The following is a 72,089-nucleotide window of genomic DNA, read 5'->3' as shown; positions in this document are numbered from 1 at the left end:
TGGAAAGGTAATCATTTTACGGGAAACGTGAAAGTTGGTGTGTGTTGACAGACTGTAGCTACTGCCATATTAGCACTGACAACTAGGAAGCGTTCTCAATGATCACGTGGCTGCATGTTTTTCGCTAATAAATAACTGCGTTTTTTCAACACATACACAAATACATCGTCGCTTCGGAACATCAAATTTTAATCTTTGCTGCTTTCAGATTACCAACATACGAAGTGGCATGCAATTCAAAAGGTTTTTGCAGAAACCTCAGTTTTATAAATAAGAGTGGATGAAATTAGACAAAAAAAAACTTTCCTTTCGCTGGGCTCGAACTCGGGTTACCCGCATGCTAGTCCGACACGATAACCAACACTCCAAACGAGACAACACGAAATTCTTTCGCAAGTAGTCGACTGAAACGCAAGTTAATTTTCAGATTGCTAATTCCCAAGGTATAACATGCCTAGGCAGATGTGTCTTGCATTTTCTGTACTCTTGTTATTTCAGTCGCTTTGGTCTCTCCCTAGGTTAATCACGGCAATAATGAGGAATATTTTTTTGAGTTTGAGTTTGAGTTACTGTTTTAAGTCCACTTTATGCACAGTAAGGCTAATCGGGACTGGACCTACAGTTTAAAGTGGGTATCGAACCCGGGACCCCTTGATTACAAGGCAATGACGCTACCACTGCGCCATGGGGGAGGCCCGAATATTTTCTTGACAAAGATGATAAACAGACACACAAGAATAATCACCCTTGCAAGAAAAAGCCAGAACTCGAGTCTGGAACCCTCGACGCGAGGTGTGTTTCTTGTTCTAACTATATCTGTGTGTTTTCGTTAGATATGAAATGAAGTAAATAAATAAGACAAGTGGGTGGAAGGGACCGGAGAATCGTAGCTACGTAACCATTGAGAAGATATCCATCGCCTAGATAGAGAATCTCTATATCCCACCCATTGCGATAGAGAACTTATTAGAAGAATGAAAATACAGATTAAACGAACAAATTTGATGCGTATCCTTTCGTCAAAATGCCTAGAAAACAAGATTACATACTTCTTCACTAATAGAAAAGAATAAAAAAATTGTCCTTGGTGGGAATCGAACCTAGACCTCACTGATGAAAGCTCTGTACGCTAACCAACACTCTATCAATGACACCATGTTTTTTTTCCAGTCAGTCTGTTTCCTTCCTCAGCACCTGAAGACGAAAATGCATGTTAATTTCTCTCATAATTGTTTCATTGTCTATTAATAGAAACCACAAATAGACGCATTCTTTCTGTGAAAAATCCCATGTTTCGCACATCGTGCTTCTCCATTTACTGTTATTTGGACATTCACTTGGAAGTTAAAACTTAGCTTTGTGTGTTTGTTTTCACGTGCATGTGTGTGAGAACAATGGTGTGAACGTGTGTTCGATGTTTTTCTGGGCATTATTTATGTTCAAATCATTAATATAATTGTAAAATATGGAATTTACTGTAATGCAAGGAGTGAAAATATAAACCCAGTCCGTCAGGTTCGTTCCCAAACAACATTAAATAATGGAGCGTAACGTGGACCGAGTATTATTCCATGTCGAGAACAAGAGACATTACGATCGACAATCTTCATCTCGTATTTCTCTTTGGCATCACTACTCAATTTACAGAGATGTATACCCGTGACTGGTATACAAGCCGCAGAATTGCAATGCTGGTTGGGTTGTCTAGTCACAAGGCGCTTGGTGGTCAGACATGGATGGCTTGCTTCAGTGCTTCGTCAATAGGGTCGTTACAAGCCAGAACTGTCCGTGACTGTACGCTTACTTAAACAAACTACACATACTTCATTCCAGAAAAGTAAATATGTATTTTAAAAGACTAATTTATTCTAGTCTAACATCTAACTAAACACCCATGCTGAAATTTAAAACATTTTTTTTCTTTTTTACTCACCCAACTAATGTGACTGCCTTTCCGCATAAGCTGGGGTACGTCGGGTTCAATGGTGGTTAACTTACGTCGTAAATCTGAGTGGGCGTGAAGTATATTTCCGTACTTGCTTCTCACTTGAATGAGATATGAAAATCCCTTTTCACACAAATATGAGGTTGAGAACGACATGAGCAACTTTAATGCCTCATCCTCAAGTTCAGGATAATCACATTTTAAACACTTCATCCAAAACTTATTGATATCACAGCTAATATCACATAGTCGGTCTCTTAGTTTCACTGACAACATGTTTGAACTTCCAAAATACAGAATGGGTTTCGAATACGATTGAATTCACTGTAACTTTCCGGAAAGTAATTTTCAATCTCGTTACCGAGAGCACAGAGATGAGATAATACAGAGTGCCCCAAAAGTCCCGCACCATAGGCAATCACAGTATTTGTTCATGTGCTCTCCGTTCAGTTCCCCACATGTTTGCAGGCGGAATCTCAAATTGTTGAGCACACGAGGGACATAATCTGGGTCAATGGCATTAAATAGCATCATTCTATACAACAAAAGAACGACAAAATTAATTTTTACCATTTTGCCTATGGTGCGGGACTTTTCGGACACCCTGTACTACAAAATCCCAATAGTCACTAGATAAGGTTGGTTGGTTGATTTGGTGTTTCAAGTACACTTTATGCACAGTAACCCTAATCGGGACTGGACCTACAGTTTAAAGTGGGATCCGAACCACTATGTGCCTCCAACTGGTATCGAACCCGGGGCCCCTTGATTACAAGGCGACGACGCTACCACTGCACCATCGGGGAGGCCTCAAGCCACAGTACAGTAAATAAAATTTCGAGCTTGACTTCGAGAACCCACAAAATGTCCCCTCGTGATCCAGCAGTCGGTCGCGCCCCATAGGTTGAGAAACGATGGTATAGAGCCATCCAATTTTTCAGGGGAGCGGTTATTACTGCATCCGTGGATTTTTATGCTATACACGTGTGTGCTTAGTCCCCCCCCCCAAACAGCCTCACGTTTCTATCAGATATATTGTTATTTTAGATCCATAACATTATCTTTTTATTTTTTTAAAATGTTGTTTTATTTAAATGATTCTTTAGTTTTTTCATTCTTTCTATCTGTATTCATGTGTTATTATATCTTATATACTTGTCCTTTCTTGTGTAGCTCATGCCAAGGGTTAGGTTGTAGAGCAGCCTACGGCTGAACCTCGCCCGCTAAATAAAGGAATTATTATTTCTATTAATTATTATAATAATAATAATCCTTAGCACGACAGCCCATGAAGGGCCTTGGCTTACCTACCGACTGCCGGTCTCCCTCCCACACTTTCCTTCGTCACCTCTAAGTGTGGAGATCTGCAACCAGTATTGGAATAGTCGGGGGGTCGGCCCGACGTATCCCCAGCCGTTATAGTAGGTCGTCTCGACCGGATTACGCTCACTCACTCGGAGCTCCCCAATTTCCTCACGATGGTGGGTTGCCACCGGCCCTATACGTAGGCCGAATAAATTCCGACCAGAGCCGGATTCGAACCTACGCCGTCCCGCAGCGAACGATCTCAAGACGAGTGAACGCCTTAACCCGCTCGACTACGGAGGAGGACCCTATTAATTATTATTATTACTAATTATGGTAACTGTTTCATACATCGGAGACACATTTCTTCAATTTTACACAAGAAACTACTTACGGAAACTACTTAAGGTTTACAACGTTCGTCGAGCTATTTTCTTTCATCGTGGAATATATTTGACCGGGAAATCATGTATAATTCAAGAGAAATATCTCACCGACGCTCAGTTGCCATTGCTTTCATTTGCTTGCCCTACAACAACCGGGTGCTGCATACGTTTGATGACGTAAGCCCCTATCAGTGTTTCAACCCCCCCTTTTTTTACTGTGCTTGCCTAACGTAACCAAACCTAACCTAACCTTATCGGAAATGGTTCGTGGGGCTATCGTGAATGGTTCGTGGGGCTATCCGTGAATGGTTTGTGGGGCTATCCGTGTATGGTTCGTGGGGCTATCCGTCAGCTTCCCGTGCATAATGTATAATTTCGACCGGTGACGAACACGATAGTAGGAAACACTGCATACCCACAACGTGAGTCAAGATGTTCCCGCCATATTGTATGTTCCGGAAGCGAAGAAAGAAATAAAAAAAGCACTCAGAATGTGAAAAATTGTGTTTGTTTTCGTGTGAAAAGCATAATGGCACCTTGAACTATGTTTCGCAATAAACAATTGGTAAGTACGAACCATGCGAAGCACAAAATATGCGATTTTAATGTGTCTCCGATCTATGAAACTGGTACCCTAATTATTATTATTGTTGTTATACGCTCTGTCCGAAAGATCCAAAATGCAGGCTTGAAATACGATCTTGTTGGAAGTGACGTCACCTAGTGTAGTTCGAACGAGCAATGAGGCCGTAACGGAACACGAGATTGCAGTCTTGTTCACTGGACTTCCGCACCCGTTGGTCACTTATTTGAAATCTTGGGAGTCGAAAGTCAGCCATATGTTGCTTGCAGTTCTTCTAATGTTTGAAAATATAAGTATAAGAACTTTGAAAATGCTATGTGATGTCTATAGTGAAAAACAAGTGTTTGAAACGCGAGAAAATTAATGTGTTCTTAGTTTTATCTATAGAGCGTCTCAACCGTAAAAGCCAGTATGGGTTCAATGGAGCGCGGAGTTGCCAGATCAACAAATGGAGTCGCTGTTAATCGCTAATGATTGCGACAAATTTACTTCCTTAATATCGTATAGGAAATCATCAAAATCTATGTATTTGATGCATTTTGAAGAAGAAAAAACGATAGTTACCTGAAGATTTGCATGTAAATGTTTATATTTCGACGTAACTATTTACCATTTTACATTTGCATTATATATATAATACACGACGCAACTATTGTTACTTCTTTCGTTGAATGTTGTATACTTTACATAAACAGAACTAAATAAATGCAAAAACAAACATTAACATACATTTTTTACGGAAAATATAGCACACTGCACTTCCTACGAACCGTGGCACCTGCCTGCAACTTAATTGTAACCTTGGTGGCGTGCAATGAATTTGATACGCGAGACAGCCCGCATAAACAAACTGCGATTGCGGAATAAATAATGGTGCTGCGGAGTAACAATGCATTCTAAAAATAACTTCAAACAATGGTCAACACTTTTCGCTTGGTCTGCATATGTATCGCAACAAACCGAAAAGTTTCTCGCTAACCAACTTTTTCGTGTTACGGTCTGATGATTTGTACAAAATATAAGCAAATTAATTCACTCAGGCGAAGAATATCATATCTACAAACATCATAGATCCCGTAGAAAAAAAAACTGGCGAAGTTGTTCAAGCGGTTTGATATTTATGGCTTTTGAAGTATTTACTAGAAAAAAGTTAAGAGTTTTGCAAAATTGCATAATTATGAAAAATTCAGATCACATGTATTTATGACAGGTTATATAATGCCGTCAGTAAATAGAGCATAAAAAACTCTACAGGATAATGATTTCACTGTTTGAAATTTTTGACTTTTACATTTTGTAAATTTTGTAACATCTCGCAACGCAGCGGTGGTAGAGAAGGACAGAGCTATTGGCAAAACTCATGTATTAGAGAGAGAAGTAAGTACTCCATTTACTTCCATATTGACTTTTAAGGTTGAGACACTCTATATCGATCGTATTTGGCGCTGCAGTCGAAGTGCAAATCGAAAGTTTTCCGCTTCCAGTCCAAGGCTTCGAGACTGAACTGCGAGACTATTCTCAAAGGGTGTTTCGTCGCCGCCTTGTAATCAAGGGGTCCCGGGTTCGATACCCGGTGGAGGCACATGGTGGAGGTCCAGTCCCAATTAGCCTTACTGTGCATAAAGTGGACTTAAAACACCAAATCTATCAATCAATAAAAGGGTATTCGTTTCAAGTACTGTCTTGCACCTTCGGACACGCCATAGTCATAGACACAAACTTTGCGATTAAAATATTGCTAATTTTTTTAAACCTATATACAGTGCGTCCATTTCGATCTGCAGCCGAGAGATCGGGAGAAGCGTGGCGGGCGGCATTGACGGAGATGCCGACATTTGCGGCCTGAAATGCCCGCTTATTTTTATGGACATATGCAGACATTTATATAAATATTGCAAAACGAGCACTAACCTGTGTTATAAGAGTATGGTTTTAATTTTAGTAGCTTAGTGACTGTATGTGCCGATTATTTTGACACGCCCACCTCTTGTGAAACACGGCGTAGAGGTTTGTTTGGAGAACATTCTAACGCTGCACCAATATCATCGAGTTTTGCTTCGGTTAGAATCCGTCGTTTTTGCTTAGGTGTTTTAAAATTTAACGATACAGTTTCTCGTAATTTAAGGACAAGATGTCTAACCGTATCTCTGTGTGGAGTTGAAACGCATGGGAATTTCTGTACAAATTACTTACACACGTCTCGACACGAATTTGTTTTCACGTAGGTACGTGTCATACATAAAAAAATCTTTGTTCTAACGTGAATCTTGCGGCTGGCATTCCAATCGTCTCACTGACACGTCACACATACACACTACAATAACACAAACAAGTAACTGCAAGTAACCAAGAATAACACTCTTGCGCACAGTACGAAATTAACACGCTCTTGGTTTACATTGCTCGCCACTATATTTAGAATTCTGTCTTCATCTAGTCGCGAAGGAACAAAAAACTCGAGCTCGGAGATTTCGGATTGCAAGGAAGCTCACGAACACTATTGACTTTTAACGGTTTCTTCTACAGCGTAATCTTGATACAGTGTTGCACATTCAAAACCTCCAAACGATCCCCATCGGCACAAAACTCTTTCAAGGATATAAACTTAAGCAGGACGTTACTGGTCAAAACTATGATTAAAATGTTTTATTATCTGTGGCTCTTAACATCGTTTCTAAAGCGTATTTTTTTGTGTATATAAGAGCAGAACTTGGATGAATTACAGAAGAACTTTTGCGTGTTATAACACAGGTTAGTGATCGTTTTGCAATATTTATATAAATGTCTGCATATGTCTATAAAAATAAGCGGGCATTACAGGCCGCAAATGTCGGCATCTCCGTCAGCGCCGCCCGCCACGCTTCCCCCGATCTCTCGGCTGCAGATCGAAATGAACGCACGGTATCATTTCTATGGTATTTCAAGGGGCCAACTATTCGAAATCTGCACGCATTTGCTAAGAATAATTTATTGCCTTTAAATCGTTTCGCAAAACTTGAAAATTCTTGATCCACGAACTTAAGATTATGAACGACAGTGCTACTGCTTCCATTCTTAAGAAATAACAGCATAACTAGTGGAAAAAAAAGAAAAATGCAGATATATTTGTTAAAAAATGACGTGGTTACAAGGCGCGACCGATAGAGGTCACATAAATTCCATGGTGCATCCGTCAACAGTGCTTACATTATTAGAACAAAAAATGCTTGCGTGCACATGCAAATGTAATTAGTAACAATTTAATCACGTACATTCTTTGTTGATTGTAATCGTTATGTGACAGAGTAAGCGGACTTGTCCAACGTTTGGAGAAGAAGCGGAGAAAAATAAGTGTTTTTTCTTCACTTTATGCAACATCCATGTCCTTGCCCAACTCGAAATTACTTCAGGCTCTGACGTGAATGCGAGAACTGGAAATACTTGTTTCTTGACGTAAATGTCTTCCTCTTTTCCCTCAACTATTCTTAAATTAGGGTTTTTATTCATAGATTCAAGGTCCATTGAATTCATTTGCAGAGTTTGTTCTGGCTTCCCCCAAAACATTTCTGAAATAAACAACTCCTGTACGGTGCAGTGGTAACGCCATCGTTTTGTCATAGGATCCCGGGTTCTATTCTCGGTGAAGGCACAATGGTTCGGATCCCACTTTAAATTTTAGGACCAATCCCGATTACCCTAAGCATAAAGTGAATTTAAGGAGAGGAGTACCAGTTGTGCATTTAGTTCAATATCGCACGAATGTGCACTATTTCTAAAAAAAATAAAAATAAAACTGGGTGTATGCAAGATTAATTTCTCCACATGTTGCAACTGGAAGCGTTTTTAATGTTGATTTTTAAGCTGGACACGATGTTTGAAAAATATGATGAATGAGGATTTTCGGAATCCCATGTGTTCCTTACGAGGAATCAACTTCAACATCAAGTTACGGCTAATAAAATGGAAGTTTCGACTTTTCCGCTGGTGAACTGCATCTTCAAACTACCCTCTTCCCGCTGACATATTTTTCTATTCCATCGGAAGTTATTCCCAAGAGAACAAATCAAATAATACCCATAAGCCTTCTAGCAGGTATTAGTTAGCATAGGCGTAACTTGAGCGAGTAATGGGGACATTTAATCTCAAAATTTTTCAAATATTAAATTTACAAGGGTATTTTTATTAATCTTCTGGTGGCTGATGATCAAAGAAAGAAGAAGTGACATTTATATAGAAAACTAGTTTTGGGCATTTTTTGGGAAGATGGAAAACTTTTCGATTCTCCCCCCCCCCTCCAAACTGTAGGCACCAGACTACGCCCATATTAGTAGAAATCTGTAGCCCCCCCCCCTTTATATGAGGCTGGCACCGTCACTGCACTTAGGGCACACTGTAGTTATGGGCAGTTCTGTGTTACAACGACTCCATTGACTATCAATGGGATCGTTACAAGTCAGAAGTGTTCGTGACTGTACAGTCAATTACTGTAAAGGCTCCGTATAGGGAAGAAATACTTGTGGACGAGACTTACGATGATTCTTATTCATGCACACTAAATGAAATGCACGCATGATTAAAGAGAGGAGGTTCATCCTGGGACTTCCTGTGAAAATTTAATAACATTTATTAAATGCTACCATTACAATGAAACATAGCTCCTAAACTATATGAGATAAAGACATGCGGTTTTTTGCAACGTGTTCTACAGCTCTCAAAGTTTTCATAAGTACTAGCATTTTATTATTATTATTTTAATTTTTTATTGTTTTTTTTTTTTTTTTTTTTTTTTTTTTTGCAGATTATGTTGTGAGCGACAATGACGACAGCACAGGAGAAGGCACGATGTGTGTGGTATGCTGAGTCTGGTAATTGTAAATAAAACTTTGCGAGCTGTAGAACACGTTGCAAAAAACCGCATGTCTTTATCTCATATAGTTTGGGAGTTAAGTTTCATTGTAACGGTAGCAGGACTTTGTGGACACTCTGTATTATCAACATTATATCAACTGTCTGACACGCTGACAAATTCCTAGTAACCAAGATATCTCAACAGGTATTTGTGAATATCGTATCAATCCCTAAGATTGTATGTTTATTTTATTTAAGTCTCTCTGAACGCTTCATGTTGACCAGGGCATTCACTTGTTTTTCTCAGCTGTCTCAAGCCTCTTAGGCATGTTTACAATGCATTGTGTTGTGCCATGCAAACCTCCTGAGCATTCAGGAAACAGGTAATACTTCTGGTTACAGAGTCGGCGGTTTGCATGGTAGCAATTATAATAAACACGATTCGGCATTGAGGAAGAGCTCGATGGCCTGGGAATATAAAGGTGAGACAAGCTGAGGGATGAGGGACTATTGGGCTTGAGTTGGTTGAGAGAGGTGGTCAGCAAGGCAGGAGGTCAGTAGTGGAAGCACGCTTTGGTCAGCACAAGAGAGAAGCTTACAGAGGACTTCGATTATTTCGATTCAGCTAAAGACTTCAGATAGACAGGTAATTATCCTACACCCAGCCATGATACAGGTTCAACGGTTCACAAAACCCAACGAGTGACCATTGTCTTTTCTGTAGTCTAGTCCCTAGTGTAAATTTGTACCTTTCGCATTGCCAAGCGATAACTCGTCATGCTAATGACGAGTGGTCTCATCAAGGATGAATGATGACCAATTTACATCACCCCATCAATTAACTGGTTAACCTTCTAGGTACTCTTAAGATCCCACGAACCTCAAGGTTCGTTACGTGGTGGAGATTTGGGCTTCTCATCCATTTCCTCGGAAATGCGATGAGAAAATAGAATGTTATCTAGTAGAGGTTTCAACAATCAGTTTTAAATTTAACCCCACCCCAAAATTTTGTTCACTTGTCTAGTTTTTTGGTATGTCCTTGCCAAAATTAATTTTGAAAATACCTAGGTACATAGGGCTTAAAGCTTTTTGCATTAATGGGGGGGAGAAGAATTTATATATGCCATGATAGATGTTTAGTCTAACATGAGGATGAATTCGATTAAATTTATCGACCTCGAGTCTGGGTCGGTAATCAGCGAAATGTAAGAATGCGGAGGAACCTGCGCCCTAGCTCCGTCGCGGTTACCCACGTCGGGGTGGCGCTTTGGTATCAGGAGCGTCCGGCATTCCGCGTGGCGGAAGGTTCGATGTCGGATTTTAGGGAGGCCCATTTCATCAAAAATGTGGCCGGCCCAGGGACGTCCGTGGACGATTCCCTATTAATCTGCTCCTGGTAGCTCTGTGGTTCACTCACAAACCCGGTACCATGGCTACGACAAATTCCCACCTGGGAAATTTTTACCATTCCCAGAATTTTAATAAGGTAGGAGAATAAGGCATTTAGATTTGATGATTTCTTGCATTGACAGTGATTTTAGAACGTAAAAGGTAGGAACATTTTTTTACATGATCTTGGATACGAAAATTATTACAACGTTGGTTATGAGGATGCAGTAAGCTACAGTAAATAGTAAACGATTTTTTATCCTTAATATTTTAATTAATTAATAACGTGGATTACAAGTGGATTTTAAAGTTATTTATGAATGAGGAAAATAAATTAGTGCCACCGAGTCAGAGTCAATCGGCACTATGGTGCATTTTAACGAGTTATGGCACAGAGTATGCTTGTTTGAGTCAATATATTGTTATTGTTATTATTATTAATTGAAATTTCTTAAAAGTTTAATTTAAATTTGGTTTAAAACTGACCGTAACTTGTAAAGGATTTAGAATGCTTGAACTATGATTGCTAAGATTATTGCAACGAGGATATTACATTTTATATATATATAGTTTTGGGAACGAATAAGGCCCCGAGGACCACTCATTTATATTCTTAATGACTGAAGTCTCCTAGCACCTCATGAAGGGAGCTTAGATTAAGGAGATAGTCAAGTTTATACGAGATAGTCACTTAACCTTAACTTACGCATACATTGCCTGAAAATTTTAATCCATCTTAATATGTAAAGAAACGAAACGCTAATTATATTCCTCGACACGCTGTACAATTATGTCCGCTATTACGCCAAGCGTATATAGTTAGAGTGGCGTACCGTGATTTAGGGTATAAACCGCCCGATTAATTAAAAGTTCTAGTTGATGTGTCGCCCCTGTCAACACATGTGTCTTCAAGCAAAGAAAACTATTCAATCCATATTGTATTAATCTATGTTGGAATCTTTTCTTTTAAAAATGTGATATTGTTAATGTTACAATGGGTAATGAATTGTTTAACTTAAAAAATGTTGAAACTATAGAAATATTAAACAACTATGTAATAACCATGGTAAATTGTAAACAACAATATGATATAAAAGAGTTAGACTTTCGTAAGTCTAGGGGACATTCTCCTGGTTGCCGAAAGGTTGATGGTTCAGGGGACGTTGGGGAATATCTTGCTTCAATCTTCGGATTGGCTGGTGTACTTGTACTCCATTTTGGCGGATATTCTACAAACCCAACTCTGAATAAGGTGTTCTCCTGCATCATCAAAAGACCAGGGTTATAAACTTCGGTATAACTAATAGGTTTAGGCCTACAAGTTATACCGGGTGAATTGTCTGTTTGAAAAAGTGTTTGTATACCATCGGAAGTATAAATAAATCTTCGAGTAAAAGATCTTAATGATCTTTCATTTCAAACCTGCATAGGTGATAATTAAAAATAAATCCTACACCACAGACCTCGCAAGGGCTTGGTCCTACTAACCCTTAGAAGCCATTGAGAAGTCCGATAAAAGGGTTGTAACCGGACTAACTTAAAGCCCTAAAGGCAGAAGGTGCGTGTCAGTGATTTTTGGCGACCGTGACCAGGACCATCGAAGCAACCACCTGTGGATCTTCGTGGCCCAGCAGAAGAAGAAGAAGCCTGTTCCAGAAACAGAAGAAGAAGCCTGTTCCAGAAACTGAAGAAGAAGCCTATTCCAGAAACAGAAGAAGCAAAGATGATAGGTTCCCAGAGACCTTTGACCAGGCAGCAAAAGGAGAGGCTCGTTTGCTGTACGAATGAAGAAAAGAAGGAGGAAACCTTATTACCATGCTCCGGCTGCAACAGATACGTTCATGAAAGTTGCGCACATAAAACCCCAGGATCTGACGTAGCAGCGGAGGTAGACGTTAAGTGTAGACAGTGCGTGGAAAAACAAGTTACGCCAACCCCAACAGGTGATAGTTGGAGGGAAATGATGATCTCCTTTATGAGTGATTTTAAGAAAGAGAAAGAAGCAGAAAGAGAGCAAAGATATAAAGAAAAGGAAGAAGAAAGAGAGCAGAGATTAAAGGACAAGGATGAAAATGACCAAAAGTTCGCACGTTTGGTTGAAACCTTGGGTGAAAGAGATGCTGAACAGAGAGCAGAAAGAGAAAGAGAACGAGAACTGAGTGACCAAAAGTTCGTACGTTTGGTTGAAACCTTGGGTGAAAGAGATGCTGAACAGAAAGCAGAAAGGGAAATGAGTGACCAAAAGTTCGCACGTTTGGTTGAAACCTTGGGTGAAAGAGATGCTGAACAGAAAGCAGAAAGAGAAAGAGAACGAGAACTGAGTGACCAAAAGTTCGCACGTTTGGTTGAAACCTTGGGTGAAAGAGATGCTGAACAGAAAGCTGAAAGAGAAAGAGAACGAGAACTGAGTGACCAAAAGTTCGCACGTTTGGTTGAAACCTTGGGTGAAAGAGATGCTGAACAGAAAGCAGAAAGAGAAAGGGAACGAGAAATAAGTAAGAAAATGTTTGAAGATTTTAAAATAAATCTAGGAAAAGAAATATCCGAAGCGATAGCTAAAATCAGAAAAGAGAGAGACGAAAAATATGAAGAACTAGTGGAAAGAAGGAGAGAAGACCGGCAGATAGATGATGACCGTTTTAAACAGCTACAAGAAAGTCTGAACCAAGAAATAAAGAATCGAGAGGACAAGGATAATGAAAACTGCGGCTTACTAACCGAGCTGAAGGAAAGTCAGAGGGAAATATCCGTAAATTTGGAAAGTGAAATAAGAAAAACGAATGAGGTCCAAACACAACAAGTGGAAATTATAAAAACGATAATCTCAAAATTGGAGACCTTACAGCTAGGCAGGGAGAATAGGAATGAAGAGATGGAAACTCTGCCTAAGAAAATATGTGTAAGAACCTCTTGCTCCTCTCATTCTTCCAGTTCCGAATCCCCCGAATATTCTGAACCATGCCAAAGAAAGAAACGAAAAAGGAGTGGCGGAACGAGGCGAACTAGAGAATACGCTACGGAAAAAATGGTTGAAAATAATTCCTACTTAAACCATTCATCCAATCGGATTCTCCGAATGTCTGACGTCAATTCCCTCACCAAGTTTAATGGAGAAATAAATTCAGTATCTGCTGAGAGGTACCTGGAAGAGATAAATACTTATATGGATTTAATGAAAATGCCCATGATGTATCGACTAAAAGTTCTCCCTTCGCTAATGGTGGGTAAAGCCAAGGCTTGGTTTATGGCAAACGAAAAAAGATGGAAAACTTTTGAACATTTCCGCTCTGCATTTAGAAAGCAATACGCATCACCTGAAGCAAAACAGAGGGAAATGAATACCCTGAGGAATAAACATTATAGCAAAGGTGCAGGGTTATCATTGGAAGAATATTGCTGGGAGGTATATGCAGCATACTGCAATCTGACGGAAACCATCAACCAATCAGAAGTGCTGAACCTAATCATTGGCCAATTACCTTCACGAGTGCGACAACTGGTACTAACTCGAGATACCGGCAACATAGACCAACTCACGAATTTCCTGGGAAAGTTCGAAGCGTCTGAACAAATGGAAGGATGGAAAGCCGATCACCAACGAACTGATGAACGAAGAAATCCTCAACCTCGAATAAGGAATCTAGAGCTATCCCGGAGGAATGAAGGAGAAGAAGATAAGAGGCCCACACCGATCAACCAAAGGTTTAATGGAAATTTAAGATTCCAAAGGAAGGATTCCTATAGAAGGACATTCTGGAATAAGAACCAGAATCAAAGAAATTGGAACCAGTCTCGTAAGAAAGAGTGTGGAATACAGACTGACGAAATTCCAGAAGACTGTGCTTTGAACCCTAGAGCACCTGTGTGGGAAATTCCCTCCGCTATTAAAGCTAATTCTTGGGATATTCCCTCTACCAGTCGAGCAAATTTAAACCAGAGGCCGTTGTAGATGAAGCTCTCCCTTCTACAACGCGACACAATCAATCTTGATGTTTGTGAGAGCGAAGAAGACAAACTAATTACTAATGAAAATTTAGATGTTTTATATCTAGATCTAAATTCTTGTCCAAATTCTGAAGAAGATAATTTGTTTAATGTTTTCGAAGTAACTCGAAATTGCAGCAAGAAGCCAGAAATTCTAATAGAAGTTTTAGGATTAGAAATAAGATGTACCTTGGATACAGGAAGTAAATGCACTGTCATGAATTATAATGTTTGGGTAAAGCTCCGAGAGAGATTACCAGGCTTGAAATTGCAAAGATGTCCAGGAATAAGGTTAAAAGATTTTGTTGGACATGAGAGGTCCCGAATTGTGGGATACCGAACCATTCTTTTTGAAATTGCAGGACACACTTTTGAAGACCAAGTCTATGTGGTAAAGAATTTAGAAGCCGATTTGTTATTCGGATATCCTTTCTTCAAAAGATACAAAGTCAATTTAGATACAGGTGCTAACAAATTATATCTAACGGTAAAGGGACAAGTCGTGGAAGAAACTTTGATTCCAGATAGTCATGGAAATAGTGTTGAAGCAATGAATGATAAGACTTCGTATGTAAAACTATTAGTGACGGAGAAGGAATCTCAGTTAGACAAGTGGTCCGCATCCGAGGAAGATATGAAGAAGAAAGCATTTGCTCCAGAATTGTTAGATCAAAGGGAGAAGGAGAAGCTATTTCGAATACAGTATTAACTGAGTATCGCCCTATATTCTCTGACAAACCAGGACTTGCAAAGAACCATACCTACGAAATTTTGTTGAGCACAAACCAACCAGTGTTTTCATTACCTTATCCCGTTCCGATGTCGAAACGTGAAAAATTAGAAGAAGAGTTAAATAAATGGAATGAATGGGGAGTAATTCGAAACTGTAACTCTCCTTACATGAATCCAATGCTAGTGGTGGACAAACCCGACGGATCAGTAAGACCCTGCATTGACTTCAGGAAATTAAATAAAACGATTATAGTTCCTAAAAGTACGGTGCCGCGACTTCAAGAAGCTGTACAAAAGTTTCAGGGTAAAAAATATTTTTCGTGCTTTGACCTGGCTTCAGGTTACCTTCAAGTTCCTATTAAACCAGAGCACCAGAAGTTCACCGCTTTCTCCTACAAAGGTCGAGCGTGGTGTTTCACCAGGATGCCATTCGGACTATCAAACGCTGTAGCCATTTTTATGCACACGATGCATAGCTTTTTCGAGCCTTGGACAGAAGATTTTCTCACTGTCTATATAGACGACCTTCTCATTTTTGACGAAACTCTAGAAGAACATTTTCAGCACATACAATTCGTATTAGAAAAGTTGCAGAGTGAAGGATTCACTATAAAGTTAAAAAAATGTGAATTTATCAAACCAGAGATAAAATACTTAGGCCATCTTGTGTCAGGAAAGTGCATCAGAATAGATCCAAAAAGGGATGAAGCCATCTTAAAATTTCCACGTCCAAAAACGAGGAAACACCTGCAACAATTTCTGGGTTTAGTTAACTGGCGACGTAGGTTTGTGAGAGACCTAGCATCAAAAACTGCCGTTCTAGAAGAACTACTAGAAAAGGGTAGACAATGGGAATGGGACAACCTAAAAGAAAGAGTTTTTCAGTCACTAAAGCAGGAGTTAGTAAAACTTTCTGCATTAGCTCAACCAGACTTCCAACGGCCATTCCAGCTGATGTGTGATGCTTCTAGCATTGGGCTAGGTTCAATATTGTTCCAAGAACAAACGGAACAAAAGGGAAACTTAGAAGATATTAGTATAATTCAATATGCCAGCAGAAAGTTAAAACCAGCTGAGAAAAATTACACAACCCAAGAGATAGAATGCCTAGCCATCATATTTGGGATTGAACATTTTAAAGTATACCTTTACGGCACAAAGTTTAGGATCTATTCTGACCACAAAAATCTGGTATGGCTGGAGAACAGTAGAAACTGGAATGCTCGATTAACACGGTGGGCTTTAAAATTGCAACAATATGAATATGAGATAATCTACATCCAGGGGCAAAACAATGGGATAGCAGATGTTCTTAGCCGATATCCTGTTCCTGAAGATCAGCCTAGCGAACTAACTTGAGAGAGCCAGACTTATAATGTATGGAATCTTATAAAACCTTTGGAGGAACTAGAACTAGACAAATGGAAAAGGGAACAACAGGAAGATCCATTTTGTAAACTTAAGCTGGAGGAGGTCCGAAGTAATAATGGAAACTCAACCAAGTATAACTTACATTACGACTTACTGTTCTTCCAAGAAAAAAGTGAACGAAAGTTTAAAAGATTAGTAGTGCCTGCACAACTAAAAGGAGAAGTACTAAGGTCCGAACATGACGAAACTGGACATTTTGGTTTCAACAAAACTTACAAGAAAATAAAAGATAGGTTCTTTTGGGAAAACATGAAAATGGAAATAGCCCAATATATATGAGAATGCTTAACTTATTCAAAAAACAAACCTGATAAGAAAGGCCTATCCAAACAAAAATTAACCACCACAAATCGAAAGCCTCATGAAGTCTTATCCATTGATTTGATCGGAAAACTACCAAAATCGTCTTACTATTACTATCTGCTCACTATGATAGATGTCGGGAGTAGGTTCATGATGGCATATCCACTACGTACAGCTAGCACCAGGGAGATAATAAGTAAATTAGAAAGCGGATACTTACTTCATTGTCCTAAGCCGGAGTATATACTATCAGATCGAGGAAGTCAATTCACCTCGAAGAAATGGTATGAGTTTGCAAAAAAACACTCACTTGTAGCAGTTCACACCACTCCTTATCACCCTGCGGGCAACATTGTGGAAAGAACGAATCAGGAGATAGTTAGGTTAATAAGGACCTTTTGTCATAATTCCCATCAGGATTGGCACAAATTTATATCGAAAATCTGTTGGATATTGAATTGCTCTGTGTCGGGAGAAACTGGGTATGCTCCCTTAGAGCTTTTCTACAATAAACCGGTGCCAATTAGCATTTTAAAACAAATAAATTGGCCACAAAACGATGGTTTTCACGAACTACCGTGGAAGGATAAACTCTTCCATGCTCAGTCTAATAATCTTCGAAGAAAAGAACAAAGACTACAAAAGAGCAATCCTAGGGCCTACGAGCTACTTAAAGGGGACTTGGTGCTAAAAAAGTCACACAAGCTAAGTTCCGCTAAAAATAATGTCATTTCCAAAGTTTTCGAATGTTTTACTGGACCATTTATAGTAAAAGAGATCAGAAACAATGCCGCGGAATTGCTAAACCCATGGACTCAAGAAGATTCAGGAAAGGAAAATTTCCAAAATTTAAAAAAAATAAATTGCACTCCTGAGAGAAAATCGGAACTACTGAAATTATGGAAACCATAGCGGTCATTATACCTAAATATGCTGAGTTAAGGACTAATTTGACGATTATTTGACTAGAAGATGTTTAAAAAACAAAATGAAATAACGTTAACTTGTATTTCTTTTTGTTTTTCTTGTTGGGGAACGCTATGTGTCGCCCCTGTCAACACATGTGTCTTCAAGCAAAGAAAACTATTCAATCCATATTGTATTAATCTATGTTGGAATCTTTTCTTTTAAAAATGTGATATTGTTAATGTTACAATGGGTAATGAATTGTTTAACTTAAAAAATGTTGAAACTATAGAAATATTAAACAACTATGTAATAACCATGGTAAATTGTAAACAACAATATGATATAAAAGAGCTAGACTTTTGTAAGTCTACGGGACATTCTCCTGGTTGCCGAAAGGTTGGTGGTTCAGGGGACGTTGGGGAATATCTTGCTTCAATCTTCGGATTGGCTGGTGTACTTGTACTCCATTTTGGCGGATATTCTACAAACCCAACTCTGAATAAGGTGTTCTCCTGCATCATCAAAAGACCAGGGTTATAAACTTCGGTATAACTAAAAGGTTTAGGCCTACAAGTTATACCGGGTGAATTGTCTGTTTGAAAAAGTGTTTGTATACCATCGGAAGTATAAATAAATCTTCGAGTAAAAGATCTTAATGATCTTTCATTTCAAACCTGCATAGGTGATAATTAAAAATAAATCCTACACCACAGACCTCGCAAGGGCTGCTGTTCTCCTGCATCATCAAAAGACCAAGGTTATAAACTTCGGTATAACTAATAGGTTTAGGCCTACAAGTTATACCGGGTGAATTGTCTGTTTGAAAAAGTGTTTGTATACCATCGGAAGTATAAATAAATCTTCGAGTAAAAGATCTTAATGATCTTTCATTTCAAACCTGCATAGGTGATAATTAAAAATAAATCCTACACCACAGACCTCGCAAGGGCTTGGTCCTACTAACCCTTAGAAGCCATTGAGAAGTCCGATAAAAGGGTTGTAACCGGACTAACTTAAAGCCCTAAAGGCAGAAGGTGCGTGTCATTGAGAAGTAATAGATGTATAAATAGGCTGCAGTGACGTGAGATGTCCGTACACAGGTAAGCAGTTGTGACGAGAATGAATCCGTACACATATATACATATACTTATATGCTTTAAGCGAAGTTAGGCACAGCCAACTTATTTTGAATAACTAGAAGAGAATTATGAGAGCATTACACGGCGTGGACGAATTCTCACATATTAATGAGATTTTTTTTGTTAGTATATATTTATATATTTTTTTCCTGTCCGAAACAATGTTTCGTTTGACAGTTGAATATTTATCCTTAGCACGTTGTAGTTTCGAACGTTAAAAACTTTAAAATGTAGTTTGTTTTAAATTTTAAAATATAAATATTAATATTTTGCTCCAAGTTACGGTATTTATTAAAGTGAAACAGGTCTAATATATTAAATCCACTCGCGTCACGTAATAATAATTTATAATAAAATAGCACTAATAATATTAACAATTAAAAGCAGACTTATTATTTAATAATGTGCTTTAGGCACAAAAGTTTTTTTGCAGTATTTAATAATACTAGCTCAGCGAATACATCACTAGAATTTTATAGTTACTCTTCAGAAGAAGGTATATGATTATATTAGCAAAGTTTATTTTAAGCGCCAGTTATGAGAATATTTATATTATATGAATATGTAGACGTCGACGTCAAGATTTTTTTTGCGCTCCAATAACAAGTATTTTCCTGCGGATATTGGATTGCAACCGATAATCCTGGAAATCCATTCTGCCATCGCAGAATGATAATGATTAAACCACAACGGTTTTAGTTTCTAACTTTGCCACAATAATATGCTAAGCATATTTTAGAATGAGTAGAGAGAATTAAAGATTCTTCAAGTTTTAGTGATGTTAGTATTTTAATGCATTTAAAGTTTGCATAAATAATAATAATTATTTTATTTCAGGTAGTCAGGAGTAAATCAGTTTCAATTTTTTCCTTTACCTTGTACCTCAGTACGGTTCGATTGATTTTAAGTATTTTAAACATAAAGTTAACACCTGAAATTAAATAAGATAAGTTTGCAGTAAAATTTTAAAAAAGATAAGTTAAACAGTGCTAATAAATTTAGAGAATAAATAAATTATATTAAATAAATTAATTACGCAGATAAATTGAGCCTAGAGTCAGAAAATAATTAAAAGTTGAGTTAAACTATCTACTAATTAGACTAGGCAGGCTTAAAGTACGTATTAGCTTTGAAGAACTGTTTGTTTTGATTGCCTAAGCATCATGGAAATCATTGCGATTTTAGCTATTTTAATCGGATTTCTTCCATACGTAAAAGCTTCTAATTTTATTTATCTGTTGAACAAGTCCTTTGACTATTCTTATAATATAATTACAATTTTATTATTAACAACATTTATTATTAGTATTTTTATAATTTTCATAATCTGTTATTTTCAATGTCAACGCAAGAAATCTATTATTTATGACCATGAGTGTACCAACGAATTACCGTTAAGTAAACTTAATAATGATCCACCGTCCATTGATCAGATTTACGATGATGTTGCACCGATTGTTGCAGTGGTACCATTAAAAACGAGTCACCCGCCAATTCCCCTACCCCTGCCTCAGTCCATTATTATTCAACCTAGGGTACAACAAGAAGTTCAGGATGTATCCAGAAATATTTTAGTCACTAAAGACGACAGTATAGATTTGCCGAAGAATATTTTATCCGTTAGAGATAGAGTTCAGAAATTTGCCGTAAGCAAGGGTCCTAATTTTGTTCAAAACAGTCGCAAAATGGAAAGTGAATTGCCTATTTCACCCTGTGTCCAGCCAGTTGTAAAAGTTAAAGAGTTATTTGCGAATCAGTCACCAGTAAAAGTCGAGAAAGTTTCAAATGTTACTTTAAAATCAGAAAGTAAGCCAAATTCTCAGGTTCCCGAACCTGTTGTATATTTTACAGATCATATTTTTTACGACTACACGTTTGCCTAGAATTTTATATTCATTACGATTCAAATTTTAAGTATAATTCATTTTTTAGGTTTGAGTATACTTTATGCAAGGTTTATTAGTCATTTATTTTGCTAGCAGCTTCCCAAGTTTTGTTATTGTACGAGCACGGAAGTGCTCAAGTAAACACGCTGTCGCAAGCGAGACGATTTTTCTCTCTTTCCATCCCATTTATGACGTAATGTTAAAAGTCCTTGACTTTATTTAGATTCTCGCAGCTCTTACTAAACCTTGTTTGTAGTAATTTAAAGTTTCGTAAACATTTACGCGTCATTCAGTGTATCAGCGAATCAGAGCTTGAATTTTCTTCCTCCGCTCCTGTGCTTGTTACCCGAAGCAACGATTTTTTCCCCCTCCACCTCTCCGACGGCATCCCGAACATACCCGAAGATGTCGCCCGAACACGCCGGCAAGCAAGCCTCCGAGTTTTCTTGCAGTCGATGTAGACAAATTAGTTCAGTCCTTCCAAGCGACCACGAAAATGCAAACTTTGCACAACTTAGAATGTTTGATGTCAGCGGATTCCTTTTTCCGAGCTGAAGCTCTCCCGAGTACTTTGAGCACGTTGGAAGCTCAGAAACACTTAACATGGACTTACAACGAACCAGTGGTGTTCGTTCATTAAAATTTTATGGGACCAGTTTAGCTAAGCATATAGCCATCAGGATTTGATTTTCACGATAGAAGTTCATGTAAACAATGTTAGGGATATATTTTGTTCTACACATATAACTTTTGCCATAAAACGTCGCATTTATGCACTTCAGAGTAATCACGACCAATAATTTTACAAAGGAACAACAAGACGATTTTTTTTGGCGTTTTTCTCGCAAAATTTTCCCGTTTTTCATAGAGATATTTATAGTAAATAAATTTTTTGGGAAATCGACGTACATTTGGTTTAAATCAGGATAAAGTCAAACGAAATTTTGATAAAATCAGGGAAATTTCTACGAAAGGGCAATTTTTAGCACTTTATGCACATAGAGTAATCAAAATTGTTAGCAACATGCCAAGGCTAAGCCTCGGTGATTGGCACAGGCATGTGCAGCAAAAGTCGCCACGGCATCGTTAGCCTTTCCAAATTTAAACAGTGTGGTTTACCACAAATGTTATAATTTGAGAATTATTATGATTATTAATATTTATTATTAGGAAATTTAGCTCATTTACCCAATTTGCACCTTATTCGACAATGCAGCAATAAATTCATTACTTCTTACTGATTAACTTCATGTTAATTTTAGTACAGTAGGTAGGTAATATTAGTAATTTGTATTTATATTTTAATATATTGCATAACTATTTTCTATCTATATATTTTTTTTTTTGGACATACCTAAGGAATTGACACACCATTCTTATATGAGTCAAGTATATCTTTCCGCGGCGGGTCTGTTTACACGACCAAGTGATTTGAGGTATACGGCGGACTCAAGAAGTTTTGAGTGGTTAAATTTCTTTTGTTTAAAGAAGATTGGGAATTGAGAAAGTTTTATTATTTTTATTGTGTTTAAAATTTGAATTTTACGTTTTTAATTTCCTGATGCTATATTTTGTTACCACCTGGAGTTTCAACGAAACTCAGAAGTAGCATTTACTGAAATTTTGTCTTACATTGCATATTTATGAACCACGGCAAATTGCACCGGCCTATCATTTATTAGGAGGTCATTACAGGCTTGCCAAAGCAACCTTTTAGCACTCTAATAGCTTGCTTTGCGCAACTCAAATTTTATATATTTATTTTAAGGGTTCACAACATAATAATTTATTTTATAATTTCAACAGAATTTAGAACATGCTTGCAACGCTTACTTTTGTTTATTAATTTTACATTTTGTAATTTTGAAGTGAAGTCTATTACTGACAATAAATTATTTCAGTTTATTAGGACACGTAATGGTATTTTAATATCAGGTTCAGGTCAATTTATTGTTATTCAGAATTTGAATAATAATTTGAACACCCATAGATCAATTCAGATTAACGAAGGGCAATCTATATTTTTTAATTATCAGGATTTTTCGCAGATTATTGTAGACCAACAAATTTTACATACAAGAATTTTAGCTTTCGAACAAGTGAAAATGAAGGAAATTGAGTTACTACTTAATATCCCCAAGAATTTATCTGATTTCACTATTCCCCAATGGACTCCGCTTGAACTTGCTTTAAAGCAACTTAATCAATCGATTAGTAAGAGCATCTCATTTCAGGAATTAGTTTTAAACCCTTTGCCCATGTCTATATTAGTATTTATTATTTGGAATGTTTTATTAACATCAGTACTTGCGTATTATTTGTATAAACATCATCAGCTTTCTAAACAGGTTCATTCAGAGCAGGACAGTAATAATTAATAGTTTAAGGCAACACATCAATCATGGATATTAATATTTTAATTACACTTGGATATTTTATTTAAATTTTCCTTATTTATTTTCAAAGAGTTATGGCAATTATTTAATCAATTTATTTTTAATTTATTTTATTTTGATGGTAAAAAAAAAAAAAAAGGTAAAGTGTTCCCCTGTGCATAGCACCACGCCATGAAGGCGTATAGGAGGTGTGGGGGTAACGCCCCACACTTTCTTGATCCGGTCGTGAGTGGGGGTGATGTGATCAGCATCACGCCCCTGACCGCCTTTACCCCCCAGGGTTTCCCCCAGGTACCCATGTTATTCGACGCTGGGTGGGCGCCGGGGCCGCTTTCACCGTTAGAAAAGTTCCCGGATTTGAACCGGCCGGGGATCGAACCCGGGACCTTGAGCATGGTAGTCAGACGCGTTACCGACTGATGAGGCAATTTAATTTAATTTTAAGAAAAGGCAATGGGAATAAGTTTGTTTTTTGTGCATAAACGTGAATTATATTTACCCATCCTTTGCAATTTCCTTTCTTTATTATACTTTTCCCATTTAACCTAACCTGTCTATACGGAACGACGTGGACAAGCAATGCCTACACCATCCATGGGCATTTTTCATGACGGACATTCGCAGACAGTCTATTACTACACAGAAAGATTCATCACTATTCTACGAGGGAGACATGCAGACATTTTCTACTATACAAGGATTACATTTTTCCCGGAAAGCTATATTCAACCAGGAATTTTCCAGTTCAATGGATTCCAGACTTTCAACGACACCTAGTGAAGGAAGCAGATAATAATTTCCCTCCACTCTGTTTGCAGTTGGAACAACATTTCTCCCATTTCCCAAGTTTTACGGGTAATTTACCACATTTTTTACATTGCCCCAATGCAGTCAAGACGACAAGCAATCCAAAAAGAAGAAGAAGCAGAGAAAACATACACTCTACAAGCAGCAGTTTCAGTCACAAACAATAATTACAGAATTGTGGTTCGAATTGTGCTACAGTGTTTTTTTCACACATACACAGGCGAGCTCCTATCATGTGTATTTATTTGGTCATTTAACATACATTATGGGAAACAATACTTTTCCATAGCCCTTATACACATCTTCAGTTTCGTGCCATCCATGATAACCAGTTTTATATGCATTCAAGTTTACATTATACTACAAGGAAGCGACAAGCACCAGTGGTGTCAATTGACCAGTGCTAGCATCAACTAGTACATATTTTTTTTTAGAAGAAGCTTTTACAATGGATATCCAATTGAACATGCAAGCAATAACAAGCATAACTACAGCACTTTCAAACATTGCAGAAAGCATGCTTTAGTTTTATGCAAATGTTTCTCCCAAACAGTTAATTGTGTTTCACCAACATGGTACATAGTAAAAAATACAATTGCACATTGGACATTTTCTGATATTTTCAATCAGAGTAGACAGTTGGTTAGATACTGCAAGATTATTTTATTTTTTTTGTGTACAGTCATACAAAGGTATTCACCAAGTTATATATATGTATACAGTGTACAGATTAACGTAGAAAAGAAAATTGAACGCTATATTTATGTTTTTTACCAGCGACAGTTATCAGTGTAACCAATTATATGCATCGAATATTGTATAATAATACATCGGAATGTGTAACATAGCCAGTGCAAGTTCATATATTTGACGATGTCAGGAATGAAGTGGCTACGCAGATAGCAAACTTTGGTATAATCAGGCTTTCACACAGAAAAAACAGTGAGATGTGTATATTGTGACAATGTTTTACATGCCTACTTACGTTTCTACTTACTTGTGCACCTTTTTAAGGTTTTGTAGTTTCTTTGAAGGGTTTATATCGAGTGGCAATATAAACAAACATTGTGAATTCCGTTCCACCTTGCGAAGACGCTCCAGCCGTTTGCCTCGCTTGGCGACACAGAGTAGAAATCGCTTGGCTAGGCATCACAGACTATTGACTGGCTGATCGCGTAACGAGCAATTCTACATAATAAACATTACGCACACACAAATGTGGTACATTGAGAGTTATATCGCTTAACTACACGAACTCTTGTGATTCCTAGTCATACAATAGTACATATTATTGTTTTTTATATCATATGAACATACGAATTTGTTATTTTTACTTGTCATGTTTAGGGAATGAAAATTTTCTTTCTTTCGGGATGCGGCAAACAAGAGAAAGTTATGTTTTGGTGGATTTTTTTTGTATATTTGGTTTTTTAAGAAAATATATGGAATTGGCGAACCTGAGTCATGTCAAGCTTTGCGATTTAACTTTAACTTTTAAATTTTCAAAAGGGAAAATTTTTCTCCGCGTGGGCGAACGTATCAATCCCTAAGATTGTATGTTTATTTTATTTAAGTCTCTCTGAACGCTTCATGTTGACCAGGGCATTCACTTGTTTTTCTCAGCTGTCTCAAGCCTCTTAGGCATGTTTACAATGCATTGTGTTGTGCCATGCAGACCTCCTGAGCATTCAGGAAACAGGTAATACTTCTGGTTACAGAGTCGGCGGTTTGCATGGTAGCAATTATAATAAACACGATTCGGCATTGAGGAAGAGCTCGATGGCCTGGGAATATAAAGGTGAGACAAGCTGAGGGATGAGGGACTATTGGGCTTGAGTTGGTTGAGAGAGGTGGTCAGCAAGGCAGGAGGTCAGTAGTGGAAGCACGCTTTGGTCAGCACAAGAGAGAAGCTTACAGAGGACTTCGATTATTTCGATTCAGCTAAAGACTTCAGATAGACAGGTAATTATCCTACACCCAGCCATGATACAGGTTCAACGGTTCACAAAACCCAACGAGTGACCATTGTCTTTTCTGTAGTCTAGTCCCTAGTGTAAATTTGTACCTTTCGCATTGCCAAGCGATAACTCGTCATACTAATGACGAGTGGTCTCATCAAGGATGAATGATGACCAATTTACATCACCCCATCAATTAACTGGTTAACCTTCTAGGTACTCTTAAGATCCCACGAACCTCAAGGTTCGTTACGATATTATTATATTACTAATAAAATATAACCATTATTAATATCATAGCTATTATTAATAATAATAAAGTTAGTCAATAAGGTGTCAACACCAAAACATGTTGTTTTCTATTTACTTCCGCTCCGAAACAGATTGTTTCGGATATTCACAATTTACATCAATATGACATAACATCTTTAAAAAGAGACAATTCTAATAACATGTCTAAAAGATAAGGCATTGAGTTGGGTGGATTCAGTTTCAAGTCCACTTCATGCACAAATAGGCTAGTCGGGGCTGGGCCTACAGTTTAAAGTGAAGATCTAAACCACTATGTGCTTCCACCGGGTATCGAACCAGGGACATCTTGACTTCAAGGCGACGATGTAGCCACTGCGCCATCTTTCTTTATTCGTCTAATAATATAGAAGTTACAAAATTTAATATGATTTTGTTGTGATGTATCTTTCTAATACAACTTTCAGGAATTTTGCAGAATTCTTATTGTTTTGAATAATTTATTTTTGCATTAATTCACGATGTAAAAATCCTTAAGATTACATGCATATTTAATATTCTTTAATTTAATATACGGTCAATAGAATTGATAATGAAGCATTACACTGCTTGCCACATTGTATTTGGGCCATCTAAATTTTGGGATTGTTACAATCTGTGTAGTATAACAAGCTGATGTAGGTACGACAAATTCTAGTAAACATTATTCTTAATTGTTGATACATGCTACTTGCTTGTTGACATGTTATTCTATGGTCTATAGTATCTCCTTTATTTCATATGCTACATAAATACGTGTTACTAATTGTAGCCCATGTATTTTACTTTTTGTATTGTGTTTATCATGTAGTAAAATAGACCACAAGGATTGAACTTTATTTGACAAATGTTTTACCTAAATATTTTGCCATGCCATGTTCCACGCATTGTTGGGGGTTGTCCTACTATCGTCAGTTGCGTATTTATGTAAAGTTCGCGTTGATACAGGTCGTTAACTTGCAGGTTTTGTATCGTACTTCCCGTTCCCAGCTCATAAACACATTCTACTGTACAATTGGTGTTAAAAGACAAGCGTAGTTCTTTGGTATACTTCCGTGTTCATGGGCAAGGTCAGAAGAATTGTGTCCATTATATAGGAGCACTTTCGCTTTAGCTATCTGGCTGTTGTTATGGTCTCTGGAGAATACGCTTCTTAACAAGGTGCAGCTTTCCACTCCATGTGCGTCAGAGCAAGGTCAACTGACTACAACAAAGAAACGGAATCCTAACAGCTATAAGTATTGTAGCGCATTCTTTCATATCGACAATGTTACCGATAAGCGAGTGGCAACAGAGGCGTGTTTCACTTACAGTATTGCATTGTTTTCTTGCGAGCGAAAAAAATTAAAGGAAGAAATTTCCGTCTTAATAAGAATAAAAACATCTCGTTGGTCTTTAAATGGTGTTCCGTTTCCGCGTTAAGGAGGTTTCCGCCTTAAGCAGGTCATTTTCAGGTATAAAATCAGTCCGTTCTGGGGACTTTTTTTTCCGTATTTACAAATTTCCTTTTTATAGAGGTTCCGGGATATGCAGTTTTTACTGTATTAAGTACAAAGTCAGTCCATTAATGCCAGTTGCTATCATATGCTGCATGGTTGCATATACGTTCAGGATAAAGACTTATTTCTCAAAACAAGGCGTCACCAGTTGATTCCCCTTAATACCCCCATTCCGTGTGATATTTTTGTGCTAAACACTCTACATGTGTCGTTTTTGGTTTGTTCTATTCTATATATTTTCGAGACGAGACAGAGATGGATGTTTATACATCGAGACGAGGCCAACAACGTGACGCATATTTATAACTCGATTGACTGATTGATTTGCTTTATTTTACTTGTTTCTTTGTGGCACTTTTGGTTAATTTGCGAAGACGGGGATGAGTGATGATATGATGAAATTGATGAATGGACACTCACAAACACCCATGGTTAGTCCAGGATTCGAACCCAGGACCCCTGGCGTCGTAGCGCGATGTGCATTTATAACTCGAGACCGAGGTAGTCGATGGTTAAATGGTACGAATGACAGCTTAAAAGAAAGGACTCGATATCTGAAATTCTACGAAGGACATGGCAACAACATTGAAAACTGCCCGTGTCTAGTTTATAGCTCTGGAAAAAGTATACGTGATACATCTACTTGCTTGGAAAATGACGTTATGTAATGCACTTCAATGGTGAGAATGGGAAAAGTTTCATAATTGTTTAATTCACCTTTTCCGTTTTAGCAAAGGCATATTTCATAATTTATAATACTTTCTCACGAAGGTCCATCTATTCGGTAGTGTCCATCCAGGGTCAGGCTTTCGTAACTTCTTACAGGAAAACTTCGATTATACGCATTCAAATGTTGAAAATACCATAAGAAGGGTCTCGAGAACATGTCTCCGTTCATTTTACTGTATTTAGTATATTTGACTTCACTTTTCTGCCTTCTCCTTCTTCAGCTCTTTATGGCAGTGATTCTCAACCTTTTTTAGTCCGGGACAAACTACCATCCAGATTTGGGGGGGGGGGGGTTCTTCCCTTCAAATAATATAAAATTCAACATTTATATCATTTCCAAAATATATGTAAAAATTTTACACCTTAAATGTACCATACTTAATCCATTAGATGAAGAAATCAAAGTGTTTAGGGCATTGTCGAAAGGGTTGGGAAATATCGAACTCGTACATATTAGGCCTTGATTGGCACGTGGATTCTGATGGGGATTCTGAATTACACTTTGGGGGGGACAGTATCCAACTCTAGGTCTTAGATTATGGCGAGTACTTTAGTTAGAGGGGGATTGAGCATTAAATTGAGGTGTTATCCAATTCTTCTGTATTACTATTGTCTTAGACTCTTGCGGAAATTCTGGTGTGGAGACTGAGAATTAATATTTTGGAGGAGGCAATATCCACTCTTCAATATCAACAGTAAGTCTAAAATTGGCATGGTAATTTTGGTGGTAGGATTGAGTATTAAATTTAAAGAGGGAGATAGGAGCTCTTGATAAAGTGTTAAATCTTAGATTGTGAAGGGATTTCTGTAGTGGAGAGAGAGTTCGAACATTACATTTTGGAGACTGTATTTAGCGATAAGGCATCCACACGTTTTCGACCCCGAATGTGCTCAAGGAAACGCTGGAAACAGAAAGGACTAAATATCTCGGGATCTTAAGAAAGTATTGACACCCCATTAAATTAAATTCTTCAAAGGCTGGAAAGAAATGGATGTAAAAATTTTCTTGCTCGCTTCGCTCGCAGTAGTTTGTTCCTACGATGTGTGTTTGGCGCTTTAATGAGATGAATATTAAATTTTAAGCTGCATTACAAGTCAAGCGATATTCTCGATTGATTGGTTTGGTGTTTTAAGTCCACTTTATGCACTCTAACGCTAATCTGGACTAAACCTACAGTTTAAAGTGAGCTCCACGCGATATTCTCGATTATGATGAACGGATTTTAGGGATGGTCTTGAGTGATGGCACCCCTGTTTAGGGAGGAGGGGCAGATCAAGTATAGTGCTCAGTAAAGCTAGGGAAAAAGTTACTTTCGATAGACACGCTGTCGTAATTAAATACTTTGTGGAGATTATGATATGGTTTAAGGGCACAAATGATATGATTAAGGGGGGACGCATGACATGATTTTGGGGGGATGCGCCATTGGCCTTGGGGGGGGGGAGGGATGGGCACCCCTGGGATATTACACTTCACGGGACCCTTAAGCATGGGCGCCGGCAGAATTCCTTGTAGCTGTGTGCACCCAGTTTATAATCATATTTTTGCTAACATCTAGTACTATAAGAATCCCTTTTTTTACGCTTCCTTAAACAAATTGCACGTAATTCATTCTAGAAAAGTAATTTAAAAGATTAATTTACACTAGTCTAACATCTAACTAAACACACATGCTGAAATTGATGGGTATGTTGGGTACGATGGTGGTTAAGTCGTAAATGTGATTGCGCGTCAAATATATTTCTGTACTTGCTTTTCACTTTAATGAGAGATGAAAATCTCTTATCACACAAATATAAGGTAGAGAACGCCATGAGCAACTTTAATGCTACATCCGAAAGTTTAGGATACTCATGTCTTAAATCTGTTCAAAACCTTGTTAAGAAGGGTTGTTAAAGGTCCAGGAATTTTAAATAAATTCGATTCCGGTCCAGGAGAGAAAATCAGCAAGCGTAAATGGGTTCTGGACCGTAAAGAACATTTTTGTCTGTAAAGTATTTCAATTCGGTCCAGGAACCTTTTTCCCGGATAAATTTAAATTCGGTCCAGGAACCTTTTTTCTGGAAGAATTTAAATTCGGTCCAGGAACCTTTTTTCCTGCATCAATTTAAATACGGTTCAGGAACCTTTTTCAGGAACAATTAGAATACGGTCCAGAAACCTTTTATCAATGAAACAATACGCAACTTGGACCGAATTTAAATTGTGCGAGAAAAAAGGTTCCGCTCCTGCAGCGGAACCCAATAGATCCCATCAGATTCTGTGTTCCTGGACCGTTGTTAAATCTGAATCTAAAAATGTAGTTTTAATGCCAGAATCACAGCTGATATCACACTGTTATCATCTTAGTTATACTCCTAGGTTTTTAAGACACAGTAAACGAATTTTCGAGCCGGACTTCGCGATCCACCAAACGCCCCTTCGGGTTCCAGCAGTGGTTCGCGCTCCATAGGTTGAGAAACGATGCTTTATGGACTTGACCTGTTTAATTACATCCTTCCATTCATATCTCTTCAACACACTGTTCCTCCAGTTTTGAATTTTCATGCACTTTCTCACTTATAACGTTGTCTATCCATTTGATCTTGGGTCTTACTTGTGATCTTGTAGCAACAGGTCTCCAGTAGATTGCTTTAAATTTTTTTTCCAGACATTCTTTCAATGTGACCCATCCAACTTAATCTTTGAGCTTTTCCTTATATTTTACTGGCTGATTGTTCGGCGTTGCCCGGGTATTTTGTTTATCCCAATCTTCTATTAGACAGGAAAATAATGAATTCTAACTATAGTGTAAAATTAACTTGAAGTTGAACGGCATTGGGAGTGTCACTATTCATCTTAGTGACCCCGAAAACTATGAATTCCACACTACCATCGGTCGATTTAGATTATTTCTACATGTCACCCCTTTCCCACCCCCACCTCTAGGGCTGCCAGGGGTATCTTACGTCCACAGTATTTCTTTCCAGATTGTAAGTGATGTGTGTTGAAATTGCTCGAGGATAGCAATATCGCACCTTCTGTGTAGGCTACCAACTTCGCCGTGCTGTGTTGCAGGAAGCATAACTTGCAGGATACGCACGAGAATTCCACGCAACAGAATGCTATTTTATGTCCCCTTCCCACCCCCTCCCCTAGGGGTGCCGGGGGTGTCTTACCCCACAGTATTTCTTTCGAGATTGCAAGTGATACGTGTACCAAATTTGGTTGAAATCGTTCCAGGCGTTCGAGAGTTATTGCTGAACAAACATACACATATACACACATACATCCATTTTTATATACGGATGTATATAGATATCGATGTAACATAACCCCACAGCTCTACAGCACCTTGGCGGGCCTTGGCTTACCTACCGACTGCTGGTCTCCCTCCCACACTGTTCCTCCGTCACCTGTTATAGCGTGGAGGTCTTAGACCAGTAGTGGGGTGACGGGTGATCAGCCCGACGAACCCCCAGCCGTTGTTGTAGGTCTTCTCGACCGGGTTACGCTCACTCACTCGGAGCTTCCCAATTTCCTCACGATGGTGGGTTGCCACCGGCCCTATACGTAGGACGAATAAATTCCGACCAGAGCCGGATTCGAACCTACGCCGTCCCGCAGCGAACGATCTCAAGACGAGTGAACGCCTTAACCCGCTCGGCTACGGAGGAGGACATAGATGTATATAGAAGATTAATATGCTATTAGACTGTCTCGTTGGCCCCAGTGTTGAATCCAGCCACATTTCTCCAGGGGTGGAGGATATATCAAACTTCACGGGGAATCTCACAGACATCAAATTATAATACTAATAAAACAATACTAATATTTCAAAATTACCCCTTACTTCTGATATGATTGATTGATTTGTTGTTTTACTTCAATTTTTGCCACTTTTGGCTAATTGAGAATATGGGGATGAGTGATGATATGATGAAATTGATGAATGGACACTCATAAACCCTATGCCCAGATCGGGATTCGAACCCGGGACCCCTGGCGTAGTAGTGTGATGTGCTAACCACTCTACCACGGAGGCTGGCTCCTCCTGATATATAATTAAATTAAATTAATTTGATATCATTTTAAGAATGAATTTGTGAGACTCAATAAAATAACATAGCATGCAATAATTTACATTTACAGAAAACTAAAGGGCCTATGCTTTCTGCAGCATATTTGTGGATGACGTCATCAATGAAACTTCGTTCATTACTTTGACTTGTAATTACAAAGAGGACTGAATCAGTGCGTATTACTACGACAGAGCTAGAAAAGTAAGTTTCAATTTAATTAAAATGAATGTAAGAAAGTTAACATGGTTACGAAATATCTTAGCTATTGTCCGAATGCTCTGCAAGGTTACTGAAAATTTCGGTGGGGACCTTTTAATTTCCGGAGGGGATTCAACCCCCTTTCTCCAGGCCACCCCCCGGAATTCATCACTGCTTTGCTCATTCGTGCATTTTATCAATTCTTGAACCTCAGGTTTGGAAAACAGGTTGTCATGGACAGTTTACCTTATATGTATTAGCCTCTCGACGAACAGTGGGATCCATGAGTATTACCGTTCAAATTGTCCATCACCATGTTCGTGCACTTTATTTAACTCAATAAGAGCTTCAAGAATTAAAAGAAAACTCAAAACAAGCTGTTGACAACTTCTGCACCAGCATACATAAAAGTCCATCGCTTAAAAACACATAGGATGTAAAAGAAAAATTAATGAAAATAGACATGGACAATTTGCCGAGCAATACTAGTGGATCCCACTGAACAACACCCACAGCTTGTAGAAAACATCGAGGTGAACAACTTTCCTTTGCACCCTTCCGTTTGTGTGGACACGATTCTGATGTTACGAGCACTGGAAAAACATACTGTTTATGGACATTTGCCTACATTTAATTTACATATAAATTTTCATTTGCTAAAGATAGCGCATAAACAAATTTGAAGTTCCGAAAACGACATTGCGAAGATTTTCGTAAGAAGTGCAAACACCTCCATTGATGGTGTACAAATTAGAGGCAAGATGCTGAAAGGGATCCATGTGTGTGTGATTTTTTGCAGATACATTTAAAAAACGAAAATGGATTTCACTTTGGTTTTTATTAAAAGAAGCAGCTATTGCTTGCGATAAACACACTGTGCGAATTAAGCCTTTTGCTATGGAGGGGATGCCATAATGAAATTATCATTATTTTGTAATTTTTATAAAAGCTTCTATGTCCTCTAAGGCACAAAATAAGGGGGTCCAAATTGCCAGCACCTCTTGTCTAGGGTGTATCAGAAGTCCCTTACCACCCCTTGTAAAATCCGCAGTGATGTATTTTCATGGAATTTGATATGGGCGATACAAAATAGACCTAGGGGGACACCTTTTGAGGTATGTCACGGGGACGGCCGCCATCTTGGTTCCGCCATCTTGAATTCAACTTTTTTATTTAAAATAATATGTGGGTCATGTGAAACATGACCATAGGCTAGAATTTCGTCAGGATGTCAAATCTGAAATCAGATTTCATGTAACTTCATTTGGTGAAAAGTTATTGGCAACTGAAAGTGATATTTACCTGTTTGTTGCAGGTGTTGAGCCATGCCGTTAACAACTGAGGAACGCATCCAAATCGTCAAACTGTGGGGTGGGAGAAGTGCCCGTGCAGTAGCTGCCGATTTCATCCTGCGTCATCCAGAACGTCACCCTGTGTCACATGTTGCAGTGGCACAGTTATTAACCAAATTCGAGGAGACGGGCACGGTCTTGGACAGACCGCGTTGTGGACGACCGCGGACAGTCACGGATGAAGCAACAGCTACGGCAGTGTTGGCCTCCTTCTCGACGTCACCGCAGCGAAGCACACGTCGAATAGCAATGCAATGTGCTATTTATTTATTTATTTATTTATTTCACCTATAACAGAGCTTTCGCTCCAATTACACTAGGCTTACATATATATATATATTTTAAACAATTAAAAAATTATAATTCCAACAATACAAAAACAATAGAAGAAAAAGGAGAGCAAAACTACAATAATCGTTTCATAAAGAACACCAGCACAAGTATTCTAGAGAACATAAATCCAAAAATGATATTCACTGAGGTAGAACAAGGTACATATCTATATACAGACTGAGGCATTTATATACACATGTAAATACTCATATATAAACAAATATACACACATACAGACATAATTGTATTTACAAACATACACATGTACACAGAAAACATCTATAATTATTTATTATTTATTCATGATATTCTTCGAAGGACGGACAGGAATTGCATGAATGGCATAGCGAAATCCAAGTCTCCACCGTTTCTGACTATTTCATTATGTTTAATACATAGTCTTAGAATGGGCTAATTCTGGTGTTCTGTTGAGTTGGATTTACTGTAATAAAAAGACTGCCTGAACCGCAACATGTCCTTCTTAGCATTAAATTTTAATGTTTGGAGGAGACTTGGACTGTCAACCAGCCCGTTGACTAACTTATATAAAAATAATTGATGTGATACTACTCTCCTTTCGTACAGAGGTGTAACATTGAATTCTCTGAGTAGTTGTTTATATGATACCTGATCCTGAAAAGATGATCTCTTGTGTTTTTTGTAATACAAGTAACGAACAAATTTCTTCTGAATTATTTCTATCTTTTTGCTATTACATTGAGTGTAAGGTGACCAGACTACACTTGCATATTCTAATTTGGTTCGAACAAGGCAATTAAACAGGCTTGTCAGAGCTCTTTCATTATGCATGTCTTGTGAACTTCTAATTAGAAACCCTAACGTTCTGTAGGCATCATTACAAATCTGATCGATGTGTGTTCCAAAAGATAATTTATTATTTAATGTAACTCCTAAGTCATTTATCTGATTTACTCTTTGTTCTATGAGTCACAGTTCAGTGTACAGGGTGCTACAGAAGCACAAGTGGCATCCGCATAAGGTGCAAATGCAGCAACACCTCTCCGAGGACGATCCAGATCTCCGCGTGCGAGTGGGCTATCGCGCAATTACGGCTAAATCCAAAGGTCGCTATGCAGATACTACATTCCGATGAAGCGAAATTGTACGTAAATGGGGAGGTGAATAGGGAAAACATGTGCTATTGGTCGCATTACAACCCCGCATGGACAGATCGCTCCAAAATGACCGGTGCAAGCAACGTTATGGTGTGGGCAGGCATATGGGGAACACGGATAATCTGTCCTCTTTTCATTGAAGGAAATTTAAATGCTGAACGATACCTGGGGATGCTACAGGAACAGATACTGCCAGCTATGATGTCGGAAGATGGTACATTTCCCAGGTTTTTCAACAAGATGGTGCGCCTCCCCATTATGGCGTCCAGGTGCGTCAGTACCTGGATGAACAATACTCTGGGGCATGGATTGGTCGACGTGCGCCATTTGAATGGCCTGCCCGATCACCAGACCTGACTCCAATGGACTTCTACCTTTGGGGACACGTTAAGGCTATGGTGTATGGTGTAAAAATTCGTGATCTTCGTCATCTGGTACAGCGTATCACGGATGCATTTGAGCAAATTTCACCAGATACCTTGCTCGGTGTCCACAGACACTGGAAGAAGCGTCTGCACACGTGCATTGCCCAGCACGGACAACATGTGGAGCACATTCTGTAACAGGTAAACATCACTTTCAGTTGCCAATAACTTTTCACCAAATGGAGTTACATAAAGTCTGATTTCAGATTTGACATCCTGACGAAATTCTAGCCTATGGTCATGTTTCACATGACCCACATATCATTTTAAATAAAAAAGTTGAATTCAAGATGGCGGAACCAAGATGGCGGCCGTCCCCGTGACATACCTCAAAAGGTGTCCCCCTAGGTCTATTTTGTATCGCCCATATCAAATTCCATGAAAATATATCACTGCGGATTTTACAAGGGGTGGTAAGGGACTTCTGATACACCCTGTACAATGACTTCCATGTACATTTCTTGATATTATCTACTTAGATTAGCCTTTAAGTGGAATAGTGTACATTCAAATTATAAATGGAAACCCAATAGAATAAGGAAACTCAACATACCAGAAACTTAAAAATTTAGTTTATAAATTGAATAAAATAGGTCAAAAACAAACTGGAGTTAAAAAAATATTATTTAAGTTAAGTTTATAAATAAAATAGTATTTTAAGGGTTCTGTTTGTCTAACAAGCTTTTCGTAACCTTACAAAATTGTTTGGTTCGAGAATTATTAAGACTTTCAACTCGCAGTTATTGTCATAAACTGTTATAAATAGTGAGCTTTCCTACAATACTACTATATTTTATTTCTCCAAAATAGATTTATGGGTTTATTATTAAAGTTTACACTATTTGGAGCATTTCTGAGAAAACAGGATTTCGATAGTTGAAAGCTCTAGACGCTGGATAAGGTCCAATTAACATTGCATGCTAATAATTTGTTAGTTGCCTGTTTAAGAAACTGTATGTTTAGTTAACAGAAACTATTATTATTATTTGGTTATTTCGCACTTTCTCTTCTGTTCACTATCCAAGTCCGGGAGCAAATATGACTCGCATGGCTTAGTGCATTTAGGATGTTTTTCTTGAAAAAACACCATTAAAAGTATTTTTTTCGTTCAAAACAGTTTATGCAATTGCAAGGTAGGAATGTAATTGTTTCGGGAAAACACTTGAAACCAACTTGCAAGGTACATATTCTTCACATGAGAACCAGCTGACCTTGACTCACGTCAAGGATTCAGATGCATTACAATTAAACGTAGACGAAAGGATTGCCTCTGGAATTGCAAGGAACAGGTTAGAACAAGGGTAATCAACATTCACAGTGCTAAACGTCTATTATAAGTTTTTTTTTCACAAGAAAGGAATTGCAGATTTCAAGGTCTCGTGTTACGTCATGGCTTCGTATGTATATAAATATTTAAACCACCTTCCTTTGTTTTATGTTGGGATAAGGAGTGCCATGATGATACGGCTTGTTGTAGTCTGTGTGTGCATCAGCTATGTATCATGTCTTAAGATACGTAAGCAAAATATTTCATTTTTATTTCTTAAGCTCCCGTGTAGCCAAAATGTTCCTCCGTGAAAGTTCCGAAATTTCGGTGTCGACTCAGCATCGTGACGACAATTGGGGAGCTGGTTGTAGCAACAATGGGACTCGATGCGTTGACCATACGTCATCCAAGATAAAGCCTCTTGGCAGGATCGAAGCCTCAGTAGGCTTTTGCGCCATGCCATTCATTTAAGTTATTTATGATTTAATCAGAAAATATTGAATTATTTTATTTTATTAATTGTGTAGTTGAGGGGAGATTTTCATTACTTCGATCATTTATTGCGAAAAATATTTAATTAATTTATTTATTTATTATGTAAAGGAAGGAAAATATTTCATTATATTATTTATTTATCATAAAGTTGGAAAATATTCAGTTATTTTATTTATTTATTATCTAGTAGAGGGATTTTTTTTCTGTATTATTATTTGCTTATTACCTAAATAAGGCGAAATATTCCAGTATGTTATGCATTTATTGTCTAAAACGAGGGGAAATATTATATTATATTATTTATTTATTATCAATTTGGAAAATATTCAGTTGTTTTACTAACTTATAGGCGAGGGAATGACTTCATTATTTTATTACCTAAGCTAAGAAAAATATTTCATTATGTTATTTATTTATTATCAAGTTATAAAATATTGAATTATTTTATTTACTTATTATCTAGTCGAGGGAAGTATTTAATTATTTTGTTTACTTAATCTATTTGAGAGAGCTTTCGCGCTCTAGCCTGCTGTCCCCTAGACTGTCTCGTGGCGGAGTGGTTAGCGTCAAACGTCTCGAATACAGAAATTCCAGGTTCGAGCCCTGCTCAGGCATAGTGTTTGTCATCTTCATCGTCACGATTACATTATCATCTCTTACCACTTTAAAATAGCATCCACTCTGCTAGAAGAATTATATGAATAAATAAATAAATAAATTAACAGGATATAAGCTGTTGTTGCAGTGTTGGCATTGGCAGTTTTATGAAACATAGATCTTCTGTAATAACTTTTCTGAATACTGGTGCCAATTTGAAAACTTTCTTGTATATTACTTTAACCGTATCTTATGAAATATGAAAATACATGTAAGAATGCATTTGCAGCTTCGTACGTCGAGCAGTGCTACAAGAACGACCCAAAGTTGAACGAATGTATCGTCCGAGGAGCCAATGCAGCACTTCCGCAGTTTGTTAAAGGTGGGTTATAAATGCAATATTATGCATTCATTTGTATTTCCCTTATTTCAGTCCTCCTTTTTACATCTCGTGAATTTGCCCTTTATTAATTTCTATGTCCATTTTTTAGTTGGACAGTGATTGTATTTTATTTTGGCCTTATAGCTCTTAAGCCGTTTTGGTCCATTATACATTTGTCAGTACATAATACATAATTGTTTTCCATTAAAATATATTCTTACGTCTCTCCCCCTTATTTCACGGACATTAGATTAAAAGATAAAAAACGTTCCTTTTACATTTGTGTGTTAACAAGCTATGATAGCCAATGCTAGGATTAAGTACTATTCTTATTTTGTGACGTCAATCCTACTATGTGACGCAATTGTGAAATTATGGACTAACCTGTATATTTTCAATTATTAAGACATTGTTGTTATTTGGACATTAATGTGTAGGTGTATTGTAATCCGAAGTGGTATTATTTGGTTTGTGGAGATTACCAACCGCAATCAATCTTCTTAGTTTGTTTAAAAGCGTGAAATAAATAGACCGAATATTAGTGGAAGTGTGTGTTTAAACTTGAACGGAAAAAAAATGAACAGTAGGATGTTGAAGTGTTGATCGACAAATTGTCCTCTTCTTTTGTCATTAATTATAATCTTGTATTTAATGTGTTTCAAAAGGAACGTTTTTTATCTTTTAATCTAATGTCCGTGAAATAACGGGGAGAGACGCAAGAATATTTTTTTAATGAAACAATTATGTATTATATACTGACAAATGTATAATGCACGAATACGGCTTAAAAGCTGTAACGCCCAAAATAAAAAAAAAATAAAAAAATTCTGGAGGGGCAGTAGCCCCATTATTCCCCTCCCTGCGTACGACAGTGCTTATACTATTGGATCATAGGTTATGTAGTTCGCCTCACGTCGGAGGTGGTGTTACAGTAAACCGTTTAAGACTCATTGTTCAGTGTTAAGATTGATTGATTTGCTTTATTTTACTTCGCTTTTGTGCCACTTTAGCTAATTTGCGAAGATGGGGATGGGTGATGAAATTGATGAATGGACACTCACAAACATCCATGTCCAGGCCAGGATACCAACCCGGGACCTCCTTGCAAGCCCGTACCCAATTTTTTTTTGACGGGGGGGGGGGGGCAAGCCCGAAACAGTTGATTGATTATTTATATATATTACGTCGTTCGTAAAGTAAGTTCCACTGATGAATACCGTGGCGCTGAAAGCGGGGCAGTGTGAATGCGCATGCGCCTTGTGTAGTCACAACCTTGATGAAGCGCAGACGTCAGTCTGAGGCAAGTTGGTCAGGAGAGTAGTGCGTAGTGCGTTGTTGTTATGTTTCGAACAATCCAACCTCCCACCATGTGTGGGGTGCGGTCAGTGATCCGTTTTCTTAATGCAAGTAATGTTCCAGCTGCGGAGATTCACCGTCAGATTTGTGAGGTGTACGGAGAAGGAATAATGAGTGCTTCAATGGTAAGAAGATGGGTTAGACAGTTTCGTGGTGGACGGGTTAGTGGTCATGATGAACAACGAATTGGTCGACCGTCTGTTGTGAATTCCAATTTGGTTCGTTTAGTGGATGAACAGATTAGGGAGAACAGACGATTCACTTTGTCTGAGCTGTCATTAGAGTTTCCACTAATCTCCAGAACTGTGCTGTATGAAATTGTAACAGTGAATTTGAAATTTTGCAAATTGTGTAACCGTTGGGTCCCTCACCAACTCTCCGAAAATGCCAAAAAGGAAAGAATGGGAAGTGCATTAGAGTTTTTGAAACGGTATAGTGAGGAGGGGGAAGAGTTGTTGGATCGGATGGTGACTGGAGACGTGATATGGGTTTTGCATGAGACCCCAGAACAGAAACGAAGCACCTTGGAGTGGAGGCACTCCGCGTCGCCGCGGAAAACGCAGCCAAAACCAAAGCTTACGAACAAAAAAAAATAATCGTGTGCACTGTGTTTTGGGATAGGCATGGAATATTGCTTGTGGAATTTATGGAGCGTGGACAGCACATCAATGCCGAAACCTATTGTGTGACACTTCAAAACCTGCGTCTTGCAATCCAAAACAAACAACGTGGCATATTCAGTCCGGGTGTCATTCTCCTCCACGACAATGGTCGTCCGCATGTGGCAAATGCAACTCGAACTCCTGACGACCTTCCATTGGGACAAACTACCACACCCACCTTACAGTCCTGATATTGCCCCATCTGATTTTTATTTGTTCCTCCACCTTAAGGCATTCCTTGCTGGAAAACATTATGACACTGACGAACAACTGAAACGTGCAGTTTCCCAATGGTTCTCCATTCAGGCGGAAACGTTCTATGATAGGGGTATAACAAACTTGGTATCTCGCTGTGATGCGTGATTGAATTCTTATGGTGATTATATGTGAATGTTGTACCATGTATATATTCTCATCCCTATAACGGTTATGATATTACTATTTATATTTTTCATTTTATTGCATGATGGAACTTACTTTCCGAACGACGTAATATTATCATGAAATATATGTCAATTATTAAATCGTTAATTCATATCATTAAGCATGTATAAATAAATAAATTTGGTACATTTATAAACCAGCAAATTAATTCGTTTAACAACTGGCTCAAAATGTCAAGAAATTAGACAATAGGTGAAACGTTTTTAATAAGTGTTAGATTTTATTTAATTATTGCTTTCTATTAATAATGATCAATAAAATTTCATATCTTTATTCTGTTATGTTTCTATAATAGTGTAAATCTGTTAATGATCTCTCGAGAGGAAATATTTCCTTATCAGAGCTGTAGCTAGAGATTTCAGCCCAGGACGAGAATAGTTTTTCGCACCCTCTGAACCGAATTTGCACCCCCACCCCTGCCTAGATGTATGCCTCGCATACTTAGACATTGAAGAAATTTTATGTACCTACTCTTTTCCGTTGAATCCGACGAAAAGGAAACTTAGCCTTCAAGAAATGTGGCCAATAAAAGGTCTGTTGTGCATCCCACCTCATCTTCATTGAAGCAGCGTCAGGTATTGTTCGCATCTGCAAATTGGGTTGCAAATTAACGATCTGATATACGTAACTAGGTGGAGGGGTAAAATATAAGAGACTTCAAGAACACATAGGTTTCCTATTAATTTAACATTTAAGTGCCATGTTTTATTTCCGACGAGAGGAGGTGAGAAATGGAGGAGAGTTAGCAGGTCGGTCTAATTTCTGTGTTCCAGGGGCCTAGGGTGACTATAATGACGGTGTCGTGTCGTTTGCGCCGAGGCTTCTTATCGGTTCCTTTCCGCCGTGACATATCTCAAGACGATCCTTGCCTGGTTTTCCCACCCAGAGTGTCATCACCGCCGCGCGCACGTGTTTTTATGGGCACATGGTGCATAGTGCATAAAGTGGACTTAAAACATAAAATCAAACGTATGTTTATGACATTGCACAGCTGTGTTTGCACTGAAATGTTAAACCTATCCACAGAGTCAAATATGACTTTTATTTACTTATTTCAAAAGACGCTACACAGGATTACTTTTATCAATTTTATTCCACAACACAAAATACATAAATCAGCATCAGCCTATTAACTATTAATAATTTATCGTTAATCGTCAAAGAAACATTGTAAATACAGTATTGTTAAAATATTACAAGCATTCTACAAGTACTACGTAAATGTACACTTGTTATGTTATTTTTGGCAAACATTATATAAGTAATAGCTACGTATATATAAACACAATATTTCGATACAATTGAACAAGAACAATACAAACATTATTTCAATTCTTGTAGATATGAAAATGCTCGAATGCATCCTCGAAGATCGCCTGAGCTTCTGTACCTCGAAAGAACACACTCAACACATTTGTTCATTTCGATGTATTGATATTTTCATATTCTCAGCCATTTTGTCGTCTCTTACAAGTTTCAGTTTTACATAAATACTAATTTCCCAATATAGATCCCTCATATATACTTTCATCTTACATTCATTTACCAATCACCTTCCTCTTCAATCGAAGATAAACACAGCTACAGCTGGGCAACGTCATAGACACGCGTGCGCGCGGCGGTAATGACACTCTGGATTGTGGGAAAACCCACAAAGGAAGGTCTTGACTTATGTCGCTGCTGAAATGAACCCATAAGAATCCTCGGCGCAAGCGACATGGACTCTATAATGACAACCCCCTCCGCAGATACGGTTCCGTTCAGTTAGTCCATTTTGAATAATTATAAAATCTTATCAATCACTATAGAAGTGCGTTTTAACCGCATGCTGCTGTTACCAGCTCTAAAGAAGGAAACAGACAGACAGAGAGAGCAAGAGATGTATGCAACATTCACACACATACAAACATTATTGTTTGTTATTCCTTCTTTGTATGTGTTTCTGATATTATTCTTAGTAAAGTATATATGAAGTCAAAACAAATTGCTTATTTTAATTTTTGTAACACAAACTCTTCCCCTCGGAACATTTTGATGGTGAATTTTAATAGAACAAGATCCTTGGTGGGAAGGTGGGAGATCCCCCCTCCGCCATGGGGATTCGTACACTGGACGTGACCACCAACGCTATGGTAGTATTGCAGCTGGATGTACAATTGTAGTGTTGCAATATTATGAACCAAAGTAACGGGAAAAAATCAACCCCCCTCTCTTTCTCTTCCTGACCCGACAATCAACAATACAGTCGCTTACAGAGAACGGCTGTCACATGGCGTACAGCTCTGTGCTTATTGCTTACATTCCATGCTTAAAAGTATTCGAATAATACAATATTACCAAATTAACAATGTTTTCAATTCTCTTATACCACCACCATTGAACAGCCATGATTTGATTTGATTTTTATAAAGATATTCTGTGTTTACAAAGTAATATAGCTACAGTAGACTCGCGATTATCCAAGCTAATTGGGACCGAGATTACCTCGGATACGGAAAAACTCGGATAATACGGAGATAATGTGCTAATAGGTCGTAAATGACGAAACAACACTTAAAACTGTATAGTAATTATTTATTACTAGTACAACATAAATGAGAAGATTACTTTTTCCGCTTAGAATAGCCCTACACAGAATTAAACACCACCGTAACAATCGGATACACCGACAATGTAACGAACACGTCAGCGCAGACGGTGACTTGACTCCATAAACAAACAGGGGGAGGGGGTGCGTTATGAAGAGCGATGTTTTCCAACCACTCCCTCGGTTAACGCGGAGCCTCGGTTAATCGCGAGTATACTGTATTTATAAGTTAATTGACATATATTAGGAATGTTTCATATAATGAAGAACATGCCTGAATGTGAATTTCCAAAAAGAAAGGACATTTTCTCATCAAGACTGCAGTTCGCAAAACAATCAGGACAGGCATTAAAAATAGTGATCTGTCCGTACTAAATTGAGACGTTTGAATGGCCATAAAACTAAAATTGCTAAATATACTACACTGCAGACTTCTGGAGTCTACCTCTATCCAGAAACAACCCAATCCTTTATCCAAGAAGGAAATTGAAATTCTTGCAAAATCTGAAAAAGCGTCCATATTATTTTTGTGGTCTTTTTGTAGGTTCGCATTAAAATATTTCATGGCTTGAGTGGGGAGCATGGCCACCTTGGTCCCCCCTTGGGTACGGGCCTGCCTCCTTGCGTCGTAGCGCGATGTGCTAACCACTCAGCCACAGGAGCCGGCTTTACTGCTAAGAGAGCGATTGGCCATTTATACCGTGACTAAAGCTGGAGAAGTGTTTATAAGTTTCCATGCCAACTTTCTTAGGCACTATTTGTTAGTACATATTTATTGTTTTATGTTTCTAGTTTTACACTTACGGTTTGCCTTTTCTACCTTCTCTAGTTTCTATTATTCTTTTGTAGTTCCTATGTGTAAAGTAAGATATCTACGAAGGAATGCAAGTATTATTGTTTCTTTGTAATTAAATATTACAAATTAAGTAAAACCCACAGGCATTTCTCATAACTAACTAACTCTCTATCCTTGTTAAACCCCAAGGTTCATGGCTGCAGCAACACAGGCCTTTCATCCTTACCAATTTCCTTTAGGTCCATCTCAATATTATCCCTCCATCTTCGTCTTGGTCTACCTACTAGTCTCTTACCATCAGGTTTCCCAACAAGAATCCTGTAAACTCTTCCTTCCTCTCCCATTCGTACAACATGACCTGCCCTAAGTCTTCTTGATTTAATCATTCTAATAATCTCTGGACATGAATACAAATTATGTGCTTCTAAATTATGTAACCTTCTCCACTCACCTGTCTCCTCATCCCTTTTAGGCCCAAATATTTTACTAAGGATCTTATTTTCCAATACTCTCAATTTATGTTCCTCTTTCAATGTAAGGGACCAAGTTCATCATCCGTAAGTCATTTCTCATAAAAATATTTTTTAATTGATTTTTCTCAATTACCGTGCCTTTTCAGCCACTTTTGGCTATATTTTATGTCTAAAATAACTTTTTATGACAGTCAGCCAACTATTTGCAATACGAAAAGCTTCAGCTGACCTCCGTGGCGGAGTGGTTAACAGTGCGCGCTACGACGCCAGGGGCCGTGACTTCGAATCCAGAACTTGGGATGGATATTCTTTGTGAGTGACCCTGCGTCAATTGCATCATATCATCACTCATTCTCATCGCCACGATTAGAAAAAAATAGCAGAAAAGCGACGCGATATGACAACAAATCAACTAGAGAAATTTTAGAAATATTAAATAAAAATAAAACAAATGAAACAAAAAGTATTGGGAGCAAGTCTGCCCCCCCCCCCGCCACATTGAATGTGGGGGGTACGGTGGGGGTGAGGATCAGAACTTCAGGCTAGTCAACTTTTTGTCTTTTGTATCATAAAAAATGAATAAAACTTCGCTGCTCATATGGCGTGGACTTCCTGAGCACTCCGGCCATCTTTGCCAACTGATAACAGCGCCGTGCCGTGGAAGAAATCGGAAGTTACAATAGGGCCGTTCCAAGAGAAGCCTACTGCATCGCTCGTATATCTCGCTTTTGTAATAACACTTATAAGAAGCTAGAAAAAAATAGGCGCAAAGACTTTTCGATTTGCCCTCGTATAAACCTTTATAATAATCATGGCATGCATTCTTCTTGAACAAAAGAGTTGAGTGAATTTCTGACCCACATTACTTTCTCGATTTATACATTTCACACTAGCATTCAAAATACTTTTTCTGCAATTCATTCCTCTTTTATAGAATTACGCATGTACCTGTTTAATAGAATTTAATTATTGTTGTTATTTTTAAAAGTACATATATACTAATATTAAATTCAGAAAAACCGTAACTCATACCTAAAATTTATAATTTGTTGTAACGTTTCAGGCGACAGGAAGTATGGAATGCCACCTATTGACCCTTTTCGTGTTAAGGCAGTGGTTGTGGAGCCTAATAGCGGAAGCAACGGCATTGCAATGAAGCTTAGAATGCATGACTTTGATTTGGTCGGGATTTCCACAACGACATTCAAAACTGCCAGGTAAAGAGAGTATAGGTGTGTTTCATCTACGTCACAAATTGTTGCATTGTGGTAAAATTTGCCGCAAACATGGCGACTGTGCGCATCCTGCCGTCACATGAGCAAACAATTCAATCAGTCGATTGTGAGTAATTTGTTTGCAAGATATTTTCCAGCAGAATGTAACTGTAAAATTAACTTTCAGTTAGTTAGTTTTCGAGTACAGAACATACTTAGGCATACTTTTTGAAAATAAGTAACTGTAACTCAGTTACTTTAAAAATGTGACCTTCCGAACACCAGTGGCGGCGATTGTGTTCCAAAACCGAATGGGGGGGGGGGCAAGATGCCAAAACTGGGGAAAGCAAAGGCAGTATATTTCTCTTCGCAGATAAAGTTTGGCATAGTGAGGGTGCAAAAGTGGCGAAAAATGGAGGGCAACTGCCCCCTTCACCCCCCTAATCGCCGCCACTGCATCTATATAAAGATTTGTACTCAAGGACGCCCCCAGGATTTTTTCTCACTGGGGCAGTCATAGAAACTTTTATTATTATTATTATTGCTATTATATTTGTTGTTATTATTATTATTATTATTAGTTACTACTACTACTACTACTACTTTGCAAATCATAAAATTCAAATTGAATTGAAAATACTTTGGCATTGTATACAAGTTCAGACTCAAGTCTACTATTAAGATAGAAATTGGATTCACCTTGCTTCCCTTCCATAAACATCTATCACTTTGTTGATTAACAGTTCCTTTTTGTACTTTTTCACAATGCACAGATATCTATCAGAGTCAGACACCACTTAATATACTGTCCTTCATGGTACACTGGCGAACTTAAAAAAAAAAAAGGTCTCCCTCCTCTTAGTTAGATTGGAAGGTAGTTGGAAACACTTCATTACTCCTGTATTGGATAAGAAAGTGGGGGGAAGACAGTTGCAGACAAGGCCATCACTACCTTATGCGCACGTAAACTTATTTCCGGAAAGCTTTCTGTTGGAGTCGGGGCAGTTTGTGGAAGATTTATGTGTTCCTACCCCCCTCTCTGTGTATGTGTGTGTGCGCGCGAGCACGCTGACACCCATTGGCGTATTTTTATTGCATCGACTAATTGCTGTTATGGCTGGGAATGAACCAGGTTAGCAATGGGCAAATAAAAAAGTATAAAAAATACCAAAATTCCTGGTATGAGTAGTTAGTAGTAGTAAAGGTTAGGTAAAGTTCCTCGTGCGTATAGCAACGTGCCATGAAGGCACATTTAGGGGATGTGGTAGTAGGGCACCGCATATTCTCGAGCTCGGCCATTTTGGAGGCGATACGATCAGCACCACGCTCCAGCCGCCTTTATTTCGCCAGGGTTGTAGTAGAAATGAGAAAATAGAAATGTTTTGCATTCTGCGTATGTGACAGTATTCTTTGGATATTGTCCCTGAAATATCTGCTAACATACTAACCCGCAGTTTTTTCAGGATAAATTAGTTGAATGTCACGAGTGGTTCCTGAGAAGAAATGAACATATCACAGAATGTGCACTAGTTTAGCTCACGTTTCTTGTGGGGGGGAGGGGGAGAATGATATACAAATTTCTTCTACGAATGCTTACGTCATTGTGACAAAGAAGTATATTTTGCAGACTAACGAGGATCTGGCGTCTAGACACAAGGCCAGTATAATGGTCGGTGAAGTTTAGGCTGTGTCCTACGTTTGTGATTGCCTTTCACAAATTTCGTCTTAACACACCTTTCATCCTTATCTATGTGATTACTCAAAAGTGGAAGAAAAGCGAAGTAAAATAAATAAATCAATTGGTCATTGTGTCCCTGCGTTTTTCAATATTTCTTCCTGAACGGAAATTAATGTTTCACCGATGTAATGCCTCAATATAGTCATGTGAATTATTATTTTCCGTCATCATAGTGTGCTTAATCCTTCCTTAAAGGATAGACTTTAACGCTGTTGTCCTTAGTGTAAACGATCTTAACTGTGTGGAAGTTTTTATGTAGGCTAAAAATTGGTTAAGAGTAAATCCCAATTGATTGTTAGAAATTTAAAATATTATAACTCTGACGTGACGCATATTAACTGCTCTTAGTTCACTGTCAAGGAACGATTTCTCCTAACTAAAAAGGATTCCGGCCTCCGGAATACAGCTTGCTTAAACACCGCCTTGGCATTGTGTTCGTTCGGTGTTCATTGTGACTGTCCCTTCATCGATTTCATCATTTCATCGCTCATCCTCATCGTCGCGTTTAGCCACAAGTGGCAGAAAAGCGAAGTAAAATAAACCAAACAAACATAAATAAGAATCTGAAGGGAAAAATATTCCATTACCAAAAATTAAATATATAAATATACAGTAATTACTTTGTTGACACTGCAGTTTTTTTGGCAGTGTGTGTAGCTGTCTTAGGGTCGTATGTCCGAATTAGCTGACCTCAAATTATACGAAGAGTGAACGATTATGGAAATGGGGATGCACATTTCTATTACTTTAGTAAGCGTTCAGTCGTAAATCCTGTGGACACAGTGTGATTTTCGTGCAAGGAAGGGTTCCTGGGACATTAACTAGGTCGACGTTTACTTATAACATTACGAGGGTATGGATTTCTCTCAACAAGTGCGTCAAATGTTTATGGTCATGGAAATTATTTATACAATTTATTGAGTAACGTCGTTTTCTACCTCTTGAAATTAATGGTGACCGGAGATGAAAAGACACACGTGGCAGATTGTAACGTGCTTTGAAGACAGAGGTATTAAGTTCGAACCATGATTAAGGCATGTTTTCCCCATCACATCCATGTTATCAATTGGTCAATTATTCTCATCGCCACGGATTAACCAAGAGGCAAAAAGGCAACGTAATATATCCTAAATAGAAAAAAATACAGAAAAGGGGCAAGGAAATGCATATATCGTGCCGAGTCGAGGTTGTGTGTTGCAAGACGAAAATGTGTAACTATTATCGCAAGAGCACGTTCAATTACCTTAGGGCAGAACCATATATCACACAATACAGGTGAAATTGTTGTAGGTTGACATGAACTGTTAATCTGCCTAAACTCTTAAAATACTCTAATATCAGTTTTTTTGTTCCACTTATTATTTCAATTTTGACGGTCTTCATGACCGAGTGCTTTGCATACTGCTCTATGAAACCGGAGACCCTATATTCGATTGATTGATTGATTGATTGATTAATTTTATTTCGCTCCTTGTGCCACTTTTGGCTAAGTTGCAAATATGGGGGAGGTCTCCCCGATGGCGCAGTGGTAGCATCGTCGCCTTGTGAACAAGGGTTCCCGGGTTCGATACCCGGTAGAGGCACATAGTGGTTCGGATCCCACTTTAAACTGTAGGTCCAGTCCCGATTAGCCTTACTGTGCATAAAGTGAACTTCAAACACAAACTCAATCAATCAAACTCAATCAAATATGGGGATTAGTGACGATATGATGAAATTGATGAATGGACACTCACAAATCCATGCCCAGGCCACGATTCGAATGCGGGACGCCTGGCGTCGTAGCGTGATGTGGTAACCACTCTGCCACTGGGGCAGGAATCTATTTTCGAAGCGTGGGTAATATTTAAGAGCTTATTGTGTTCGTTCATTTTTTTCTGGTCACTCCAACATTCGTCCTTATCGTTGAAAGTAAACAAGAGGGATATAATATGGTCGTAAAAATAGCAAAGTTATCAGATGCCTGTTACGTACCGAAAGAAACGACCTTCTTTGCTCGTTTTCTTTTTATATTTGTTTTAGAGCTAATGACAAATTAGAGAAAAGAAACGAAAAATGAACAACCTATTTTCATTCATGAAGGAAATAAATGGCCAGCTCAGAACCTGATTTCTTGAAAGCTCAAAATGGACAAGAAATATTTCTTCCGAAGCCGAATTACCACAGAAAGAAACGCTGTACTAATTCCTTGATGACTCATGGTTAGCATTGCTCTTCTGTGTGGTGTTCACGACTGACAACTGCGCAGCTCTTCGTTATCTTGCATAGAGTATCGGCACTGACGCTGTAGTGTTTCCAATTCAATATCGGTTTTTGTTTGTTGCTTCCAATCTAACTGAGAGGAGGGAGATCTTTTTTTAAAGTTCGCCAGTGTACCTCTGATCCATGGTTTTACATGCCGAAGGGCACTGTATAATATAATAATAATAATAACAATAATAGTTACTGCACAGAAAACAATGTTCTTGTTGTAAAATGTCACTACAATTCCACCATTCGAATTACATTAACTCTTTCCAGAATTATCAGGGACGGCAAGTGCCCCCCCTTTCTTGTTTGTACTCTACAAATAAATATTTTTTCCGTCTTTGTTTCAGATTGGATTTGGTTAATATGAAACTCACCTTGAACCTGACAATAGACAGATTTGCAATTCAAGGTCCTTATGAAATATCAGGGAGGATTCTTCTTCTTCCCATTCAAGGAGAGGGGAAAGGAAATGTGACATTCAGTACGTATTTTATGTAATTAATTTACTTACTTGTTTGTTTAGTTATTTCTGGATAATCCTGAATTCAAGTACAGGGTGTCCAAGAAGTCCCCATACCTCAACTTGCATGTGTCCTGCTGCGACTGTGTTGAAAATTGCCCAGTATGCTGATGCTTATGAATTATGTCGTTCTCGTGGTTGGCAACCTTGCTCTGTAAGTCACCTTGAAGTGACTCGTATGTCAGTTGTTGAATCATGGCTGATGTGAGCGCACGTACGTAGTTACAGTGTTGAGGAAAGCCTAGTGACGTGTGTGTGGGTGAACGAACGACAACGCACGGGGCAAACGATGTTCTGTAACGTAATGTGAAGTTCACAAGTATGTTATACTGTTAATATCTGCCAGTTTCAAAAGTTACTACGACCCCGCAGTAGGCATGAAACCTATAAGCTTGACAAGTTAAGTCCCGATATGCGCAGATCGCTGCGGAGCACTTCCTATTACGTCATCCTCCCCACCACTCTCCTACGTACTAGTCTGGCCTTGAGAGTACGAGTGGTGCCAACTCAGCAAAATTAAGCTAAAACAAATATGACAAACGATTTTTACTGTGTAGATTGTCGGTGCCGGCTCATATCAGTTTATCAGTGGTTCATTTGATTTAATCCGGTCTTTGAAAATGTGTGCGATGCGCGGATCAGTATAACTCACGCGCGTTAAGGTTTATAACGAAGAGAAACTACTGGGCGAATGACTTCATTTTCTGAATGCGACATCCAGCATTGGCCTGTTTTTTTTTTTAAAGTCGAGTGGGGTGGGGGTTCTTTTGTCTATCGTACAACAATCGCTACCATCTGATAACGTGCTTGCCTGTGTTCTTTTTTAAAGCATTGAAATGTTCTTGCTCTTTACTCTTGGCTGCATATTTTTGAAATGCAAAAATCAAATCATGCCGAGTCCAACGAAATCCACAATCTGCTCTGGAAAGCCCCTTAGAGGACAGGCCAGATAAATTGTTAACAATGTTGCAACATATTTGCGAAATCAGAAGGAGTTACATAAAATTAAGTATAATGTTGTCGAGTCCACAAGCGCCGCCACGGGAGTATCTAAATGGATGGTTTCTCAAGTTTTAAAAGAATTGGATTGGATTGATTTGTTGTTTTAAGTCAACTTTATGCACAGTAAGGCTAATCGGGACTGGACCTACAGTTTAAAGTGGGATCCGAACCACTATGTGCCTCCACCGGGAATCGAACCCGGGATCCCTTGTTTACAAGGCGACGACGCTACCATTGCGCCATCGGGGAGGCCAAGTTTTAAAAGAAGGAAAATAGTCGTTGGCGAAAGGTGAGCCGAATTTCTGTACTCCGACAGGTAGAAAACAGCCCAGGAGAAAGCGAATACAAATTTCGTTGTAAAATCCTCAGTGTCAGGAAAGCAAATAAATCAACCAATCAACAAACAGACAGGGACGGTCCAGGTCTCGAACCCGGACGAAAGTGTTTGGTTTCCTACGTGTCTCAATTTTTAAACAGTGTCATCTGGAATTTCTTTCAAATAATCATTTTTATTTTACTTTGCAGCTAACTTGAACGAAACGTGGGTGTTTAACATGGACTTGGTGACAAAGGCAGATGGTTTGCCACACCTGCATGTGAAGAGTTTAGACTTGAAATTTGACGCCGAAAGAGTATACACAAAACTAGATAATCTGTTTGGAGGAGATGGAACTTTAGGTGAGTTCATTGTTTTGTCTTTTGCGATATTATTACTAATTTTAAGTGCCAATTAACAACTCGAAATACTGTCTAATATGAATTTGTTGTGAAACTCTAGGGATAGCAACAGTTCGAGGCCCCCGATAGACAATTACAGTTACAACATTTAGGTCAAAATATGTCAGATGGTTAGTTATATTTCTATAATATTTCAAACATATTTCTGTGGCCCTTTATCTCCCACCGTAGGACCCTTTCCAGATGGAGACTACGCTTTAGCCCCCCCTTTCCCCCGCTCCTACAAATGAAGACCTGCTTTTCAAAATTAGCCGAGTTATCAGAGACAAGTTGGACGCATAAATATTAGAGGAAAGTATCGAAATATGGAATAGGTTTGTAATATGGATTAGTAGGATATCTCTACTGAATGGCACCTTAACCTAGTGGTGGAGAGAGAAATGATGATCATGCTGTATAATAGTATGTAGCTACTCAGCCTGTTGTGAAATATAGGGTGTTCCGTATAGGACGCCCAATTAGAAAATTAAATAAAAATAGGGTATTAATGTGTCTGACAAATTTACAATTCATGATGGGTTAAAACAAGGAGATGTATTATCTCCATTGCTCTTTAATTTTGCCTTAGAATATGCTGTTAGGAAGGCAAAAGAAACTAAAGAAGGACTAAAATTAAATGGTATGACTCAGTTGTTAGCATATGCAGATGATGTAGATTTATTAGGGGATGATATAAATACAATTAAGAATAATGCTAAAATATTTTTCAAAACTGCTAAAGAGATAGGTTTGGAAGTTAACAAAGAGAAAACTAAATATATGCTTACAGGCCGACACCAAGTGTTAGGTAATAATCAAAATCTAATTATTGATAAGAACTCGTTTGAACCAGTTTCCAAATTCAAATACTTAGGAGTAATATTAACAAATGAAAATTATATTAAAGAGGAAATAAAAAGTAGGCTTAATTCATGTTACTTCTCTCTTCATAAACTTTTGTCTTCTCGTTTAATATCTAAGAAACTAAAAGTTAAAATATACAAAACAGTAATTTTGCCTGTGGTATTATATGGGTGTGAAACTTGGTCCCTTACATTGAAAGAGGAACATAAATTGAGAGTATTTGAAAATAAGATCCTTAGGAAAATATTTGGACCTAAAAGGGATGAGGAGACAGGTGAGTGGAGAAGGTTACATAATTTAGAACTACATAATTTGTATTCATGTCCTGATATTATTAGAATGATTAAATCAAGAAGACTTAGGTGGGCAGGCCATGTGGCACGAATGGGAGAGGAAAGAAGAGTTCAGGGGATTCTTGTTGGGAAACCTGATGGTAAGAGACCTGTAGGAAGGCCAAGACGAAGATGGAGGGACAACGTTGAGATGGACCTAAGGGAAATCGGTAGGGATGGAAAAGAGTATATAGATCTTGCTCATGATAGGAACAGATGGAAGGCCTGTGTTGCTGCAGCCATGAACCTTCGGGTTTAAGAAGGCTAGAGAGTTAGTTACTTAAATAAAATTAGGGAAAATATCATGAAAATAGTTATATTTTACAGATATGTAAGCAGTAACATCTCCCATTTACGTATGAAAGACAATGTCAGGCATATGTCCACCCTTACTGAGTCTCCATGCATTTATACGCTCCACAAAATTATCGATAACCCTCTCGCAGATGTCTGTCTCTATGCCTCCAATGACCCGTATGATTTCAGCCTTCCGTTCCAAAAGGGTTCGTGGTTTGTTGGCGTACACCTGTGATTTCACAAACCCCCATAAGAAGAAATCACAGGGTGTAAGATCACACACTGTCTGCGTTGTACTTTCACCACTTTGGTAAAATGTCTTCACAATGAGAACACGTTGCTCAATCGTAAACTGTTCCATATCGTAACCACAACAAACGAGTCAAAACAATTGAGGCTACATTAATCGGCATGACAACAGATACCAACATTGGTAAGAACAACCTCGAAACAAAACAATAGCACTCGATTCAAATTCGGCGTCCTATACAGAACAAACGGGAGGCATTATAATGTGCAGTTGGTGGTTTATCGGAGGTGAGTTGTTTTTTATGCTGTCTCTTTTGTGATGGCCATACTTGTCGCAAGAGCCAATAATTTTAATTCATTCATCTTATAGCATCCACATGGAATCGTACTGATGTTGGTGCGGTGGTTGGCTGAAATTAAATAAATTTTCAGAGGGACACAATGTATAATGAAATAGAATATTCAGTGGAAACACACGTTTAAAACAAATACTAAACGATGAAGAATTCTAATGTTTTAATACATGATTCCGAGGGGCGGGGGAGGCATGTTACTTATATGGTCTCCTTCAATTTTGACATCTTGGAGTCAACTTGGTTTCTTTCAAATGGAAATATGATCCGAACACTATCTACCAAGTCATCTTACATGAAGAACATTTGGGATTGAAACATTTTATGGGTTGGTAATTAAGTTGAAATTAGGCATTGTGTTTGTCGTGAAATTCTACCCCATTCTGATATATCACATGAGCACCTTTCTACTTTAAAAAAAAAAAAAACCGAAGCTGAATCCAAAATGGTGGACTTTCATAATGGCCGCCAGGTTTGGTAGCAACGTTTTCTCCTTTCCCATATCCCATTTTCCTTTCTTCAAAATATTCGGCGAGACGGGAATTTCCTTTTTGCTTAAAATTTTGCTTATGTGAGATATTTGTCTGCGGGATGTTCGGCGAAACTGGAGTAAATCGTTAGTAACATTTCGAATAGAGCATCTCAGTTTCCCAAAGGACACACCTAGTTAATATTTGCTTTCATCGGCCAATAAGAAAGTACAATGACTCTGACCTGGTTGAAATTTTCCTTTACTTAAACACCTGAAAATTCCTAACGGAGAGAAAATTCCATCCCTTCAAGATATTTGGCTAAACGGGAATTTTATTTTTGCCGAAAATTTTGCTTAAGTGAGATATTTGTTTCTGGCGAAACGGAATTAAATCTTTCCTAATGCCATGTCGCTCTCTTACAGGCAACCAAATGAACTCGTTCCTGAACGAAAACTGGGAAGTCCTTTTGGAAGAATTCAAGCCGAGTATTGGAGAAGTTGTTGACGGCATCGTTACGTCACTGACTAACAGCTTCTTTTCCAAAATCCCTTTCAAAGATTTGCTCCCGAACAAAGAGTGAAGCATCAGTCTGTATACAGTATAAATGCTAGCAGTGAACTTGACCTCGGTATGATTAAATTATAAATATAATTAAAATGTATGCTTTATTTACTACAATCTCATGTATTTATTTTTCTTGCAAATAAAGTAGTTTATTAATGATATATGTGATTCATTTATATTACCAAAATTGTAGTGTGATGTAACAATTATTTAAGGAAACGAGGATCTGGTATAGTACTTATACGTCATGTTTAGTGTTGATAACCAAGACCAGAACAACAAACCATTCCAAATTTGTCTGAACAAGACAGAACAAGACAAAGGTGACTAAAATAGAGACGAAATCGAGACTTTCACTTTGGTTGATATTCTGATTCATTTGGCTATTGGGCTTTCCTCTTTTTCTTTTGTTATTTAGCGTCTCTTTTCTCCGAGGTGTTCTTTCGTTCGCTACTACAGGTACCCTGGACAGAGCTGCGAATGGAGTGAGGAACAGACCTTGAACCAAGAGTCTGTTAATTTCATACTGTGTGAAAGAGTGAGTTTTTTTGTTACTTGCCGTGCTACTTCTTTGTGTAATTGCAGTGTGCGAGTGTTGTGTGAAAGTGAAGCGATTGAAATGACAGCCGCAAAGTTCACGTTAGAACAAATAATTTTTATGTATGACACTTACGTGAAAACAGACTCGTGTCGAGTCGTGTGTAGGCAATTTAGGTAGAAAATATCTGGCGATTCACCTCCAGGTAGAGAGACGGTTACACGTATTTTTCCTTAAATTACGAGAAACTGGATCGTTAAATCGTAAAAGACAATATAAGGGCAGAACTTGGAAGAATTACGGAAGAAGAACTTATGCGTGTGAATCAAAATTTCATGTAACGATGATGTTTGAACAACTTTGAACAACTCTTATGACGCAGATTATTGTTCGATTTTCAATATTAATATAAATATCTGCATGCTAAAGATATGCACATAAAAATAAGCGGGACGTTACTTGTCGAAAATGTCGGCATCTCCGCTTGCGCCGCCCGCCACACGTCTCCCGATCTCTCGGCCTCGCAAGGAAATAGACGCACTGTACCTATAGGGCAAAAGATTTAACCTGGCACGGTTTGCGCCGAAACCTTCTCTGTCATCTCCAGGACGTTGTTGCCACTTATTACGGCGCAAGCGAGCAAACGTGGCGACAGACCGGGCTGGGAGCGGTCATTTGGGGGTGCAAGCACAGATGTCTCCACCACCAGAACATTCACGTCCCTGACAACGTGGCAACAAAGGACACGCGAAGGAAGCTGCGACCCCTGGTAGGCGGAGGACAAAGCACGTGGCGTCTCCAAGGCTTCTGCCAATGGTTGAAAACACTCACGTGACGCCCGGGAAAGTCGGCTAGCAGAAGGAAATCTACGGTTTGGCGCGAACTGTGCCAGGTTAAACTTTCTGCCCTGTATGCCCAGACCGGGATTCGACTCCTGATTAATTTCCTGAAACGGAAAAGAGAAAAGGACTGAGCGGAATAGCCTCGCTATAACGTAGCGGCTTACACCGTCGCCTTGTAATCAAGAGACCCAGGGTTCGATCCTCGATGGAGTCACAATGCACAATGGTTAGTATCCCACTTTAAACTGTTAGCTCAGTCCCGATTAGCCTTACTGTGCATAAAGTGGACTTAAAATAATTCACTCAATCAAGCTTCGTGAGTGTCTCCTCATCAATTTCATCACATCACTACTTATCCTCATCGCCGCCATTAGCCACAAGTGGGGGAAAAGCGACGCTAGGTAACAAAAAATCAAATAAAGTTTAAAACTTCGTAAGAATGTTACGCTCAAGTGAAACCACTGGGTCAGTTCGTATCAGCTGCTGGCAACACTGCCCACTGTTAGCCATGCGCAGTGATGTGCCGTAGACTATAAGTTTACGTCTACATGTGTTGTCTACACGTAATCTACGCGTAGATTACATTGGGTTGTAGTTTACATAGACTACGTAGACAATCTAAAGTGCATTAAAATTAATTTTCAAGGGTTTCATGAAATGAAAGTGACTTTTTCAAATATATTGGTTCCTAACGAAATGAAAAGAACCCTATTTACAACAAAATTTCTCTTCTCTTGCATTATCAACTTTGGAAGAAGATAAATAGTATGCAAGAAAAACAACAGATGGCAGTCGTGAGGCAAGAGTGGTCTTTTCCTCATAAACCACTAGAATATTTCCTATATTACGTTTCTTCCTAGGTGAGAAATTGTTCGAATTTGGAAGAAAGAGTATGAAAAGTTCTCCACACACATCAGCAACTGATACGCAGTATAAATTTCTTTTAATTCTATGGCGCTCTTTGCTAAGTTATCTCCTTTCGCCATGTTGTTTACATAGATTACGTAATCTACGCGTATAACATGGTCTACGTGTAGAATGTAGACTATCGTTGTTTACGCGTAGAAGCACATCACTGGCCATGCGGCGTTGGCTCGAAACAGACGCGTTTAGCCGTTCCCGGGAGGTGGTCGAAGGGATTGCAACAGGGAAATCAAATTGGGCGAGCTGGAAATGGGATAAACGTCGAACGGTAAGTACCGTAACTTTTTTCACTTGTAATTCTTGTAATTAGATCCGGTCTTTAGTACGTGCTGAACCTGGGGTATGTACTATCGGTAACACTTTCATATAGGTGTGACGGATTTCTTACTTTTTACAGGAGAAAGTACTTACGCAAATCATTTTGTGTAGCGTTGTGGAAGTTCGTGAATGTAGTTTTGATCAATTTTAATGCGAATGCATGTTGTTTTCTGCGAAAATCTCTGTCCGACACGCTGTTGCTGCTACCACCATTTGCTTTCTGCTCGAGAGCACAATGTTCCGTGTGTTAGATGACGTAAACACTGTAGTCAGTGTTTCAAACCTCGCCGTGTTTTCACTATAACATGACGTGTTGAAAATTTTTATTTTTTTAAAAAAAAATTTAAACTATGCTTGTCTAACCTAACCTAACCTAACCTAACCTAACCTTACTTTACGGGAAATAGTTTGTGGGACTAACGTGAATGGTTTGTGGGGCTAACGTCAATGGTTTGTTGGGCTAACGTCAATGGTTTGTGGGGCTAACGTGAATTGTTTGTGGGGCTAACGTGAATGGTTTGTGAGGCTAACGTCAATGGTTTGCGAGGTATTAGCATAATTTCAAATCCGGGCACGAAAGTAGGTATTTTTCCGTGTACAAGGTTGCAACATTGCATAAATCGACAAAACACTCGCACAACGCGCGATGAACCAGTACGCTATCGCCATAATGTGTGTTACAGAATCGAAATAACGAATAACAGTAAGTACTCGTAAATGTGAGAAATAGACATTATTTTCGTTATAAATCCATTATTTCACCTAAGGAAATGTTAGTAAGTACCTTAGCAATGTAAAGAAGTGCGAAATAAATGGTTTATAGGTGTCACACCTATATGAAAGTAGTACCGTACTATATAAGCCACTAAGCAGTATGGTACCCGTAAAGCGGAAATTTTTGCATGGTTTTTGAAGATTGTGTTACTTATGAACGTTGATTTAGCTCATGGGAATGTATTATAGTAAAGTAATGTGTGTTTTCATATGGTACGATTGGGACCACATACCTCGACTCATCGGAAAACTTGTGATCTAACTTTATGGGGCCAGAATCAAACTTGTGGCATAACTTTGGGAGAATCACAAAGTTTTCTATCCCATAAAAAGAGCGTTATTTTGCTAAATAACGTTAAAAATGCGTAATCATAAATAATACTCATTACTTTCTCAGGTCCAAGGAGTATCCAAAGTATATCATAACTTGAAAATTTTAATAAGCCTGCAAATTTTGAAATTTTGGGGCGGCAAATGTCCCCCCTTTACCCTGAAAAGTTACACCTACGTCTCGAAATCAGTGCTATGTTAACACAAAAATCGAAATTTATAGATTAGAAAAATAATTTCACGTGTTATTTCGCTTTTTGAGTGGGCATACAATCGGATTTTACGAAAAAAGAAAACTTATCGTAATACTGGAGAGCGGGGTCTCTTATAACACGGGGTAAATGGAACAATCGTTAGTGTAGTGTGCTGCTCTCTTGTGGTCGTTTTCCGAATTTCTCCTGTCAACTGAAACGAGGAGCCCGTTGTAGAGATGTCTTGATATTTCGGATTTTATTCGCATTTTTCCTACAATTTCATCACGTTAGTAAAAACTCACCAGGTACCCTTGACCCTCTGTATCCCCTCGAGAAAGTGAAATATTTTGCATAGTTTATGAAGATGATGTTGTTCATGAACGTTTTCAGTTGATTGTAGCTCGCGGAAATGTTCCAAATTGATCTTTACAACTTTGATCACGTATATTTCAGAAATGGGGATTGGTAGAAAGGTGCGGTTAGCGGCAGAATGTTCGCACACACCTAAAGTTTTAGTAGCCGTTTAACAGAGTTCGATGTGTGCGCCATCTGTAGCACGCAGGATATCTAAACGATATTCCAGTTCCAGCCATATCCGGCCTAGCATGTCCTCATTAACGTGTGCAATTGCTGCTCTGATGCGAGCTCGCAGTTCCTGCAGGTCCCGCACCGGGGTACGGTAGACAGTGTCCTTAACAAAGCCCCAAAGAAAACAAAATCTAATGGGGTTATGTCTGGAGACCTTGGGGGCCAGGGAATGGGCCCTTCTCTGCCAAACCAGCGACCTGGAAATGTGTCGTCCAAAGCCTGCCTAACGATCAAGGCCCAGTGAGGAGGGGCACCATCCTGCTGCAGCATGATGTCAGGTTGCAGTTCTTCGACCCGTGGAAATGCAAACTGTTCCAACATGTCCAGATACACAGTCGAGGTTATTGACGACTCTGCAAAGGAAAACGGTCCCACCACACGGTCATGAAGCAGACCACACCACACGTTGACCTTTGGGCTGTCGCGCACAAGTTCCATGCTAAAGTGGGGGTTCTCAGAGCCCCAGATCCTTACATTGTGTCGGTTTACCTTCCCGGACACATGAAAGCAAACTCGTCCGAAAACATCACCTTTTTCAGAAAGTCTGGGTCATCGTCGATGCGACTCAGAATCTCAATTGCAAAGTCTTTGCGATTTGGTCTGTCATTAGGTTGAATCGTATGCAGCAGCTGCACCTTGTAGGCATGAAGCTTCAGTCTCTTGTGTAGCACCCTGTGCACCGTGGTTGTTGGTAGCTGCAACTAGCGAGATGCTTGAGGGATTGATTTGGTTGGGCTCCGGGTAAATACCTGTTGCACCCGTTCCACATCTGCATCACTCGTGCTCGGACGCTCAGAACTCGTCCTCTTCATGACACTTCCGGATTCCTTGAACTTCGTGTACGTACCACTGTCTGATGGTAGGACGTGATGGTGGTGTGCTTCTGTAACGTGTCCGGAAGTTCCGCTGGACCTGGACCTGATCTCTATCCACCATTCCAAACACTGTGCCATCTGCTGGGGGGTGGCCATTTCGTCAATAACTAACCTGCAAAAACAAAATAAAAACTTCAGTTATGTGTGAACATTATCAACCTGCAAAAACAAATCAAAACGAAACTTTAGGTGTGTGTGAACATTCTGCCGCAAACCGCACCTTTCTACCAATCCCCATTTCTGAAATATACGTGATCAAAGTTGTCAAGATCATTTTGGAACACCCTGTATTATTGTGAAATAAATCACGTCTGCTACCTTAGCGCGTAACTTTACAGTGAAGCAGAACATCCTGAAGGCTTCGCGCAAGTGAATCTAGCACCCAAAACGACATTCCACAACAGCAACTATAATTTTACGTAGTTAGCTTAGGATTGTTAGGTTTGGTACCAATAGTTATTATCGACGTGTTCTTTCGCTATTTGAGGGTGCATACAAAGGGTTTTGATGATAAAAAGCGACGTAAGCACTCCGAAATGGAAGGTTTTTGCTTAAGCGGATCATACTTTGTGATCAAATATTGTATCTCCGTTATTTGGGTCTTCCGTGCGCTGGAACTAATTTTATATTACGCAAAACATCAAAATCTGTCGATTAATATAAACTTCAAAGTAATTCTCGACGGAGTACGGTGGGTAAACGGCCCCACTCACCACTTTTTTTTCTTTAGTACTTTAGCACTATTAACGTTTGTATACATCATGGTAACACCCGCAAGTTGTATGTGTTTATTACGAGAGGCATGATCCATATTTGGTGTTGTAGTTGAAATTTGTCTAGCAAACAATATGGCGTCATTCAAGGTCAAATGTAACATCGGAGATTGAGGCAATTTTACTAATACTGTTAAAAATGTTTCCTGTGTATTTTCCATTGAAAATATTCGCTTATATCTAATATAAACTATTATGAACACATCCTCTCTCCGTACTCTCCTACAAGAAAGTGGCATTTTTTGCGAAATTTTTGAAGATTATGTTCCATATGAACGATTTCTATTGTTTCTTGCTCTCAGAGATATTTTATAGTGAAGTATTGAGTTTTTGTGGTTATTACATAATTTTCATCGTTGCCAGCTCCCTTTGTTATGAACTAAACATGAGGAATTATGTATTTATCTTGCACTATTTTTGTATTGTCCTTAAAATATGTTATTGGGTTTTAAAGTCTTGACTTAGGAAGAATGGGGTGAAAGGAGAACTGAGTTACGTTTGTGGTTTATATTCTAAAGCAGTATTTGCAAAGCGTGATACGACGTCAGGAGTCTGGGTTCGAATCTCGACCTGGACGTGTTCTTTGTGAGTGCCCATCAATTTCATCGTATCATCACTCCTTCTCTACGTCGCGATTAGTCAAAAGTTGACGAAAAGCGACGCTAAATAACAAGAATCAAATTTAGAGCAGTATTTGAAGTATCGGATGTTGAAATCATGGTGTGACGTCAGTGCAGACGATGGTTTTGGTATGTGTCATGTGATTGGATAATACCCTGTCTGTGCTTAGTGTTTCTAGTATTTGATTCGTGTGCCACCTGACCAGTAGCGTAACTAACACGCTCTGCGCCCCCCCCGCAACATCCAGTTGTGCGCCTGTACTCGTTTTTTCTTTAAAAAAAAAGCTTTCTAAAATATTAATTCACGCCTACATTTACATTAAGTATATAGAAATATGAAAAAAATACATACGTGTAATTTGAATCATTGTAAAAATTAGTACGAAATGTTAAGACAACAGACAAACTATAAAAGAAATATGCATTGTAATTACATATGAAAATACACTGTTACTACAAAAATGGTACCTTTGACCCTCTGTACCCCCTGGAGAATGTGAAATATTTTGCATGGCTTATGAAGATTTTGTTGTTCATGAACGTTTTCAGTTGGTTTTAGCTCTCGGAAATGTGTTCTTGTGAAATAAAGTACGTCTGTTACCTTAGCCTGTTACGTTACGGTGTAGCACAGGGGTTTCCAACTGGCGGCCCGAGATGCCTTTTTTTGCGGCCCGCGAAGCCTGTTTGCAAAATACATTAATTTCATGTAATTTTATTAAAATACGTTCTATTTTTGCTGTTAAATGAACGGAAGCTCTGTGAAGAAAGACAATATCACAGGTAGAATTGATTTTGCAGTCAATAATGATCATCAGAAGAATCTAAAGTGACGTAACGTTCTCCTCACACCATGCATTCAACCCCTTATCTATGCGGAATGAACTTGCCCGCTTCCCACCTCTTCGCTATGCGGAATTACAGGGAATCGTAATAAACTGAAGATTTTCAACGTTACTTTGGAGAAGAATAACCTGGTCCATTTTCCAAGCTGTTGGCGGCTAGCAGAAGATGAGGAAACACTGGACTTTTCTGAATTCAGTGCAAATATTAAAGAAATAATGGACGAGTTTGACTCCAGATTTAAAGATTTTGAAGAACTTAAACGCAGCATCCAGCTATTTAGCAATCCTCTTGGTGTTAATATCGAAGAACAAGAAGCTTTTCTCTCCTACTTGAATTATGTGATTTGCAAGGCGATTTCCTTCAAACTAGGCAAGAAAAGGGGCCCGAGTTTTTCGAATACCTTTCAAAGGAACGCTTTCCAAACCTTCGTAGTTTTGGCCAAATAATGAAATCAATGTTCGGCAGTACATACACGTGTAAAAGTGTTTTTTTTTTCAATGAAGTTCATCAAGAACCGACTGGCAGATTCTTCACTGCTTCACCTTCTGAGACTTTCAAATACAGAAATTGAAGTAGACATTTCAACTTTAATGAAAGAAGCAGATCGGCCTCAATTTTCTGTTCAGTACTTATAATCTTTGTAATTTTTAATTCCCCCCCCCCCCAAAAAAAAATGCGGCCCGCCAATCAACGGCTGGATATAATTTTGGCCGTCGGACCTTTTGAAGTTGGAAACCAATGGTGTAGCAGAACCGCCCGAAGGCTGCGCAAGTGAATATAGCACCCAAAATGACTTTCCACAATGGCAGCTATGATTTTACGTAGTTAGGTTAGGATTGTTAGGTTTTGCTGCTGATAGTTATTTTCGACGTGTTCTTTCGCTATTTTAGTGCGCATAAACAGTTTTAACAACAAAAAGCTGCGAAAATACTCTGAAATTGCAGGTTTTAATTTACGTGGGCCATTTTTGGGATCAAATATCCCCGTTATTTGTGCTTTCTTTACGTGAAACATTGAAATCTGTTGATTAAAAAAATATTCGACGTAATTCTCGAGGGGGTACAGTGGGTAAACGGCCCCCCATCATTTCTGTAGCTATAATGCAAGATACATTTATTTCATAATTCTCCCAAAAATTAGTAGCTGAATTCACTAAGTGCCTGTCGGTGCGTTCCGTTAGTGCTTAATAAAGTGAAGCTTTCATTGATTGGTTTCATACCCTGACATCTATTGTTTACTTGATTTTCTATAATATCTAAAGCACGGTAGAAAATCTGTACTTTAAAACAATCCAATGATTCGGGAATGCCAATATATTCTGTCAGTTCGTCTACAAACTGGTGAACTATCGGTCTTTCTTAATTTATTATTCTTACTGCGCCCCCGAAGCTCGTGCACCCTCTCGCAGGGGTGCCCATCCCCCCCAAGGCCGAGGACGCATCCCCCCAAAAATCATTCATCAAAATCCCCCTCAAAATCATCATAAGCCCCTCTCCACACACAAATAAGTTTCGATAAACATGCTGTAATTGATTTTTTTGTCGATAATTTGATTTCATTTTATTTAAAAAATAAATTTTCGAAATACGTAAGCTTTAGACAACGAAAGCTGAAATCATCCAACACTAAAAAGTGAGTCCGCATGTCGGAAGTACCGAGCCGACTCGGAACTACCACAAAGAAACTCCGGACAGTTTACCACTGGTCGAGATGCCAACAATTGAAAGGCGCTTGAAATTCGAATCGTTTCATTGCAGTTGAAATTAAAAGACCAAAAAAGAAAATGTACGGCTCGCTTCATGTTTGCTAAGATAAACCGTGCACAACTGTTCAGGCTACCTGTCATTGTTAGTGTACTGAATCAACCTTATTCTTGGTAATGTTTCGGCTTGACTAAACTTGTATTAATGCGAACAGCACGCCTCCCCCTTTCAAACCTATTCTAAAGACATAAAAGGTGGTGTTTCATTTCAACCCAATTGCCGCGATCACCCATAGGTAGGAAGAAAAACTAATAACCATACCTAAAAATCAATAACAAGTCAATCAAACGAAACGATCCTCACATTTTTCTGTGAAGATATAGAATTGGTATGTAAACTATAAAATTTTGTACCTCCCCCAAAAAAATTCCCATGACGCATACTTACTTACTGGTCGGCGCTACAGTCCATGTAGGTCTTTGGCCTTCCTGACTACCTCTCTCCATTCATCTCGATCCTCTGCTTTTCCTCTCCATCCTTTAACTCCTAATCTTCTTAGGTCCTCTTCCACATCCTCTATCCATCTTTTCCTGGGCCTACCTCTTCTCCTTCTCCCTTCCGGTTTTCCATTGAATATTTTCTTGACAACCCGTGCTTCTTCCATCCTCTGAACATGCCCAGCCCATCGTATTCTACCCTGTTTGATCTTCACTACAATATCTGGTTGGTTAAACAATTCCTGTACTTCCATATTTGTTCTCATTCTCCATCCCTCTTTATCTCTTACCGCTTTAAATATTCTTCTCAGTATTTTCCTTTCCCACCTTAACAACCAATCTTCCTCTCTTACCGACACCACCCAACTTTCTGAACCATACATTACTATGGGTCTTAATATTGTTGTATATATTTTAAGTTTTGTGTTCCTACTATGGTTCTTAGATTTAAACATTTTTTGCAAAGAAAAATAGCATCGATTTCCACTTGTTATCCTCTCCTGTATTTCTATAGCTGTCTTGTTATCTTCTAACACTGAAAAACTCTTTTCCAAAGCTTGCTTATTCCTTGCTATTAATTCTACATCATCTGCACATGCTACTATTTTTGTTAGTCTATTTAATATTGTTTCTCCAGGGTTGATTGGCAGTTGTCGGATTATTTTTTCCAATGCTAAATTAAATCCTGTCTCAGTCCTTTCTCTACTTTAAACATGTTTGTGATTCCCTGTTCAATTCTGACTTTACATTCTGTTGTTTTCATTGTCATTTTTGTCAGTCTTATCAACTTCCTTGGGATTTCAAACTCTTCCATTATACTGTAGATCTTATTTCTTTCCAGGCTATCATATGCTTGTTTAAAAAGGACATATAATTGGTGAAGTTCTTTGTTATACTTGTTACTAGTCTGGCTCACACACTTTACCTCCGAACTCGAGGTTCGGTTCGGTGCACTTCGTACTCGGCTCAGATTTGTCTAGGGATATCTTTCTTTGTACTACAATGCACGTGGGTTGCTACAAGTCAACATAATTATATAATTAACTACAAGAGACAACGGATAATCTTTGCGAAACATTTTTGATCAGGGGGATAAATTACCTTGTCCAACAACTGTGAAATTAAAAACTGAAATTTTTGGTTATTTTCTAAAGTTTGATTAAAGTAAATTTAAATATATACAAGTCGTATTCGAACGTTCATTTCTCTAATTATCGGGCCAAAACTCTAATCTTGATGTTCGAAGATCTCTATTGTTCGTAACTGGATGCTTTACATTTCATGAATTACATCGGGAGTACGCTTGTCACAAGATAGACTCTCGTTATTCCAAGAAACGTCTTAACAGGCGCGAGGTCGCCCGACGTGTACATTTCTCAACCTCCACGATGACAAGACATTAGGCTCCCCGGCGCACCGTAATTACTTCAAAATAACATTCAATACAAATTACCTTTTTATCTGTAAACTGGACACCAATGCACTATCTTGCCCGGCAATCCAATCTCTTACAGCATCCGTTTCAGGAGACCTGTCCACTGGTCCGAGCTGACCGAAGCAGAAACAGCCTCTCCCTTCCAAGTCTCAGTTCCAACAGCCGACCTCCCCCACTCTCATCTGGGAATTTATATATGTTTGGTTGGCGTCTGTTGCCAACCGCCCTTCTTTCAAAATTTGTAATCTTTAACAGCTAACTGCCCGCCTTTCTTTTGAACGTTCGAAACTCGAAGAAAGAACAGAAAGCTACATGATGTTTATACATTGAATATATACGAACCTAAAAATGCATAATAAATTGATATACACTAATCACACATATATATGTTTAAACAATTGATTATCCAATTAATTAACATATTAATAAATATTTCAATAAGGGAAATAAACACTGTTGCCCTGACACGGGGGCAGGGTAACATTTCTCATAGAACTTCTCCAGCACTTGGCGCAGTAAAAATATATGGTCCATCGTGGAGCGATTTTTTCTAACTCCTGCTTGGTAATCTCCCATTATTCTTTCCATCCAATCTTCCAATCGTGTTGCTAAAATTTTACTAAATACTTTATAAGTTCTATCCAGTAGTGTTATCCCACGGTAGTTTTCACACTTAACTTTATCCCCTTTCTTATGTATCGGGCATATATTATTCCTATAGTCCAGTCTCTGGGAATTTCTTCTTTTATCCAAACTCTTTCTATCACTTCATATATAGCCTTCTTTACTCCCTCTCCACCATATTTCAGCAGCTCCGATTCTATGCCATCTTCTGGCGCTTCAATATTCTTTAGAGACTTTATTGCATTTTTTACTTCCTCTAAAGTTGGTATTATCCTCTCCTCCTCTTCCTCACTTATTTCTTCCTCTTCTTCATCACCTTTTCCCCTCTTCTTTATCCTCCTCATTGGTTCCGTTAAGTAATTCACAGAAATACTCCTGCCATTTTTCCATCATTTTTCTTTTGTCTCCAATGAGGTTTCCTTCTTTATCCTTGTAGAAAACTGCTCTGGATTGGTATCCTTTCTTCAGATCGCTTGTTCTCTCATAAAACTTTCGTATCTCATTTCTGTCTTTCAAGTCATCTAACCCTTCTATTCTCTTTCTCGCAGACTGTCATTTCTTGGTTCTGCATATCTAATCTGCTTCTCTCCTTCCTTCTCTATATTCTTCCACTACTTGTCTTGTTCTCCGTTGAAGCATCCTTTTTCTGGCGTCGTTTATCTCCTGTATTAGTATTGAGCATTCTTCACCAAACCACTGTTCTCTTTTCTTGTTTTGTTTCTTTAACAATGTATCCTCTGCTACATTACCTATTACTGTTTTTAGTATCTCCCACTTAGATTCTAGTTCTCCTTTCTCCCATTTCTCCTTTTTCTTTCTAGTGCCTCCATTAGTTTTTCTTGGTATTCCTCTCTTACTCTGGCACTGAAACATTATGTTTCATGTTCTTACTTTCCTCTTTTGATCATATCACATCAATTTTCTGTCTATACTTGATTCTCACTAAATAGAGTTGTGAGTCTCCATCAGCACCTCTACAACTATTGATCTCCATAATGCCTGTGACATGTCTCCTGTATATTATAACATGATCTATTTGGTTTTTCGTGCGGCCGTTTGGAGACACCCAGGTCTCCTTTTTTATGTATTTTCGTGGGAGCTAAGTACTTTTAATTACCATTTCTTTACTGCTTGCAAAGTCTACCAATCTTGTTCCGTTATCATTGCTTACTTCATGTAGGCTTTCATTCCCAATTATGCTTCTGTACATCTCTTCTCTTCCTATTTTGGCATTGAAGTCCCCTAGTATGATTTTTACATCGTGCCTTTGTACATGATTTATTTCTTCTTCTAATTTTGAGTAAAAAGCATCTTTCTCTTCCTCCTCTGCTTCTGTAGTGGCATACACGCAAAACATTGTGATATTGAAGAATTTTGCTCTAACTCTGACTGAGCACATCCTGTCATTGATTGCTGTAAAGTCAATAATACTTGGTTTGATAGACTTTTGGATTTTGAACCCTGTACCATTTTTACCAGTTTCTCCTCCACTATACATCAGTAGCCCATATGATTTCCAGACGTTATCATTCCTTGTCCCTTCCAGCGTGTTTCTTGCAATGCTACTACTTTCACTTCATACTTTTCTATTTCTTCTCTCAGCTTTCCTGGTCTCTTCAATGTTCTAACATTCCAGGTTGCGAGCATTATATCGGTTTTCCTTCTCATTAACCTTTTTCTTCGCCGGGTCGTCAACAAATTATCCGATCTCCTCCGAGGCAATCTTGTGGTATCCGTAACAAGTTCTTTTGACTGGGTAGGGGAGTTAACCCTACGCCCAACCAGCAACCTGAAGGCCAGGATTTATTTACGGTTTACTCCCCCAGGTAGGTTGGTGTTGCTTCGCCTTCGGTGCCCTTCCAGCCCCTTGGTTTTCTGTCAGGGTATCCTTCCCTTAGCCTTTGGGGATCCCTCCCCTCCCTGCAAGGCAAAGCAGCAGGGGCAGTGCTTATCTAATGGCGGCACTTCTTCGCCATGTCACAGTGCTGTCTTTGGGCATTTCTGGGTTTTAATGGGTGTGATCCTACCACAGATCACTCCCTCCACACCCTGGTAGCACTGCCGCCTCGGTCCGGGACCGCTTATTTGGCATTGCCTTATTCGCAGCTAACCACTATATCTGATGGCCATTCGCTATCCGCCACCTGTGACACGTCCAGTAGCTGAGGCCCGCTCTGGGTCCCATGACGCAGGCGCGTCATGAATCCCCTCTGTGGGCACCCCTGCGCTGCACCTGACACATTTCTCGCTGCAACGTAGCAGAGTGCATAGTTTTAGGGTATGTACTGTAGTTTTTTAAGTGATATATTTTTGTTCTTACTTGCAAAATCGATGACTATATTTTTGTATTCTGAAGCGTGATAATTACAATTATTTATTTGGTTTTAAGGATGTTGTTTGGAGAGAAATTGTTGGAAGAACCTCTCGCGAGCTGGTCAAGTTATGTCAATACAGAGCTGGGGCCCGACTGTTGACAAACACTGATCTACATTAATTCTACTATACCTTTCTCATGGACCCAACTTCCTTTTGTTTTATTGCGATTTAATCATGCTACGAAGGCAAGTTTTACATGATTCGATTTCGATGTATGTCTGTTAACACATACCACCGACTTTTAGCGATTAGATTTTCTTCAATGTATGCTCTCGTAGTTATGTTAATCGGCCTGGTTTGACTCTCTTAGCATTAAAATAAAGTCCCTAAATGCATTCTACTAAGGTACCGATTTACTTATACATCATCCCGGTGGAGGCACATAGTGGTTCGGATTCCACTTTAAACTGTAGGTCCAGTCCCGATTAGTCTTACTGTGCATAAGACTTAAAGCACCAAATCAATCAATCAATCAACTTCTACATTAATTCCCACTAGTCTAAGATACTTACTGTCGCTTGTCAACGGGGAATATCTTGTCCATGGGAAGCACGCATGCTTGCGTAAGGTAATTCTAAAGTTCTTTCTTTTCAACATAAATAACTTATTTTTCGAATCCAAACAGTGTAATTACTTCAACGAAGTTTCAAATTACGTGCGACATTGATTTCCAAAATTCTACGATAATTAGTCTTCCTGCTAGGAGAATTTGAAAAAGTATCATAAAACAATCGGAACCGTTATCTAAAAATGATTTGGTAATGGTTCAGTACATTTTATAAGATTTAGAACAGTGTGTCCGACTTTCTTCGTATGGTGATCTGGTAGTCCAAGTGCAGCCTTTCACACCGTAACGGTGCGAAATACACCGTGGGTTGGTTCAAGTTCCAGCGAGATAAAGTGTTATTTTAGTTTGTAACACTAGCTTCAATGCATCAAGGTATCTTCCTAAGCCAGAAAATACTTGTTTCCCGTCGCGTTACTACATTATTAATGTTTATCGCGACGATGAACCTCACTGATGATTTTTTCCGGCCTGCGTGGCAAAGTGGTTAGCTCAGCGCGCTACGACGCCAGGGGTCCCTGGTTTGATTCTCGGCCTTGACATTGGTGTTCTTTGTCCCTTCATCACTTTCATCATATCATCATTCATCATTAGGGAGCGGAAGTTGATGAAATGTCATCTTTTCTCTGACATCTCGAACACGATGCCCGTTAAATATACAAAATATTACACTTCGTCTAGAACCCCAACAAGGTAATTTTGAAGTCCCATATTTTTTTTTGCATTTTTTGCAAATTTTCAGGTTGAAGGTAATTTTCCCCGATTTTCGGCATTTCCTCGTCATTTCTCGCAATATTCAGTGTATTGTTTAGTCATATTTTGTCACTTCTTTCATTTTGGTAATATTCTTGAGTCTTTTCACCAAGGTGAACATAGACCTATATATATATAGCTCGCAGGATTGCAATTTACGAAAAAGCTAGATTGCATTTTGTTTAATTTCCATTTAATTTCAATTTATAACCTGAAAATAATAAATTTAGTAATCATGATTTGCATTTTTTACGTCATTTTTTCCCATTCTTGAGGACATTCTATAGTTCATATATCTATGTTTTTTAGGTCATCAACTTCCGCTCCCTACTCATCATCATCTTCGCGATTAGCCAAAAGTGACAGAAAAGCAACGGAAAATAAACCAACTAATGATTATATAGTCTGATAAACACAGAGAACCCAGATTTATTTTCAAGAGTAACGCATTGCAGTTACTTTGCTACCAGTAGTAACATTTTACCATTTCTTTGTCATTCAATACTGATATTTAACTGTTGACACAAGTATTCTATCTGTGCTCTACAGTGCATGTTTTCCCAGTGTAACATAAAGAAGATTTTACACCGATCGAACGCAGGCTTGTGCAGCTGTCATGCTGCTACGGTGTGAAACGTTGCTGTTGATTGGCTCGTTCCCAAGGACAGGTGTCTCGTGTTAGCCTGAAATATTCTTTACATGCATAAGCTTAAAACAATACAACAAGCATGTTTGACCTAGGTGGCTAAGGATATTAATATTGAGATGTGCTTAATCCCTAGTTACTTTGTTGAATAGTTCTTTATGCGTGCCTAACAATTGACTGTAGGCTTGAACATATTGAATGACGAAAACCTTTTTTTTTTCCCTTTCCATCTATTTT

At 38.5% G+C, this 72,089-nt stretch overlaps 1 protein-coding gene across 1 annotated transcript; it reads left to right on the top strand.

Annotated features, from left to right (window-relative positions):
- Positions 1-37,419: 37,419 nt before the first annotated feature.
- Positions 37,420-55,793, top strand: LOC145993835 (protein takeout-like). The gene is made up of 6 exons (XM_083129671.1): positions 37,420-37,518; positions 38,651-38,743; positions 46,125-46,278; positions 50,611-50,744; positions 52,311-52,463; positions 55,493-55,793. The coding sequence occupies exons 1-6, from the start codon at positions 37,458-37,460 to the stop codon at positions 55,648-55,650; spliced, it is 753 nt and encodes a 250-aa protein (XP_082985797.1). The 5' UTR covers positions 37,420-37,457; the 3' UTR covers positions 55,651-55,793.
- Positions 55,794-72,089: the final 16,296 nt, after the last annotated feature.

The sequence above is a fragment of the Lepisma saccharinum genome, chromosome 10 (genome assembly GCF_977018435.1).
Source record: "Lepisma saccharinum chromosome 10, izLepSacc3.1, whole genome shotgun sequence".
Lineage (NCBI taxonomy): Eukaryota > Metazoa > Arthropoda > Insecta > Zygentoma > Lepismatidae > Lepisma > Lepisma saccharinum.
Note: the sequence above shows the minus strand (reverse complement) of the source record. Positions and strands in the feature narration are given on the sequence as shown.

What these genes read in the sequence shown, in the direction of transcription:
- LOC145993835 (XM_083129671.1), top strand. Translation starts at nt 37,458, where the DNA reads ATGATGATACGGCTTGTTGTAGTCTGTGTGTGCATCAGCTATGTATCA. An exon ending in ACGACATTCAAAACTGCCAG is followed by an intron (nt 46,279 to 50,610) that starts GTAAAGAGAGTA and finishes TCTTTGTTTCAG; the next exon opens with ATTGGATTTGGTTAATATGA. An exon ending in TGGAGGAGATGGAACTTTAG is followed by an intron (nt 52,464 to 55,492) that starts GTGAGTTCATTG and finishes GCTCTCTTACAG; the next exon opens with GCAACCAAATGAACTCGTTC.